General features: G+C 43.8%; 1 protein-coding gene across 2 annotated transcripts; it reads right to left on the bottom strand.

The window, feature by feature from the left end:
- Positions 1-12,844: 12,844 nt before the first annotated feature.
- Positions 12,845-31,965, bottom strand: c1ql1l2 (complement component 1, q subcomponent-like 1-like 2). 2 transcript variants are annotated; one of them, XM_076997032.1, is made up of 2 exons: positions 31,211-31,965; positions 12,845-13,292 (listed from the first exon to the last, which is right to left on the bottom strand). In XM_076997032.1, exons 1-2 carry the CDS (start codon positions 31,832-31,834, stop codon positions 13,113-13,115), a joined length of 804 nt encoding a protein of 267 aa, XP_076853147.1. In that variant the 5' UTR covers positions 31,835-31,965; the 3' UTR covers positions 12,845-13,112. The 2 variants fall into 2 exon arrangements, with proteins under 2 accessions (XP_076853147.1, XP_076853146.1); XM_076997031.1 differs by lacking the exon at positions 12,845-13,292 and adding an exon at positions 23,299-25,117.
- Positions 31,966-72,089: the final 40,124 nt, after the last annotated feature.

The following is a 72,089-nucleotide window of genomic DNA, read 5'->3' as shown; positions in this document are numbered from 1 at the left end:
CCCAAGGCCTAGGCTATATGCAATTGTGTTCAAATAGACGCAAGCTGTTCCTGGATGGTTAGACAGGATAAATAACTGGTGTTCTATCCACACACATAAACACACAAGCACACACTCATATACATAATAGAGGAAGTAGTCCAGAGGGAAACAGGAAGCAGGCTAAAAGAAATAATGTAAATGATTCAGCAGTGTCCTGTGTTGTATAAATTGAGCAAATTTGTTCTAATACTGTGCAATTAGAGTTGAAAATGAGCCTTGATATAAGCATGTGCACAGTACTAACACACACACACACACACACACACACACACACACACACACACACACACACACACACACACATGCACTGCGCTCCAGGGCTTATGAGACCTCCCTACCTGGGGAACAGGGCAGACCCTGAGTGGATCCATACTGGTCCAAACCTATTTGTCATCATGTTTTAACCTGTAACAATGTAAGATTTCTTCTTGGTTTTTGGTTTGGTGAAATGCGGTTGTATATACAAAATGGCATCAGTCTTAGCCAAATAGAACATGTTTGTAATGTGAATTGTTTAATATTTGACAGGAAACCCAATGTTAACCAAACTTCAACATATCATCCACATTTCAAGCTAATGTCCATGTTGAAATGAGTTTAACTGCCCACAGGGACGCCAATGAAATTGTAAAAGGTGGTTTGGCTGACACGGACAGACAGAAGTGCTTATGTGGTGCTGCTGGGCTGTGTGTGTGTGTGTGTGTGTGTGTGTGTGTGTGTGTGTGTGTGTGTGTGTGTGTGTGTGTGTGTGTATGTGTGTGTGTGTGTGTGAAACACTACTACTGGGACTCAGCAGGATAGATGGGGGGTCTTAGGTTTCCCCCCAACAGGAAGAAGATTAGAGCAGTGGTAAAAAGCAGAAATCTCCTGTTTCTTGGTGAACGCTTCTCTCAGCATGACACACTGGGGGTCCATCACGCCTGCCATGCAAATCTGTTCCAAACGGCTCCGCCTTGAGGGGCGGAGCTGCAGGTATCATCTTCCATTGCTCATGCACACTTGAGCTGTTTACTGTTATCTGGGGTTCGGCTTGATGTACATTAACATGCACCGGCACATGGGCCAATTCTAAGAACCTTTATTGTATTGGAGAAAAGAACAAGAGAACCAATTTTCTTTGCGCTTGTGTTTTCTTTGACTATATTTAAAGTCTTATGGCTCGCAGCATAACCTGGAAGATTATATGATATAGTCAGTGATGTTTCCCATTTCATTTTAATTACTTTTCCAGTTCAAGCCAATCTAATATTCCAGCAGGTGAAGGAACTCCAAGAACAGCATGCTGAGACTTGTTGGCGTTCGTTTTCATTTTCTCTTTATTTACATTTACTTATGATGAGGAGATGATGTCTGTGGGAGGCCTTTTCTCTCTCTACAACATCTGAATGTGAAAGCAGAAATAATAACCTTTTTTCTCAAACTATAATCTGATTACTTCTATTTTTTTGTTACAGATTAGTTTTTATTTTGGATTTTGGTTTTGTTAACACAATGAATCCCTCCTACACACTCACACACACACACACACACACACACACACACACACACACACACACACACACACACACACACACACACACACACCATGAAATAGAAGATTCTTTCAGCTGTTGTTGCTCATACTATAAGATAATGGATATTTTTGTGATAATGGAAATTTTTGTGTAAAGGATTAAAGCGCTTTCACTGAGTGTGCTGTCTGGCGGTTATGGGATGATTTGAATGAAATCTGCCCTCGTGCTCCATTTCTGCATTCCTCTGATGAAGCACTATGAAAAGAACATTAAAACAAAGTAATGATGATGATGATGACGATGATGACGATGATGATGATGACGATGATGATGATGATGATGATGACGACAATGATGACAAGGAGTAGGAGGATGACGATGAGCTGGAGTATGACAGTGGTGATGATGATGAGGATGATGGTGATGACGATGAAGATGATGAGGATGATGAGGATGATGATGAAGTTGGGCTTCTGAGTGCAGTCAGGGCCTGAGGCTACTCCACTGCCTTTAATAGCACCAGTGATCTGTGGCTAATGGTACCAGCACACACAGAAAGAGGAGAAATGAACTGTGCTCCCCACATGCTCAGAACCAGGGCCCAGAGCATGCACACACACACACACACATAGACACACACACACTCCCCCTCTTTCTTACTCTCTATGTCTCTCTCTCTCTCTACCACCTCTCGGTCTGTCTTGCCTTTTGCACTTTTACTGAAAAGTCAATTTAGTTGCCATAAGAGAACAGGGGCAGGTGAATGAATTGAATTAAATAAATGAAAGGTCTGGGATACGGAAGAGAAAGACCTAGAGAGTAAGAGAGAGAGTGTGTGAGTGAGGGAGAGAGAGATTAAAGAGAGAGGTGGAGGGAGGGAGACAGGCGGAGAGTGGGAGGATGAGACCATTAAGTCGTACCCAGGGCCTAGGGTCCACTTTAGTCTGATAGTTTTTTACCCTTGACTGTGTTAGACACACACAGACACGCACAAACTTCAGCCCCAAGTGTGGTCCTAGTCCCACTCCATTTCCCATTTCCATCTGCTGCACACACACACACACACACACACACACACACACACAGACACACACACACACACACACACACGCACATACACACACACACACACACGCACATACACAGAGCCAAAACGGGAGTAAGGCAGAGAAAAAGGAGGGTGGACAAAATGGCTGTAATCGCAATTGGAACACTAATTTAGAGAAAAATCTGCGTCTTAGGCTGAAAATCTCCTTGCGCACACGTGTGTGTGTGTGTGTGTGTGTGTGTGTGTGTGTGTGTGTGTGTTGTGGAGCTCCGAAGTATAGTGTGGTCTTTCTTGGGCTCTGTAATATCACTAGGTGTCATGAGATTTTATTGTGTTGCTGTCCAGGGTGCTGACCAGCTGACCAGCACTCTGTACTGTAGAGCATTTTTGGTTCTGGGGCCTTGGAGATTGGAGATGTGGAGATTCTGTGTCCAGGTGCTCCAGGCCTATCAGTCTTCTCAGAGCTTGTTTAAACTCTCAGAAGATGCCATTTGCATCATGTGAATGTGCAGCTTACACTGGGGTGTTGAAGACCGATTGCTCGCAACCAAGCGTCGTAGAGATGGCAGTTTAGCAGTGAGTAAGTGGAGACAGGACACATTTGTGGAGATGAGCTTAATGTATACTGAGTTTATTGAAGGCGTGTCCAAAATCATTATCCTTATGGCAATCCATATGGTTGTGTAGTCAGGGAAACCAAAGAGCATAACAAAACTAGGAGCCGAACAAAACAGAAGACACACAGAGAAACATGGGAATTATGAAATGAAGTCATGGTGATAACGATCACAGTGATCAACCAATCAGAGCATGTGGGCATGTACAAATGTTTACATGTGTGTTGTGGTAGGGGGTGGGTCACAACAGAGTCATCAAAGCCTGGCTAACCCCCCCCCCCAAGTCAGAAACAAGGTGACTGAGGTCCTGACCCACAGGTGATGAGAAGATCACCACTATACACATGCTCCCACTCCAAACTCCTCTTATGGAAACAGCATTACGCTGCAGGGTGACATGTGTGCGTAAGGACAGAGCTCATAAATGCACAAACACTCACATCACACCTCAAACTGTCAGAAATGTCTCACTCTCCCACCATGGGCATTGACACTGGCATTAACAAGCAAGCTGTGTGTGTGTGTGTGTGTGTGTGTGTGTGTGTGTGTGTGTGTGTGTGTGTGTGTGTGTGTGTGTGTGTGTGTGTGTGTGTGTGTGTGTGTGTGAGTGTGTGTGTGTGTGTGTCCACAGACAGAAACAGAAAGGAAGTCAGATTAAGAGTGTCCAAGCATATGTGTGCAAGAGAAGGTAGACAGGACAGGCAACAGGGAAGACAGACAGGGAAGACAGACAGGGAAGACAGACAGGGGAGGTAGACAGGTAAGACTGGCCTTTATTAAAGTCAACAGCTGCTTCTCCCCTACTGATGTCTGTTGACAGTGCATGTGTGATTTAGGAAGTCAGGATTATGGGATGTGAGAGAGGCTATACACCCCTACACACACACACACACACACACTCCTAATGGCTATTACACACACACACACACACACACACACACACACACATGCACACGATTGTTTGATCCACCGAAGCATGGAGACCATATTTTGTTGTTGACCTCTGTAATCACTATAAGTACTTGAGCATTTTGGCAAACGCATTATGAACTGTACACCAACGTTCTTGGCCTACATCATGGAGTGTCAGCCCACATTATGGACTCCCTGCCCACATCATGGACTATCTGCCTACATTACAAATGCTCCTCCCAAGTTACGGGCTTCATCCATTACAGATCCTCCATCCACATTTTCCACCCACATTACAATATCTCTGCTCGCATTATGGATGCTCCATCAGACTCCACCCACATTATGGATTCTCCACCTACAGACTGTTTCTCCACAGCAGCAAGACAGAAATGCATGAAACAATCATAGCTGACCACTTCTCCTGCAATGTCCAATCATGTGAGGACATACTGAAGCTTCTCCTAGCACAGCAATGCAAATAGAGAGAGAAAAAAGCAAGGAGAGAAGGAAAGAGGAGAGAAACAGAGAGAGGAAAGAAAGGAGGGGAGGCATTTCTGAATTTAATGGAAGGAGAGGTGAAGATGATGATGATGACGACGACGATGACAATGATGTTAAGGATGATGATGATATCAGCAACTAAGCTATTCCTTTGTAGGAAGGCCAGTCCTAACAGCTCCCAGTTCACCTGTCAGTGGCTGTGGTAAAGTAACAGTGAACCTGTAGGAGAGGGCGTGGCCACCAGGAGCCAGTGAACATGCAGGAGCAGGAGAGGGCGTGGCCACCAGGAGCCAGTGAACATGCAGGAGAGGGTGTGGCCACCAGGAGCCAGTGAACATGCAGGAGCAGGAGAGGGCGTGGCTACCAGGAGCCCAGTGAACATGCAGGAGCAGGAGAGGGCGTGGCCACCAGGAGCCCAGAGAACATGCAGGAGAAGGCGTGGCTACCAGGAGCCAATGAACATGCAGGAGCAGGAGAGGGCGTGGCCACCAGGAGCCCAGTGAACATGCAGGAGCAGGAGAGGGCGTGGCCACCAGGAGCCCAGTGAACCTGGAGGAGCAGGAGAGGGCGTGGCCACCAGGAGCCCAGTGAACATGCAGGAGCAGGAGAGGGCGTGGCCACCAGGAGCCCAGAGAACATGCAGGAGAAGGCGTGGCTACCAGGAGCCAATGAACATGCAGGAGCAGGAGAGGGCGTGGCCACCAGGAGCCCAGTGAACATGCAGGAGCAGGAGAGGGCGTGGCCACCAGGAGCCCAGTGACCCTGGAGGAGCAGGAGAGGGCGTGGCCACCAGGAGCCCAGTGAACATGCAGGAGCAGGAGAGGGCGTGGCCACCAGGAGCCAGTGAACCTGGAGGAGCAGGAGAGGGCGTGGCCACCAGGAGCCCAGTGAACATGCAGGAGAAGGAGAGGGCGTGGCCACCAGGAGCCCAGTGAACATGCAGGAGCAGGAGAGGGCGTGGCCACCAGGAGCCCAGTGAACATGCAGGAGCAGGAGAGGGCGTGGCCACCAGGAGCCCAGTGAACATGGAGGAGCAGGAGAGGGCGTGGTCACCAGGAGCCCAGTGAATATGGAGGAGCAGGAGAGGGCGTGGCCACCAGGAGCCCAGTGAACATGCAGGAGCAGGAGAGGGCGTGGCCACCAGGAGCCAGTGAACCTGGAGGAGCAGGAAAGGGCGTGGCCACCAGGAGGCCAGAGCACAGGGCCCCCTCAACAAAAACCAGTTTTTTTGTCTTATGTTGGACAAAAATGTTGTTTATGTTGGAAGCCATGAATAAGACCAGCCATGTTTCTCATAAACTCCTGCACGGACGCAGCATGGACTCTGTGTTCTTACTCCTTTTGTAGTCCAGAAAATCCAGAAGCTACATTTCGGAAAATAATTTTCAGTGTCATGACAATGGAAATGTTTTGTGTTTATTGTAGTTACTACTAGTTATTTCACCTGTGTCTCTCAGAGATGGTCAACAGGATACATGTACCACGAACTGCACTTGTCTCCTTCTGTCTCCCTCTTTCTCTGTCTCCCTCTTTCTCCATCCCCCTCTTTCTCCAACTCTCTCTATCTCCATCTCCCTCTTTCCCTCACATGCCCACAGGCCCGGTGCTTGTGCAAGAAGACAGTGACGCATTTCATCGTGGTCCTCAAATAAAGATGAACTTGTTTGTAATGATCCTGCTGTCATGCTGCAGTCTGCACTGTGTGTGTGTGTGTGTGTGTGTGTGTGTGAGAGAGAGAGAGAAAGAGAGAGAGAGAGAGAGAGAGAGAGAGAGAGAGAGACTGGCATGGCTTATGTATGTGTTTGTACTTACATCTTTGCATGTGTGTTGTTTTATATAAAGTGCAAATGATCTTAGATGTGTTAAAATAAGCAATGTACCTACTACATACACAGTTCACAGCTCTTGCTCTCCCTCTCTCTCTCTCTCTCTGTTTTGTTATCTCTCCCTCACTCTCTCTCTGTTCATTGCTTTTTTTCAGAAACCCTGGTATCCCAGTGTGCTCCATGTGCTCTGCTGGGCTAGCTGGAAGCCCCGCCCCTGCCATCTATAAGCCCCGCCCCTGCAATCTATAAGCCCCGCCTCTGCTGCATAGCACCTCAGCTGTTTGGAAAGACTTTGCTATGCATGAGTATGTATGTTACACACTCACGCTCAAATACACACCATAGGGCATCTGTGAACATGTATGTTACACCTTCTCGCTCAAACACATGACTGGAAGGAGCATATTCTAACTACAGGTACACGCTACAGGCATTATAAAGACAAGAGTACAGCTTTTATGAGTCAAGTACTTAAAAAGTGTGTGCAGTGTTGTTTATACTGACCATCACTCATACCTACAATTTGCGATCTGTTCTGTTACTGGTTTAGATCTGACAAAAACACTCACACAGACAGAAAACACCCACGCACGTCTCAGGAAAGGATCCCCACGTTTCTCCCTCAGCTACTCTGGCCTTTTCAGCTGACAACAACGGGCTGACAAACTTCAGTCATTGTCATGGAAACCAGTGACTCCTTGGCATTAGGGACTGTGTGTGTGTTTATGTGTGTGTTTGTGTCTGTGCGTGTGACCTTTCTGTCTGAATCTCTGTAGAACGTCACTGCTTTTGGCAGTGTGTGTGTGTGAGAGTGTGCATGCATGCGTTTGGTGAGGGGGGTTGTCGTAGCGGTGGGGTGTGCCTGCGTGTGTGTATTGTAACACACACTTTTGGGACACTCCCTTATGGTGTGTCAGTGCTGTGGTGTAGTGTTCAGGGCCAGAGAGTTAACTGTGCAGAAACACTGCTGGGAGACATGAAGCTCTCTCAGCATTAGGAGCTGCACCCTGGTAATTGTGGCAAAATGAGTATGTGTATGTGTGTGTGTGTATGTGTGTGTGTGTGTGTGTGTGTGTGTGTGTGTGTGTGTGTGTGTGTATGCATGTGTATGTGTGGGTGTTGTGTGTTTTGGGAGTGCCGTGGTAATTGAAAAGAAGAGCATGATGACGGGCGAACTGCCTAATTGGGCAGATGGCTCACAGTGCATCCCTTAGTGATACAGGCGGGCCATAAGAGAGTGATTCTCTCTCTCTCTCTCTCTCTCTATCACACACTCTCTCTCTCTCTCTCTCTCTCTCTCTCACACACACACACACACACACACACACACACACACACACAATCACACACAATCACATACAATTGTCCTCTTCACCTTGTTCCATGCTGCAGTGTAGATGGCACCTCAGTGAGCCCTCCCTCTCCACTCTCCTGCTCCACCTTGCTGCTCCGCCCTCTCTCCACCCTGCGGCTCCGCCCCCTCGCTGCCTTCCTGCTCCGCCCTTTCTTGACCCTGCTGCTCCACCCTCTCTCCACCCTGCAGCTCCGCCCCTTCTCCACATTGCTGCTCCGCCCTCTCTCCACCTCTCTGCTCCGCCCCTTCTCCACCTCTCGGCTCCGCCCTCCCCCTGAAGCTCCACTTTTCATTACATGGTAATGGTCTCTGTGTGCTGAGAGGATGCAGTGGTGTGAAACACAGAAACAAGACCCTGCCTTGAAGGTCACAAGGTCAACGGCCATCACATCTTACACACATCACATCTGTAATATCTGCCCAGTTACTGCAGATGTGATGTCTGATCCAACTAACTTAAGAGTTGGACTATACTGCCTAGCAGCAACAGTGAATTACTACTGCAGACCGGGTTATTACCTGTCTGTGTTAACCTATCATATCCTATTATCATTTATTATACAGCAGCTGGATTAATACCAACATAAAATTATTCACTGTGTCTATATAAGTATATAGTGTTCTTAAACTAGTCCGTAAGTAAGTGTGTGCATCTGGTTCTGAGCTGATTCACTTTGCTAGCTGCTGCTGGGTCATCGGGTCAGGGGTGTGGTCCAGGGCAGAGGTGGAGAGACTGGACCCGCTGCTCAGAGCCTCCGCCCAACACAGCAGGGTGACGGTGCACCTGCACATCCGCCCAGCTCAAAGACCCTTTGGATTGTGTGTGTGTGTGTCTATTTGCATGTGTGTGTGTGTGTGTGTGTGTGTGTGTGTGTGTGTGTGTGCCTTCTGAACCACAATCCACTGCGGCTTGTGCTGTGGTCAAAGATGAGTGAGCTGACAGCTTGCTGAGGATTACCCCCCCCCCCCCCCACACACACACACACGCGCGCACACACACACACACACACACACACCACACTCATGTAGAGAGGATATGAATCCACACAGAACAGGCATGTCGTGATCAGTACAGAAAAATTACATCATTGCATTGTAGAGATTAGGAGGCAATTCTCTGAGGGATAATGAAGGGGATTAGAGCTCGCAAACTGGCATATCCCATCAAACTAATCTCACAAACAATCCATAGGAATTATAATGAGTGAAGGTGATTTCCTTTGATTTTATACAAATGAAAAAAATCCATTACTACTAACCCAGCCTCTGATCCTACTAACCCAGCCCCTGATCCTACTAACCCAGCCCCTGATCCTACTAACCCAGCCCCTGATCCTACTAACCCAGCCCCTGATCCTACTAACCCAGCCTCTGATCCTACTAACCCAGCCCCTGATCCTACTAACCCAGCCCCTGATCCTACTAACCCAGCCTCTGATCCTACTAACCCAGCCCCTGATCCTACTAACCCAGCCCCTGATCCTACTAACCCAGCCCCTGATCCTACTAACCCAGCCCCTGATCCTACTAACCCAGCCCCTGATCCTACTAACCCAGCCCCTGATCCTACTAACCCAGCCCCTGATCCTAAGATCATCAGTTTAATCTGAGCCTTGGCATGATGCCAGGACTGCTTACTAATTCTAGGAGTGCAATCTGATTTATGTTACTGTACGATTACCACCTAGACATTTCAAACATTCTGACAGTCTACCCTCTCTCTCTTTCTCTGTCTCTCTCTGTCTCTCTGTCTCTCTTGCTGAGGAATAAGAGATTAGTGATGACACCTGTGTTGTCTGCCTCTTTCCCATCCCTATTTAAAGTCTGAAAATCATCAACACAGATTAAGTTCTGATCAGAGAGCACATATGAGAGATAAAAACAGAGTGGGAGAGGGAGAGGGAGATTGAGAAAGAGAGAGACAGAGAGACAGAGAGAGAGAGAGAGAGACAGAGACAGAGGGAGAGCGGGAGAGTGGGAGAGAGGGGGCGATAGAGAGTGAGACAGAGAGAGGGCGAGAAAGAGAAAGAGGGAGATTGAGACAGACAGAGAGAGGGAGAGTGAGAGAGAGTGAAACAGAGAGAGATAGAGAGAGAGAACTGTTGTTGTAGCTGCTGCTCTGTTTTCTTTGGTGAGTCAGGGCAAGCTTTAGCCGAGCATAGGTGACAGATAGGAGACAAAAATAGAGGTGTGTGTGTGTGTGTGTGTGTGTGTGTGTGTGTGTGTGTGTGTGTGTGTGTGTGGATGTGTGTGTGTGTGTGTGTGTGTGTGTGTGTGTGTGTGTGTGTGTGTGTGTGTGTGTGTGTGTGTGTGGATGTGTGGGGTGTGTGTGTGTGTGTGTGTGTGTGTGGATGTGTGTGGATGTGTGTGTGTGTGTGTGTGTGTGTGTGTCTGAATGGGTGTTGGTTAGAAAATGTATGTGTGGAGAGAAGAAAGGGGGGACTTATTAGTTTAGCCTCTGACAGTCTTGGATAGTTAACAACATTTGTAATTTGATGAATCTTTGGGTATAACTAGGATGAAAGAATATATATTGCAGATATATGTATGTATATTGCAGATATATGTATGAATATTGCAGATATATGTATGAATATTGCAGATATATGTATGTATATTGCAGATATATGTATGTATATTGCAGATATATGTATGAATATTGCAGATATATATCTCCCCATAGGTGTGTGCTGGAAATGCAGGCCCTGTCCTTTAGACAGAACTAGGATGTCATGTGGTATTCATGTGGAAGCAGAATGTGGTATTCTGCTTCCTCGCCCATAGTCTTCTTCACTCAATCTCACACTGAAGATCTGGTCTGTGCACCACACTTAAACAGCCATGTGAAAGGCTGGCAGTGTACAACACTGATCCACACTTACAACACATCATAGTAATATCAGATCCATATCATAACCATATTATAACCATATCACAGTCATATTCTAATCATATCATAACCATATCATAATCATATCACAGTCATATCATAATCATATCATAACCATATCATAACCATTTCGCAGTCATCATTCTTTGCTTGAATTTAGTTCTCTATGCGATTGATGACTAAGTGTCAAGAAATCAGTGGACCATTGACTTCAGCAGTCTTATTTATTATTTAAATTAATTTAACATTTTCAAAAGATAAATTAAGACCGACAAACATAAGCATAGATTTCATTTCCAGCTCCACTGTTTTCCTGTTATCTGTGCAGGAGCATGTAGCACGTTTGTCCAGCACACTGGCTGATTACAACATCTGGGACTTGGACAGCAGTATATATTCTAGAAACAATTGTGTGACTAGGACAAAATACAGTACATGCGTCAGAGTTTGTCTGGATACACACACACACACACACACACACACACACACACACACACACACACACACACGCCTCCTATACGTTTGCACACACACACACACACACATTTTGAACATATAAACTTAATTCGCCCTCGAACTGTCACCCTGTCATATCACATCAGTGTCCAGTCGCCACATTGCTGTAGTTGTTAGTGAGTGTGTGTAGGTGACCAATGGAGACACCACAAGAACAGCCTCTCTACTCTCTCGCTCTCTCACTCCCTCTATTTGCTTCTCTCTCCCCCCCTCTCCCTCTCCTTCTCTGTATTTTTCTCCCTCCCTCTCTCACTCCTTGTCTCTCTCTCTCTGTTGCCCTGTCTGTCCTTCTCTCTCTCCCTCTCTTTCTCCTTCACTCTCCTTCCCTCTCTCTCTCACTCCTTCTCTCTGTATCTCTTCCTCTCCCTCTCTCTTTCTCTCTCCCTCTCTCTCCCTCTTCCTCAGTCCCTGTGTGTCTCCTTCTCCCTGGCCCTGTGTTTGCCCTGTACACTGAGGTTATGAAGGGCCTTGTAACCTGCTTAAGCTGTGAGCAGATACTAATGATGTCACAACACGCCCTGCTGTGAGACCTGCCCCCACCACACAGACCCCACAGTCAGACATCCAGGCAAAATACAGCCGTTATAGGGCACAGTGCTTGTATTTCTATACACACAAAATGCCATCGCAGGCCTATCAAGCGGTAGCTGACCAGTTCAGATGGGTCTATGGTTGGTTTATCAAGCGGTCAGCCAGACGTGTTCTGTGGAGAGGTATTATGTGAAGTCTGACTGCACAGTTGATTAGTTAATGATCACCCGGAGCTGCTCCATGAGGTCTTCCTGCAGAGCCACTGCGGGTCCTACAACACGACGTCCCCGTGCCACAGCGTGCTGCTTCCTCCTTGGACTGCACACAGCGGCTTCGTTGCTCACACGACGGCCTTATACGGTCACGCTGGGCGGCTTCAGACCTGTGACACATCCAGTCGCCAATCCATATGGTGTTTGTGCAAGGGGCGGTGGATGTTTGTGGTGGCAGAGAGCAGAAAGGAAGGGGTGTGGTAGGCGTTAGCAGGCAGGAAAGGATGGAGCGAGAGAGAGAGAAAGAGAGGGGGAGAGGAGAGAGAGAGAGATAAGAGAAAGAGGTCTGAGAAAGGGGAAGAGGAAAGAGGGAGAGGAGAGAGACAGAAGAGTGAGGGAAAAGAAGGAAAGAGAGAAGAGGGAGAAAGAAGTAGAGAGGGAAGATGGCGTGACGGCATCCTCTGTTTCCAAACGCCCTTCATGGGCAGCATCCTGCCACCAGTCACAGCTGCTACCCTCACACACGCAGAGCACCACACACAGCAGCAGAGGGCATGTCCGCGGAGCAGGAGACACACGTCCTCCCCAACAGGAAGGAAAGAGCAACAAAGAGCTAAAGAGAGCACAGAATTTCATGGGCACAAGCATTTTTCAATTATCTGAAATATAATTTTTACTAGGCTAAACTCAATCTCAAACGATCCCTTAGTCAATAATGCAAGGCTTCAAAAAATATATATATATGTTTGTTTTCTCGTATTTGTAGATGGCAAAGTGAGATACGTTAGGGGCGAGCACACTAGGAGACAAAGGTCCTCTGCCAATGTCCCTCCTTCAGTCTCCAACGATGCGGTGGGGGGTTTTCACAACCCCCCCCCCCCCCCCCCCAAAATGTCCTTCCCTTTTGTCAATAATGTGCTTCGCGGAGGGCACACAGTGCTTCTGTCCAGTGAGAGTCTGTTGTCAGGTGTGCCACAGACACTGCACTGGAGCAGGAAAAAAAAAATACAGAAACGATGGTCGAAGTGATGGAGTGAAACAAAAGCCATGAGTTGGTAAAAGCTCCTTTCTTCATTTCTTCTGGCCTTTCCCTCTCACCTCTCTCCCTCTCTGCTTTGCTGTCGGTCTCGCTGTGTCCTCTGCGGTTCAGTCGGCGTAGAGAATGAAGCCGGAGAAGGTGCTGTATTTGTTGTTGTTGCCCCCGTGGGCCTTGCCCCCGTCCAGTTTGATGTAGACCTCGTCCCCGGCGTCCAGGTGCAGGATCACGCTGTTGGAGGCGTAGTCGTAGTTCTGATCGGCGTCCTGTGCTATGGCGCTCGCTCTCACCTGTGAGCCGGAGAAATGAAGAGGAGGAGAGAGACAAAGATGGAGAGAGAAACAGGCAGAGAAAGAGGGAGACAAAGGGAGAATGAGAGAGAAACACAGAAAGCGGGGGAAGGAGAGAGACAGGAAATGAAGGGAAGCAGAGAAAAGAAGGTCACGGTAAAATATTATACTAATAAGTGTACAGGTGCGGGGCCACGATGTTCTGAGGGCACAGGGACACAGGTGAGGTCCAGGTCAACGGTTTTCACACAACACTCTCACAATGCTGCCCTGTCCAATCAGGGCTTTCAGCAATTATCAAACCTCATTCATAACCAAAACGCCCTCCGCTACAGCCAGAGTTTTTCAATACCCAAGGGATAGAATTTATCTCTCAAACGGTACAAATCCAGGACACACACACACACACACTTAAGTGGAGAACTAGAAGATAAAAATCTGCGTTAAGTGGAGAGACAGGAGATTACAGTCTGTGCTAAGTGGAGCAGGGAGAGGAGCACAGGAGGTAGGCATGATCAGATTTAATAAGCCCGGATTTGTTTGAGAATTACATTTCAGCATTGGGAAATTGCTGCGGATTTCTGTAATCTGTCTGGTGAATGGAAGCTTAAGCCACAGGGTACGTCCAGGTGGAGACAGACTGCTCGTGTTCTCTGTAATTCAGAGGTGGAATTTCATGGTCTTTGGAGTTTTATGCATCTGCCTGTAACTTGCCAAGATCCTGTGATCTGCATTCAGTCTGCTATTTCGATCATGTTCTCACTTTTAGAGAAAGGATTTGACAACTTTGGGTACGTGGGAATGTGTGCGTGTGTGTGTGAGTGTGTGGTGAATCCTCGTTCTTCATGACCCCTGTTAGTAATCTAATTAAGAGCTGCATCTGAAAAGTTCTACCAGACTCCAGGGTGAGGCGTGTGGGCTGAGGTGTGAAACCGAAACTGCATACGGCGCAGGCGTGTGTGTATATGTGTGTGTGTGTGCATGTGTGTGTGTGTGTGTGTGTGTGTGTGTGTGTGTGTGTGTGTGTGTGTGTGTGTGTGTGTGTGTGTGTGTGTGTGCGCGTGCACTGTCACTCATGTTTTTATGTTATAGAAATGCCTGATATCTTGCTGCAGGTTGTGGTAAATGCTGTAGGTTTGTGAGAAAGGTAATTAGAAATGAGAAAGGAGCAGTCCAGCCCAGACAAAAGGCTGGGGCATTGAAGGAGAAGGGAGTGTTTTACATGCACAATCACACACCTACACACATATTTGTACTGCTTGGGTAAATGGCTAGATTAATTAGTGATGCTCATCTTGCCACCTGTCTCATTGGCATGGTGGCTTTTTGAGTCTGTGTGTGTGTGTGTGTGTGTGTGTGTGTGTGTGTGTGTGTGTGTGTGTGTGTGTGTGTGTGTGTGTGTGTGTCTAGGCTGGTGATTTACCCTGGCAGAGGGGGTTTCCCCAGAGGTCATGGCCATATGGAGGTGGAGCTGCGTCTGTGTGTCTGGGTGGGATGTAGAATTGGTGAGAGGGAATAGGCCACTGATGGAGGAGTGTCCTTCAGGTGTAGCGCCTTTATCAGTGTGGGAGGACTGTGCTCAAGGCCAGACTGTGACTCCTCTACAACGTCCATTTAACTTAAAGTGGTGGCAGATTTAGAACCCAGCCTCAATACAAATGTGTTTATGTAAGTTCGACACAACACACCAGCACAGTATACTGATAAAAACATCTCCATATATATATATATACATAATGAAGGCAGCTGAAGTTTTACAGAACACAAGCAAGCTAAACAATAACAAGAAGTCAAGGGGTCACTTTGAGAATAGACAGAGAAAAAATGAGAAAAACAAAAAGAATTAGAGAGCATAATGGAAGAGTGGTGAGGTTGCTGGTGGTTTAAAATCGAATAATCTCACTCCTTTCCCAATCCATTTTGTGCTGAAGCAGCGATTGCCAGAATTGCTGAGTATTGATCAGATGTGTTGTTTACCGAACACATCCGCATACGGCTGCAGCCCCATGCAAGTGACATTGCTGAACACGTCCCCTCCTACCCCGGGATCTGCGGCACACCCAGAATAATCCAGAAGAATCCAGGCCGGTCTGGACCACAGGCAAATAACTCACTGTGGCTTAGCGATGGGCACCATGGCTTGCTTTACTGGTTTTTAGAAACTAACCCGATTAACTGAATCAAATGATGTGAGTTTTCTCACCCACATTGAAGGTTTTTTTACAGATGCTGGATGGGAGGCTGGATGGTGAGACAAGCAGTTGGCAGGAGACGGAGGGAGTGAGTGGCGGATGGACAGACAGACCATCTGCCAGTACACGCCCGCCATAGTCTCTCTGCGTCAGCCTGTGGCAGGTCTGCCCAGCTCTGGCCCTGCGTGGCTGTCGTCCAATTCAACAACTTGCTGGCTTCACTACATCCACTAAACTTGGCAATTAACTGAAAAATCAAATCAGTTGAGTTTGAGCAGAAAAATCACCAAACTGTGCTGACCCCCGACCCTTCAGGACCAACGCTGGAATGTGGCATTACCTGCGGCTGACCATGGTAAAGAACTCTACCCTGCCTAAGCTTTCAGGTGTGCTCCAAGACGAGAGATTTTGGTGTAATTTAAATAAAACACGATTGCTGCTTTTCTTTCTGATCTGAGTCATTGACAGCCAGTGCATTTACAGCGTCACGGGTATAGATCAGTGCTAAGCCCAAAGTAATGCACCCAGCTCTTACGTCCACATGCCCCCTTCTCCCTGATCAGCTAGCGTGTGGGATTAGAGTCAGAACAACTAAGACGGACAGGCTGGGTATTCCTCGAACAAGAATAAACCATCCATTTATATTTACATTTTATAGTATCCGTCCTCTATGGAAACACTAATGTGTTAAAGCTGTTTTTAAAATCAAATGTAAAATATGTCCCTACTTTGACAAACATTTTTGATCATTAAATCTTTAAGTGCTTGTATGCTTTTATTTTATTTTGCAGTGCAATATAAGACATGTATTTGTAGATCATTCTTGCAAACAGGTGTCTCCTGTAACACAGTTCCTCTGAAAAATGACACAAAACAGTGAATAGTTGTGATCTATGCTGTGAATTTCACCCCTGCTATTAACGTGATGTTAACGTAATGTTCACATGAACATCGCACCTCACTGACTGAATTAAAAACAGCAAAAAAAGTTAAATAAATCAAACTGTTATGAAAATGGATCATTTGGGTTTCTACGGTTATGGTGTCATGGCAGGTGTCATGGCTGGTGTGACTCCTGGGGAGTCAGCTAGAGGAAGCCAGCCACTCAGGAATATCAGGTGTGGTATTTTTGCAAAGGTGCTCTCGTGACCCACAGTGCAGTCTGGATAAAACACGATCTGCTGAAATTTGCAGAGCTCCCGGGACATTTTCCAGCCCTGCTGTCTATCTGAACCCAACAGGAAAGCAATGAACTTCCACTGTATTCTAGAAATGTCATGGGTTTAGGACATGCATGGAAATGAAAAAGATGCAAACCCAGACCAACTGAAGGATTTAATGAGAGTAACTAAATTAAAGCGCATAAGGAAAGTACATGTAAATATTCAGAGCTAATGTATGTTTTTACACGTGTTACATATATTTTTTAGTTTTTAATTGTCATTTATTTCAACGAATCAATATTAAATACTACCACTACTACTAAACATAATCATTCTAAATTTGATCTATATCGCATTTTAAACACGGTCTATGAAGTGCTTTACAGACGAATGCAATAGCAATAAAATTCAATGCATAAATTAAGACATAAAATATAAAGCAAAGAACAACAACAATGTAAAAATGACATTAAATAATAATCAAAATTATGTAAATAAAATAATATTAATTAATTAATAGGTGAAAAAATGTAAAATAAAAAGTCCGAACTCTCCTTGGTTAAGTCAAGCATGAGCTACCGTTGAGTTGCGATGTTACTGAACATGTTAGTGCTGGACGATCTGAGAGCTCTTGCACGACGAGGTAAATAATCAATTGACTGAGGTACAGTGTAGCAAGACCATGGTATTTGAAAATCTATTTAAAATCAATAAATAAAAATCCATTCTGAAAGAGAGCGCAGCTGTTTGAGAACAAGTGAAATTAGCTCCCACTTTCCTGTGCATGTCAACGTTCTCCAGCTATGTTACATTCTGTAATCTAGAGATTATTTGATAGGCCAGAAAAGGAACAGCACAATAATGCAGGTAAGTTGACAAAAAATGTTATGTTAAGGTCGACGTTTAAAGCAACGCAGATATACTGCTGCGTATCTTCTGCTTATTATTCATTATTTTATTATGTATTTATTATTAATTCTGGCTAAGAGGGGCACATATAGATTCAATAGTGTAGGCTCAGCAGCAAACCTTGATCAATCCAGAACCTGTATGAGCATATTCATGTGCATTCACGTATGCTTGGAACTGATGTAAAATACAGGCCACCCAGGTATTTAAGAACTAAGTAGTATGATTTAGTAGTATTATATAGTAGTATGTGTTAGTAGTATGTTTTGGTCAAGTATATCAAATTGGCACTAATATTTATAAAGAGAAAGGGAACTGGTAGTAAAGAACCATATTGCTTATTCTGAATTCTGAAGTCACTTTAAAGTATTGATCATGTACTATGATAAAACTGAAAGCCAGATGAGAATATGTACTTCAAACGACTGGAATTCAGGTAATCATATCATTGAACAGAAATCAGAAAAAAATTGCCCAGGAAGGGAATATTAGAAATTGAAGATAATTGCTGAGCAAAGAGGGGTCAGGAGGGGTGAAGAACACCTTTTCAGAAGAAGCCTGATTCTAAAATTTTAAACCTGTTTTAAAACTTAAACTTTGTGGATCGGTTTCTTGTCGAAGTGGCCGGCGATGCCCAGGATGTCACCTGAGAGCAGGCCGAGTAGTTCAGAGGCTAGAAGGTTGAGAAGGAACCAACTAGTGCAAGAGAGTGAAAACACATTAGTGAGTGCTTCGTGATTAATTGACGAGAATGATGACAAGATAGCTTCTTGCCCCCATGCCTCCTGGTCCATGGTGTTTGCAATTAATGGAAAATATTTTACTAGCATTTGAAGTTTAAGATGGGGCATAGGGTGCTTGGGTAGTCCACCTAAAAAAGAAAAAGAGGTAACAAGGAATTTGAAAGGTAGGACTTTCTAGCAGTTTTACTTTGGTTGTTAAACAATTTCCATTGATTTCTATAAATGTCATAGTGGACTGTAAGTTCAGTGTGCTTCCACACTAATCATGCCAATACTGTAAATTGTCAAGAGACAGACAATGAAGTCTAGTAAATCAAACCATACAATGGAACAATGAAACAATGAAGCTAAAGAGGCTGATCTGTGCACTTCTTCCTCCATGAAGTAACTTTATTGTCTGTATTGTCAACACGGTCTGCTTTCATGCGTTTGCTTGTGAAATAAAGCGTCTACTGCTGGCAGAGAACTCACACAGCAACCTTAGCTTTGGCCGACATCCTCTCTCTCTCTCTCTCTGTCTCAATCTTTTCCACCTCTCTCCCCTGTCATTCCGTCTGTCTCTTCATTCTTTCTTTCGCCTTTTCATTGTTTATCTTCGTGATTAAATCTGGTGAGTCTAATATCGATGTGCAAACAAAGGATGCTATTCTGAATCCATGGTGAGGAGCGTCCAGTGCATATTAATGTCAAATAATCCACCCGTAACACACACAGTCTCTGCACGAGCCTTATTAGAAGGGTTAGCTCTACGCACCCTGGGGAGTGTGTGGGATTTGTTGGAGAGGATTTTGATGAAACCAGGTTTAATCTGCACCCCCCCCCCCCCACCCCCCAATACACACACACTTTTTAATATTGGTCTTCAGGGAACAGGGACTTCCGTTGACTGCCGGGTTTGGATATCATTACAAGGGTAATTAAAAAGCAATCGAGTGGCGGTGGAAACCTGAGCTCGCATTGGCTTAACAGCGCATAATCAGGCTTCACTGAGACAGTGACTTGTTTGAAACTATGGTATACATTGCAATGTGACTGATCTCATTTGTGAAATCACTCCAGGAGAATTAAAGATACCCGAGATTATAATAAGCCACTACAGTGATGCCAGTGGTACTGGGAGAATGGGACGGGAAAGGGGAACGACTCCTTGGACTTTAGTCCCTGCAGTCTAATGCTCCCTGAATTGAGTCTTCATGACACAGACAGCACAAATGCGACCTGTATTCGAGCTGGGTCATTTTTCTCAATCTCATCAAGAACAGAAGGCCAGAATGGCTAGCATGAAAATTTTAAAGCTTGTGCAAGACTGAAGTCTGCTACTTTTGAGTGCGAGTAGTGGTGTTTCTTTTGGCTGACCATGCAACACTTTGCCATATAAAATGGTTCCACCTTCTTGATGATCAGCACCCAGCGATCAGCACCCAGCGATCAGCACCCAGCGATCAGCATCCAGCGATCAGCACCCAGTGATCAGCACCCAGTGATCAGCATCCAGTGATCAGCACCCAGTGATCAGCACCCAGTGATCAGTACCCAGTGATCAGCAGCCAGTGATCAGCATCTAAGCGCTCTACCCATGCACTCACTGTAATGATTTTAGATTCAGTTGAGAGAGAGAGAGAGAGAGAGAGAGAGAGAGAGAGAGAGAGGGGGGGGGGGGTATGTGAGAGAAATAGAGAGAATTAATGAAAACCAGCAAGGGAATTAGAGGGAGAAAATGACTATGTGATGAGAAAAGGGGGATAGAGGGAGAGAGAGAGATGACTAAAGAGAGAAAGAGACAGGGTGAGAGAGAGAGAGAGGGTGAGGGAGAAAGGTTGAGTAAAGTAGAGAGAGGGTGAGAGAGAGGGTAGAGAAAGTGAGAGAGAGAGAGAGAGAGAGAGAGAGAGAGAGAGAGAGAGAGAGAGAGAGAGAGAGAGAGAGAGAGAGAGAGAGAGAGAGAGAGACAGCGAGCACTGGACAGGTTTGGGGCAGCAGTTCGCTCTGCTCTCCAGAGTTTGAAGCAACTCTTTGTCTGACTGTGACAAATGCAACACAAATGATTACCTCCTGATATGGTACCCTGACTGACCTGTGTGCATTGTGTTATATATGTTCATAGACAAAAGCTTTCAAATTTCCACTGTGGTGTTTTAGCAATATATCAAAGTCCAGGCAGAGCTACGTATAACCTCCCACTCCCCTCCTGGGAACATTTGCCAGTCTGCATAACAAGACACTGACACTCATATTGTCTCTTTTCATTTATCCCTCAAATCGAGCTCTGACACTACCATTCCAATACAGTGTCCCTGCTGTAGATTCATAATCAGAATATACATTTTCTACTTTAGTATGACATACAATATAACAATCTGTTTTCTATGTTTCCGAATGTGATGAGAGGGAACGCTCAACTGAGCTGGACATAAGTTCAAGTTCTAGTGGCCTTGGGCACCAGAGTGCTGAGACCTGCCCTTTACCATCAGAGAGAGATGGCGTAAGATCCAGGGAATTGGACTAATAGATCCAGCTCACACCAAAATTACAAACAATCTACGAGTAATCTGCGCAAGCACTGTCAAGGAAAACGTAGACATCGCAGAGGTTAATCTGACCAAATGGGCCCCTCCCATCTGAACACACCACACCACTACAATGTCTTTACCATTCTACCAACATCCTGCCACCGTGTCACTACCACTACCAGATCTCTATGATACCATTCCCATACCACACAGAGAGAGAGGAGCGGTGATGAAGACGTAGGTGGGTGGCTGAGGAAGTGAGCCTTGCAACAGATGGTCAGTCTGCACCGTCTGTGATGTTTCACCCGTAAAACGCACCAATGAGGTGGGGAGAGCTAATAAAGTGGCCACTGGATGTAGGTGCAAGGAAGTTGTTTCTAATAAAGTGTCTGGTGAGCGTGCGTCACACCCTAATTACGCCCGATGGGGAAACCGTGAGATACACGCCCAAGCAATAGTTAGACTGGCCCTCCACCCACCACTCACGCGAGAGCAATTGAACTTCAATTCCCACCTGCATCTCACTGGACAGCTGAGACCTGGCCTGGACGTCTGCATCCGCTGGAGTAAGAGGGCTGCTTTGCTTGTGTCTGGTCACGGATGGCGGTGGGCCACTGGGCTGTTTTACGCCTGCCAGCGTGACGTACTACAGACCTACGCCTGGCTGTGAGACTCACGTGTTCTGCAAAGGTGCTGCACGCCCTTTTCTCGCCATCTGTTGCTTCCTCGTGAGGAAATATGGGAAGAATCTCTCACCAGCTGCTCCGGAGGGCTGAGAGAGCACTGGTGTAATGCTTAAACAATGATTAGACGTGTTTGGCGAGAGGGATCAGGAGGTTCTGGAATGATGGACAGAAGAGGTGTGGATTAGAGAGGGACTGAAAACAAACCATAGCAGAATCTTCCCTGTTAGCACCAATTGTGCTCCTGGCTTAGAAAGGTCGTGAAAGAGTCCCGCACTGTAATGAGACTCCTTCATCCTAAAACACAGTGTGAGTTGGATATTGTGATACTTTTCTTCTCTGATGTGACCAAGGGAAAGAGAATATTCAGGAAGTGGTAGAACTTGAGGTTTATCCGTGGCATTTTGATTTGATGAAGGGAAGTGATATGATTGGATGATTTTCTTCCACTCCCACTTGACCTTAGTGGCATTTTAGAGTTGTTGCATTTCAACATGAAAGATAAATCATGCACAATATGACCAGGACTGTGACATAAACGCATTTTTTTATTAGAATTTGTCTTTAACGGATTAGATCAGTCTCAGATATGTGCTGCTTTGATAAATGGACACGACTGGTCATTGAATATGCAAATATCTCTATGCTCCTGATTCCTGCACATTGCGTGCTATGTTGGGGTCATTGAGCCATCCCTTTAATGTTTGCCTTCACTGGGCCACATGACACAAACCTAAATGAGCCTGTCACGCAGCAGGTACGTGGGGTTTGGGAGATTCAGCGATCCAGGCTGCGAGCCCTCTCGCCAGAAGTATCTGCACGCCTAGAAGACACGCCATGCCTTTAAGAGCGTAGCCCTAATGAGAACCTTGTCGGCCCCATAAATTCTCATGAAGTCTTTTGCCAGACAGCTCTGCTGTTTAGCACATTGCTTCCGGTCTCTGTGCATATGAATCTTCATGAAGGCTAACTGCGTGCGGGTCCCGCGGAACAACGCCCGGGCCCCTCGGAGGGTCGCCACAGTGAGGGGCGAGGCAGTGCATGTGTAACCACGCGCTCCCGCTTTCTTATAAGGACTCTCGGATTGATGGAGTGGTCTCCCCTCCTCTCAGCCTCTTAATGAGGGGAGAGCTGTAATTTCAGTCTTTGGGGGAAAGGAAGGGGAGAGGGAGAAAGATGAGGAGAGGGAACGAGGGATGGTGGAGAGAGAGAGAGTGTGAAGGGATTTTGCTGCAGCATACATTTTTCATGAATTGCCCTATTCATCATGTATGGCTGGGCAGAGGGCTCTTATCATATAGAAGCCCTTGTTTATTTCCAAAGGTGAATGAGGTGTTAAATAGTCACACACACACACACACACACACACACACACATACACACACACACACACACACACACACACAGAGTAATGGCCTGACCTGGCACCGCTTAAATGTGTGTGTACATGTACGGGTGTGATTTTGTGGGTTTTGTTGTGTGCGTATTTGTTTTTGAGTGAAAAAGACAAAAGCTTCAGAGCTGATTACAGGGACGTGAGCCATTGTGAAGCATCATTGAATCATCAACAACTTTAGACACCAACTTAGCCCAGATGTAGTCCTTTTTGTGTGTGTGATTGCGTGTGTGTGTGTGTATGTGTGTGGGAGAGAGTATATATATATATATATATATATATATATATATATATATATATATATATATATATATATTTATATGTGTGTGTGTGTGTGTGTGTGTGCGCACAAGCTATGGGAATGTCTGCAAAACAATTTTATTGGGTATGTGTCCATCATAAGAAAACAGGGAGCAAGGGTGTTGGTGTGTTTATTTGTGGTCATCATATAGAGATCTTTCTTATGAGTCAGAGAGCCAGACGAATCAGGCAGAGGAGAGGGCTTATTTTAGTGTGCACGCTGTGTACACACCACCACTGCCTTTACACTCACATACATACATACCGACACACACATACACACACACACAAACAACCCCTTTCTGGACATACAGATGTAGTTGGCCATAGGGCCTACGTTAGGAGAGCAGGTGCTTCTGATGTTTGACGCCTCAGCCATAAACAAGCCTTGCATCTCCTCACTGCACACCACGCTGACACACCTGCCATTTACTCACAGCAAGCAGCTGCTAATAACCCAAGAACAACCAATTAGATCACTTTCAATGTTCTAGTCTGTTGAGTGGCAAATGCAACAACCAATTAGATCAGTGGAGAAGGTCCCGCCCCGCTGTCTCAACTGATTAGGAAACAGAAAGCAAGAGAGTGAGAGAGAGAATGAGAGAGAGACTCTCTGGTTAACTATGCAACCACACTGTGGTTAAGTACATAATCGTTTGGTAAAGGTACTTTAAAACAAGTTGGTGTCTTGTGTTTTTTTGTAACTAATCATTTATTTACACACTGAATGCATTTGAAAACCAAAGTCACAAGTCCTGCGAGCTTTTATTGTCCATGTTCTTGTCTTGTCCCAGGACAGACACGATCATCGTTTTCCAGGAGCCGTCCACGCACATGGGCGACTATGCTGATGCTCCTATACTACCTGCTTATGCTGGAATAATTGGTGTGATTCTAATAAGTGAATATGATGTTGTTTAATTAAAACACGACTCTCAGACATGTGTTCAGCGTCCTCCAGATGGCTACAGTTTCTTGCCTAGTGTGTATAAATTACCAACGCATTCTGAATACACACAGTGTGTCATAATGGGAACACAACCCATGAGGAAAAGTAATTGTATGTTGCCAAGCCCTTCCGGCGTCCTGCTTTATATATAGAAACACACAACTACACAATCACACATACACTGACACACTCCCGATCACCCATACATCCACACACAGAATCAAATACCCATGAGTGCATACTGTAATTCTCAATGTCACTGTAGTTCTCATTCTCTGAGACATTAGTCGAAAAGCTCACAGACGCTTGACAGCAGCACACGGCTGTAATGGGGAGAGGTGAGCATCAGCTCGGAAATGCGGCCCAGAGGGAACAAACACGAGCAATCATGTTCGTGTTCAATGTCATTCTCGTGCCTATTTAAGGGCCATAAGTCCACCCAAAGCGAGTGAGAGAGAGAGAGAGAGAGAGAGAGAGAGAGGAAGAGGAAGTGAATTGGGGGGGCAGAGCCGTCGACCGCTCCGAGTCCTTTGTGAGCTGTCACCCCGGTAGGCGAGGAGAGCGACACTCCTGCAGGAGTCACGGTCCTGCTCACGGAGGAAGCGAGGAAGACCGGAGCGGGTGATAGACATTCTGACATTCCCTCTGGAAGAGTCCGTGTGAGCGGAGCGGAGCAGCAGACTCCGGATCAGAGCGGCGGGGTGGATGCCGACAGGGCCTCTGGATCCAGTTCAGAACTTTTAATTACCATTAAACCAGATTCCTGGCACAGGACAAATGTCTTTGCTTACATCGTTCTTTCTCCCTCCCACTTCCTCTTCCTCCCTCTCTCTCCTTCTCTCCCTCCCTCTCCTTCTGCTTGGAAATGGATTTGGAGCGTTGCTGCCATAACCTCGACTGTGCACTGGGGAGAACAAAACCTTGTGGAGGGGAGGAAGCCACCTGACAGACCAGGCTGAGGAAGAGGAGATGCTGAAGAATATCTGGCATGGAAAGGAGACACAAAACAATGGAGGGGGGGGGGTGAAAGCAGTGCAGTCAGCCTGGAAAGACAATAAAGTGGACTGGAAAAAAGATGAATAGTAATGCCCCCTGGATGTGTGCGTCCGTGAGCTGGAGTGGTTGTGTGTGTGTGTGTGTGTGTGTGTGTGTGTGTGTGTGTGTGTGTGTGTGTGTGTGTGTGTGTGTGTGTGTGTGTGTGTGAACGAAGCTAAGAAGAGAAATGGAAACAAAGTCATTATGGTTTTGGGAGGGATGTAATCCACAAGCAAGACCTTCAAAACCACAGCCTAAAGCTATTAAACACACACACACACACACACACACACACACACACACACACACACACACTCACAATAAAAGTCTCCATCCGTTTAGTATCTGGCAGCACACACACACACACACACACACACACACGTCCATAATGAAACACAAATTCCACACATTCCAACAGCCTGCTCACAAATTCCAAATACACAAGAATGCAAGATACTTCTGTGTGTGTGTGTGTGTGTGTGTGCGCGCGCGCCAGTGCACATGTGTGTGCAAGTGTCTGTATGCACATGTATGTTTGAGTGTACATGTGTGTACTTGTATGTGTATTTCTGTTTATCTGTGGCTATGTATTCAGCAGTGAGTCGATGAAAAAACATAGGTACAGGTACCACCACACCTGCACCTGTACGTTATCGCACACACACACACACACACACACACACACACACACACACATACACACACTCACTGAGAGCACTCACACTCAAACTTCTCTCTCTCTCTCCTCTGATGTGCGCAGGTTGTTTAATTAGTGAGGTGGTAACCACTTTATAAAGATTAGTCTCCTCCCCCAGGGATGGGGGAGGGGCTTATCTTTAAGCATCTCCGAGACGATTCTCACGGGAGCAGTGAATGGCTCTGGTGCCAGACGCCACTTTACTGCAACATATGTTTCCCCTCGCCTTCCACGCCTGCTGTAAACGCCGAGACGAGCCACTCCGCCAGGCCTTCCTCTGAGCCTCGTCTTCCTCACCCGGGCTCGGTGCCGCAATGAAGCACACGCTCACAGCACAGGTGTGCAAAAGAACCGAAGTCGCAACTATTCCAAACACACAGACGCTCATTTTTGTAGGCTATCAAAGACATTAAAATGTTTATGATACTGTCACAAGTCAAATTTTGTAACTAACAAACAAAATGCACTTTTAACATTGCGGGACAATTTTTTAATATTAGGTTTTGTCACAGTTCCATATGCAGGACATTTTGAAGATGTGCAATAATGCACATATTTAGGCATACATATTCATATTTATGCATAAATATTCATATGCCCACATAAGTGTGGTTTACGTCCTTTCTTACACTCTTGGCTGGTGCACACAGCCACCCAGTGACTGATCAGTATGCAAAGGTTGGATCTGTAATTATTAGGCAACCTGCATTTTAATTTGAAGTGTCATATGCTAGATTAAAGATCACTGGTCATGTGCTATTGCATAGGTGTCCAAGGGCCACTATTGCTATCACCCAGCCCCTGTGATTCTTCATGACACCTGGGCACAAACTGCTTATTCCCTGATTAACAGGCAATAAAATGTGAAGACAGAACTCAGCTGGCAGCTTTATCAGCAGAGGTTTAAAAAACGAATAATACTCTATATAAAGCAACTATAACAGAACATCTAAAAATGCTTTAAATGCATTCATAATAGCTTATAATGCTTCACACAAACTTCCTTAACAGTACATCAATGTCCATAGCGACATACAAAACATGTTAAAATACTGTAGTAGACATTTTAGAACGTTCTTTATGCATTATCATATTTTACCGGTTTTTGACATTATTACTGCCATCACCGTCATCATTTAGTGTCATTAAGGTTATTGTCATTTAACGTCTCATATTTAATATGCATTTTGTTTGTTGTTTTAATTTTGTTATTTATTTGCTTGTTTTTCCTAATATAGATATACATCGTACAGCCAATAACTACAAAATTTATCTGAAGAGTGTTTATAGTGTTTTCCAAGATGGTATTTGAGAAGTATACATAAATTAATAGCTGTCAACTCTAAAGTCTTCTTAGCCCTAAGAGCTCATATAAAAACGTATCGACAACCTGTAGAGGTGACTTAAGCCTCTTTTTTACGTGGTACAGGCACTTAACAAAGGGCCGATCCTCACAATGTAAATAAAGCTCTCCACGTTAGTCCCACTAGTGACAGAATGAACCTGCATAACACATACAACACACTACATAGACATTTGATGAAACTAATTACATTGGTTAATGACTTTATGAACAGGTCAAAGACCATTCATGGTGCATTACGGCATTTGGTAAAGACTTACACTATTATTATAACATTTACATAATTTTAATATTATTACAGATAATATTTTACAGTTAATGGGGCTTATGCCAAATTAAATATGGGAATAATTAAATTTGTTCTAATTGTTAAAAATTAAGACGTGTTGTAAATGGTCTAGTGGTCAGGATTCCTGATTCTGACCCAGACGACCCAGGTTTGACTCGTGGTATAGGATCTTTACCTTATTGCATTTTGTTGCCTGTGCATGTACTAAGCAGTGACAATAAAGTTGAATATCTATAATGCGTTATGACTACCTCATAGATTTTACTAATACACTTTAAGACAATACAGATACTGAATTTATAGAAAGTGTTACTCAAATAGGTTTATATTCTGAATGAATCCACACATCACCTGTAGTAGTATTTGGAATCTCCGTCAGTCCTCTTTCAGCTATTGTACCTGCATTTTAACATAACTTTCACACACACACACCATGTTCAGCCCCCACGCAGCAGCTGACCCCTCTGCTGTATCTTGTCATGTGTTTACTGTTTGGTTTGGGCACATACTACAAATTCCATGGTACCATATAGTACTTGCACATTTATAGACGGAGCAAATAATATAGAGCCTGAACCATGAAATCAGTGGAATATTGTTATTTTATGAGATTTACCACAGTGGGAAAATAGGTTAACCTTGTCAGAGGTTGAGAAGCCAGTAATGTCTCAAAGTTAACCAACAGGAGTTACTGAAGTGGGGACTACTCACCAGTTATGCACATTAGCCTACACATTGTCCTCTATGCTAGAAGGATCTGAGGTAAGACCTGCACATGTTGGAGTCAGAGAGACTGTTTAAGGCGTGTTTATTAAATCGAGGCTGTCAAAAATTGGTTTATATGCGTTAAAAACGAATAGACGTATCATACGTCATGAGATGTAGGTCTGGATTTGATTTTGGCCTAACTGCGTACGCACAAAAATATGTTCAGCAGTATGAATTTATTTCAGATAAATAACTTTCTCGGCCTGTTCAACTCGACCTGTGACCGACGCGTGATGTGTGTGATGCGTGATGAATGATCTCTCAGTCCAAAGAGACCCCTTTAGATCTGCGTAACACTTCTCTTCCTCCACGCGCAGCTCTGTTCTTTCACGCGCTGTAACGTCCGCGCTACGTCTCTTTGGCGTGCGCGCGAACGGGCATCCTCGTGGCGGCAGGCGGGCAGCCCTTCTGTAATTGTATTTATCTAACTGAAATATCGCCCGTCTCTTCTAAGCTTCAGTTGCCGCGGCAACGGCGCGTCCTGGCGCGGGTTTGATGGAGCGCGTTGACCTCGAGGCCGCGGCTAATCTAACGACGTCACGTTCCATCTCGGGGGTTTTACGGTTCCATGTGCTCGCGCGCTCCTTCTGCGTCACAACAAAGCAGGAGAAATAAAAATGTTTTTTTTTTTGGTTACAGGTCTCTTGCTTTGAGAAGTTTGATGGTCGATTGCGCTATCGTGGTCCTTAAACTGTCAGAAATTACCTCGCCAAAACGAAAAAATAAGGACTTGACGATATTTGAAGACATTGCGCATTACGCGTTTTACTCTGTTTCTCGGGGTATAAAACTTGATGTGGCATATCGGTCGTGGTGAAACAATCTAAATACAGGCTAGCTGCGCTGAACATAATTGAACATTTACGCTGTGATTCCTACATGTTATTTGCAATTTCAATGCATACCTGTTTGTACAATTTAAAACTGTACATTATTGGACATACTAAACTTATCTAATCCAATTTTTAGAGAATATTTTGTGAAATGAAAAAAAAACGAATCGGTCATTATTGCTGTTGTTGTTGCAGTTGTTTCTGATAATTATAAAACAACAAATCTGAAACACACACGTGCAAATAATACATTTCCAAATGCATGGTATAAATAAGCATCCCATGCAAGTTGATCCTCTGTGATTCAGCCTTCAGGCGCTTTAACGCCCGACTCCCATGAATGACAGAAACTTTTTAATTCAGCCTACTCCATTTAGCCAGTCTGAAACCACTAAACACCTCGGACAAAGTCACAGGGGTAACTACAGTTGAGATAATCGCACTTGACTAAATGAAGTGTGATGAGGGAAATTAGAGGGCTTTGCAGCGCGACATTAATTGCTCGCAGTACACTGGGTTATTTATCTGGTAAACTGGGGGACCTTTAAAGTATCGCAATTTATTATTTAATTGGTCGACTTCATCCTCTGCTGCATTATGACGGACGTAAACGCCACCATGTTTGTGTTGTTGCATGTCCCGTAACACAAACAGAGTTCACGGGAGTTTATTGCCCACCTGAGTGATCGCCTGAAGTGCGATGATTGAGCATATCTTCAGCGCCACCAGGCGTGATGCATCTACCAAGCCCGGAATAGATCATGCACATTGCACTTGTTACGATTAACCTATCATTTTACAGTGCATAAAGAAAGAAAGGCTTTGTAAATGGTCAGAGAAAGAGAGAGAGAGATTACATTATGCGGGAGCTGGGTGGACCAAAATAGTCATTAACGCAGAAACGCTGGTAGGCACTCACACTTTTGGCAATCGCTAGCGCCGCACTGACTGAATACGCTTTACACACGTGGAGTTACGATGTTAATCGAACCTCCCATTGGTGTCAGTTATTATTCCCCACGCCAATTCGGCAAAGCAGAGTAATACTGTCAGAGAGGAAAAAAGAACACAACGCGCAAGTTTTACAGAAAAAAAAATGGCACAGGTGCCACATGACGTGTTCTATTAAATTAACATAGCCAGATGTTTTCAAGTGAAAAACTAAATAAGCTATAATAAATACTGTTTGAGGTTTTACATATATATATATATATATATATATATAATGATATGAAATATCATGTAAAACCTCATCGACATTTATTATAACGTTATGCTCAACTCAAATTTGGGTTAAATTTAATTTAACAGACAAATTGTAAGATTATAATGCCTAGCTGCAAAAGTATTCTAACTTATAAGCAGTAACTTTTGACTCCCTATTGCTGAGAATGTATCATTAGGGAAAGAACATGTGGGACAGAGAGGAAAAAAAGCAACTCTGTCCTTCTGTTCCGAGAGACACGAGCGCAATGTCAGCGCGCATTAAGCGCCTCGGGGCAGGACGCGATTCCCGTTCCACATTAGCAGCGACTCCTCTCTCTGGGCTCGAGGGTGTGCCACCCCAGCTGTGTAAACTCCAACTATGCGCTCCAGGGAAGTAGCGCAACTCGCAGCAGATGCTTCCACGTCTCCCACCACTTTCGCGCGAAACAACAGACGAGGGAGAGAGAATGATAAAACGCCGCCGTGGCGCGATTATGAGCAATCAGATTAATTGCCGACCTGCCCGCGCGCAGTACTAGATCATTAGCGAAACAAAGTCACCCTCAGACAACAACAGGTGAGATACAGAATCCAGAAAAAAAGTGAGAAAAAGGCATAGATACAAAAGAGGCATGGTATGCTAATTGTGGGGCTAGAGAGAGAGAGAGAAAGAGAGAGAGAGAGAGAGAGAAAGAGAGAGAGAGAGAACCTCTGAAACTAAGTGGCAATAAACTAAATAAACTACCACACCAGGACTATTCCAAAAACACGAACCCAAACCCATGAACGGAACTGCACGTAAATGTGAGTCGAACCAAGATCCACCCCCTGAACACACCTCAGCAGGAGATCCCAGAGGCCACAGTGAAGAGGCGTCACCCTCACCTGTCCATTCTTGCAAAGGTCGGCCCACATGCTGGTCCCATCTCCACCCCTCATCAGGACGTGGTAGATGAAGAAGTAGGTGCCCGGCACGCTGCACACGAACTTGCCCAGGGTGCCGTCGTAATTGTTGCCCAGGTTGGTTACCACGTCGTCAAACTTGAGGATCTCGTAGCCCTCGTGTGGGTTCTTCAAGCCGGCGTAGAAGGCCACGCGTGGATGCGTGTTGTACGTGACCGTGCTCACAGCGCCGTTGCCACCAAGCCCGGGGCTGCCGCCACGGCCCCGGTCCCCTCGGTCTCCCGGGGGCCCCATCGGACCCGGGGGCCCCGGCTCGCCCGGCGGGCCCGGAGGTCCGGGTTTGCCCGGCCGTCCCGGCTTCCCTTGCGGCCCCTGGACGAGCGTGGAGGGTGGGGGCACGTCACCGCGGTCGGCCAGCACCTCGGCCTCGGCCTGCGCGGAGGAGCTCGTGCTGGCGGTGCCGGACGCGGGTCCCGCCGCCGTGCCCTTGCTCAGGTAGGGGTCGCACACCATACGGCACGTGCCCAGCATCTCGTAGTGGCTGCCGTCCGCGCCCACGGAGCTGACCAGCACGGGGATGAGCACCACCAGCACCAGGACCAGCATGACCCCCACGGCGGCCGCCACCAGTGTCCTCCTGCCCAGGCTGAGGCGCGGGAGCGGCTGGGCGGCCAGCGTGGGTCTTCCGGGCGCCGAAATGGTGGCTGCAGGAGTGGAGGAAGTCAACCGGCGAGAGAGAGCGAGAGGGGTGCGTGTGTGCGTGTGCAGGGGGGTGGGGGTGGGGGAGGGGTGTGTACGAAAGGACACCGCTAGGATCCTAAGACGCACGTTGAAGAGTGTGTGCGGGAGAGAGGGAGTCACACCCACACACACAGGCTGGGCTGTTCGCTGTTGCTGGGTTCGGCACACTCCTGGCTGGCCCGGTGGCTATGCTGGACTGGTGGGAAAAGTCTCACGCCTCCTACATCCCCCTCCCACACACACACACACACACACACACGTGTGCGCTCTCTGTGTTTGCACGAATAGCAGCTTCTGTGCTCTCTCTCACACGCACACACACACACACAAACACACGTGCACACACCCTTCCCCCTTCCAGAAAAAAAAAGAAAGAAAGAAAGAAAGGAAAAAGTATCCCAGTATCTGGTAGAGAGAGTTGCAGTTCTCTCTTGCAGTTCTGGAGCGAAGAGCAGAAGGGTGATGCTGAAGTGAGCCAAATGAGAGAGTGTGAGTGAGAGTGAGAGAAAGAGAGAGAGACAGATAGAGTGAGTGAGAAAGAGGTAGAAGAGAGAAAAGACTAAGTGAGAGTGTGAGTGCAAGTGAAAGAGAAAAGAGTGAGAGCAGCAGATGTAGAGAAGGGGAGGAGAGACTGGGTCTGTTTGCAGAGGCGGTTTCTCAGATCGCGGGTTTTATACTGACCCACCCCTCCTCTTCCTCCCTCCTCCTCTCCCTCCCCTCTCCTCGCAGTCACAGCGCAGCAGACAGAGAACCGAGGAGGACAGTTGGGAGGGGAAAGAGAGGAGAGGAGGAACGGGAGAGGGGAGGGAGAGGAGGAACGGGAGAGGGGAGGGAGAGGGTGGGAAGAATGAAAGCCCACTGATGAAAGAGGAAAGCTGAGGAGAAAAAAAGAGAGAAGAGAGGATTAGAAAGAGAAGAAAGAGGAGCAGGGAGGAGTGGAGAGGAATGAGAAGAAGCGTGTGTGTGTGTGTGTGGGAGGTAATACATTAAAGGTGTATAGAGAAAAGAGATCACAAAAGTAGCATTAAAAATGGAACAGTCTAGAAAAGAAAAAAAAAAAATGCAATTTATTAGCAATCTATGCTAAATATTTTTGTGTGTATATGCATAAATTTGTCTGGCTGCAGCTGCTGTACTGTTATCATGTTCAGGCTTGTGTCGCCTTCAGGTACCAGTGCAGGCCCCGCCCCCCATCCCTCTTCTGTTCTCTTATTGGCCTGCCACAGGTTTCTGAGCTGCCCGTCTATCGAACGTGTGTTTTGATTGAATTAAGGGTCCTGTGTTAAAAGATATGCCAACGGAGGACATGAGGATAGATTGAAACCTGGATTACAAGGAGGAGGCCAGAGCGGGTTGAAATTTTAATATGTGATGACAAGGCACCGACAGAGGTGTCATTTGAACATCTGCGTGTCAGGAGGTTTAATCGGATTAGAGGTGGTATCTGCTGCTGGCTGGTAATTGTATCTCAGATCTCAGTCCAGTGCCGTAAGAACTGCAGTCGTAGCAGTCTTACGTTTATGTGAAGTTCATATAGACTGGAACGGAAGATACACTTTTCCTGCTGTACCTGTGAAAAGAAGGAGAAATGACATACAAAGACCATCGTGAAATAATGGAGAAACAGAGAGTGAGAGAGAGAGAGAGAGAGACAGAGGGAGAGAGAGAGGAAGGGAGAGTGTGCGTGTGTTAAAAGAGGGTTCCAGAAAGGGTCAGGTGGGATGCATGACCTAAGCAGAGTAGTGTAAAGAGGACTGAGTTGAAGCTCAGAAGGAGAATGAGAGAGACAGAGAGGGACAGATGTAGAGGGACAGAGACAGAGAAAGAAAGAAGATAAGGGGAAGAAAGAGGAAAGAGTGAAATGGGGAGAGAATGGAAGAGGGGTGAGAGGGAAAGGAATAGCCAGAATGAAAAAAGGAGAGAGGAGTGAGAAGGATAGTGTGGTAGAGAAAGAGGAGGGTAAGGTAGAGTGTGATAGAGAGGGGGGAGGGAGAGTGTGAGATAGAGAGAGAGAGAGAGAGAGAGAGAGAGAGAGAGAGAGAGAGAGAAGGGTAAGGGAGAGTGTGATAGAGAAAGAGAGAGGAGGATTACAATCTCCCTCTGTGTCTGTGTCTTGATCTTCGCTCTGAGGGGTAGTATTTATCCATGCCACTTTTTTATTAGCTTTGATTGACTGAATGAAGAGGAAACGTGTCTCAGAGTGCAGACCTGTAGAGACTGCAAACAATCCGACTACTCAGACTCACACAGTGATGACTGCTTCTCTCTCTCTGTCTCTCTCTCCTTCTTTTTCTCTCTTCTTTCTCTCCCTGTCCCTCTCTCTCTTCCTCTCCCTCTCCCTCTGTTCTTCTGGTTGTAGTGCTGAAATGAGGTTGAGTATGTCTAATGAGTAAAGGGGCCTCTGTGTTTAGACTAATGCTCACTGCTCTCTTATAACCATGAATGCCTGAAAATTCAAAATGACAAAAAGCACCTTGAATTGAATTTAATACAGTTCATGCAGTTTTAGATACTGTATACTATGTGTATATAGTCAAAGAAGATTCCAGGTAACTGCAGTATCTGTAGTAGGAGATGTAGAGGAATTGTAGTGAAGCACAGAAGGTTTCCAGAGAGACAGGACGTATCAGATAGAGGTCCTTCATCAGCTGTGCAAGCACTTTGAAGGACCTCTGGCTGAAACGTCCTGTTTCTCTGGAAACTTTGTGTGCTTCACTACAATTTTGAATGTCTACATTGCTCTCTCTCTCTCTGTGTATATCTATCTATCTATCTATCTATCTATCTCTCTCTCTCTCTCTCTCTCTCTCTCTCTCTCTCTCTCTATATATATATATATATATATATATATATATATATATATATATATATATATAATATCCATTATGTATAGTGAACTGTGATCTGCTGAGAATCAAGTCATCCCACGTGTAAAATGGCTGTGTCACCATTAACAGCATGGATCATACACAAGCATTAGGCTGTTCCACACACTTTGCCACCTGCATGAGGGATGACACCACCGGCCAATCCGTGAGGCTCTGGAGCTCTTTAAGAGGGCCATGCCTGTAGAATAGACCGAGAGGGCCTATGAGCTTTCAGAGTTTGTCCTTTGATCTGCAGAAACCATGTTTTCTCATAAGATCCTGACTCATAACTGCTGCAGATTAGCACTCTGATTGCCAGAATGGCCTCTCTGCCTCAGGTGCAACGCAAAAGAGGAGAAAGGACCAAAATGGACGTGGAATGGAACATTTTAAAGAGAGTGTATGTGAATGTTTTAAAGACAGTGAATGTGGATGTTTTAAAGAGAGTGAATGTGAATGTTTTAAAGAGAGTGAATGTGAATGTTTTAAAGAGAGTGAATGTGAGTGTTTTAAAGAGAGTGAATGTGAGTGTTTTAAAGAGAGGGAATGTTTAGAGCACTGCTGTCGTCTTAGTATGAGATGGAAATTAAGAGATACCCTTTTCATACTACTTTTTATACAATATTGAAAAACAAACAAAAAATAAAAATAAAAAATGACAGATACATTTCAATATTGTATATGCCAGCACACATGAGTTCTACCTCTCTCTATATATTTGTCTGTTTTTAATTATATTGCCCAAACAATCTTTCTCTTTCTCTTCCTTTTCCTTTCATCTGTGATTCTGAGGATGGGTTTTACCCTGATTGGTTCCCATACTGCCATGTTGGTTTGAGGTTTATTAAAGAGCTCCACTCACATGCCAGAAGAGTCAAGGCAGATATAAAAGAGCAGAGGAATAGAACAAGAAATGCATCTGTGTTTGTGTGTGTGTGTGAGTGTGTGTGTGTGAGTGAGAGTGAGAGAGAGGGAGCACAAGAGAGAAGGTATTGGGTAATCATTGTCAAAAAACAATTGTCCATTGACTGAGATAGCATTTAATGGTAGTTTATGGTTTTAGCAGGAAATTATAATTATTTTATGTTATCAAAATGTATCCATGGTTGAGGCTTGAGTCTCCAGACTCCTTGAAAAATACAAAAACAAAACAAAGAAAAAGCAAAAGGATAAACATGCATGAGTACATGTGTTTGTGTGTGCACACATATACATACATGCACACACAAACATTCATTTTGTTTGTGTGAATGTTCAGGACATGGTATAAAACAGACTTTATATGCATATTGTAGTTTTGTAGATTTTGTAAAATGCTTATGTGTAAAAAGAATGTTTTTTTTTGTTTTTGTTCTAAATCTTAACCACCAGGCCTGGTGTTTTTGGCAAGCTTACATATAATCCCAAAAGATTCAATGAATGATGAGATCTATTACAGTAAAGCGCCAACAAAGATAATAGAAAATAAAAGAGAAGCATAAAATACATAAACATAACACAGTACACAATTACTACAAAGAAGTATTTATATATTTATCCTTCCACATTATATAAGGACTTACGAAAGTCTCTGCATGAAGCACTTGTCAGTAACGCCACCCTTTGGAAACAACATACACCAGCATGCAGGGCCATGGCACGGGGGGGGGGGGGAGAGGAAGAGGAAGACGTTTCCCATGTGGAACACATTAGTTTTGGTGGTAATCTAATGTGATTCGTAAACTGGCTGAGTGAATCATGTTGATTTCAAGTTGTGATTATAGCTGTTGAAATGAAACAAATACATAACATCATATTTCTTTCATGGAGACTGGCTTCTCTGACTGGTCTTCATTAGTCTTCTGTGCTTCTACAAATGCTGTCTGAGGTCATAGATAAATTTGTTTTTCTGAAAGTTTTATTCCTTGTTCTTTTGTATTTCTGACATAATAATATCTGAAACATAATGCATAATGAAGTCATTCTGATGGGAAAATTCACCCTGAACTGACTCGAACACACAATTCCACAAAAAATGCGCAACTGTGCTTTGGAAACCAGCGAGTTCAAGAGTTCAAAAACAATCAACATTTTTGAGATTATCTTGTTCGTTTCTACCGTAATTAAAAAGTACCACATTTTTTGTTGTCAGACCAGGATGCTTTAAGAAGCTGAAAAGGGTGTACTTTTCAGAAAAGTGCACAGTGATGTATTCAGTAGTAACCATGCTGTCATGCTTAAATCCTCCACGACAAGCTTTTTTAAAATTCAGAAGCCACCGAGTGTGAACACAGATTAACTTCTGGAAGTGCCAGAATAGTGAAGCAGCACAGGTCAAACAAGGCCTGTTAGCCTTTAAATGGAACGCCACAGGATTCCAAGAATTAAAGTCAAACATTTGGAAAATCTCTTACCAAACGCAGATGGGCAACTGAAACAGTCTAAGTGACTGCAGTGGTTAATTCAATAAACATAAGGATTTTGCTAAAACTAATGACTGATTATGGAGAGCCTATGAACATTTATTTGAGAAATTATAGAATATAAATAGTACATTATCCTAATCCCGGATTGGAGTCCATATCAGACTGCAGTAGCAGAAATAGGAATTGTTGAATGGAATGGAAATTGTGTCGGATTTACAGGTATTTAAGGAACACAAAATATTTCAGGTGAAAGTTACGTTTAGCTTGTTCAAATGGTGATCTGGTGATCTTGTATGAAAAATGGCAATGTGTTCTATTTCCATTTCCAGAATTTGTGACCTGGTGATCTGGTGATCTGGCATGAAAAACTACCATTCTTTCCATTTCCAGCATTTGTCACTTGCTCTTCTCCAGAGTGACCCAGTATAAATATCACTTCCCATCTTTGAAAAGGAATCACAGTCTTCTAATGCTGCTGTGAACAAACGATCAGAGACAACTGCTACACATAAGGACATACAAGCCCAACCAAAGATTTTCCTCAACTGTGATGAAACTCTCAGGTTGCTGTTAATGACCAGATCTGACAGTGGGGCAGTACTGTCTGGAAGAGCAGAGCATCTGACAGGAATGGCCACAACTGTAGATTCGATGTCTTGCCACAGTGAGCTATCAGCTTGTGAGATGACCTCCACCCAGAACAGCAGGGACCTGCTATTGACCACCCATTAATAAGGAAATTGGCTAAAGCCTTACATCCGTACTTTTTTGGCTACTGTAAAAAAAAAAAAAGCTCTAGCAATTTGTGAGCCTCGATAATAGATTAGATTATTTTTTTCTAACTGTGTGAATAACGATTTGTGAATGAACAAAGGAATCACTCTATGATGAATATTATATTTTTTTGTCACAAATTTTCTCTAATTGGTTAAGAGTATAGGAAACCTATGAATATAATTAGGAGAGCCAGAGCTATAACTGCACATCATCTAACTCCAAAACAAGTTCACCTCGTGCTCTGTGTAGCAACGGATTGAAAAGATGAATTATTGATAGAGGTGCACCACCCTAAACATATAGGGAAATGAAGCTTTAACGCAGGTATCACCAAATGGCGGACCGCGGTCCGGATCCGGACCCGAACGCCGTCCTGTCCGGACCCAATCACATTACTGATTAACTGGATACGGACCCAAATGCCAAAAAAAATTTAACGGGAGACTATATTTTAAAACGGAGAATTTATTTTCAGACGAGTGTTACGTTCACCACCCATTTGAGTGTTACGTTCAACCCCCCCCGCTCAACAACTTTCGTTCGCCACCGCGAACCCGGACCTAAGGTCTGAGCTATCTGCCAAAAATGGACCGCGGAAAGATTTAATTGATTACCCCTGCTTTAACGTGTACAGGTGGAATAATGTTATATCAGTCTCATTCCCTGAGGGTGAGGTTATTAGTCTGTGCAGTGATCTAATGTGTTTGGTCGAATACATATCTACCACTACAACCAATTTTAAGGAATAGCCTAAATTTACTGTACCAGTGGAGAGTGAGGCAGGAAGTGAAGATGAGTGTTTATTCCACGTAGCAATTACTATAAATGAAATTGACAATACAGTTAAAATAAAACCTTTGCTAATCAAATGGTTACCAATGAGTAAATAAAGGCTTGTGAAATGTCAGGAAAGGGGCAAAGACCCTAACGAGAAAAGATTGAACAGGACCAGCAGAGTGTGACTACTGTGGACCACAATGATGGGACTCAGGATCAGAGGTGGGCAGTAACGAAGTACATTTACTTAAGTACTGTACTTAAGTACAGTTCTTGAGTATTTGTACTTTACTTAAGTTGATTTTTTTAAATACTTATGACTTTCACTTCACTACAGTTGAATAACAAATACAGTACTTATCACTCCACTACATTTCTGTCCAGCTCTCGTTACTCGTTACTTCCACACACAACTCTCCTCCCCTCCCCCGATAGTATTTTCACAGGTGACAGCCTATCAGCAATCAAGGATGTGTCGGTGAGGTGTAAAATCAAGTTCGGTTATTTTCCTAAATAACAGCAACATGAGCGGAGACGGCTGTGATGGAGCACGCCAGGGTTGCCAACTTTTCAAGATCGCTTGGAGGGAGATTTGTACGGAGCCCGGCAGGGGACATGGGTAAAAAATAAAAATTAAACGAGGGAACGTTTTACCATTCGAGCGCACGTTTTCTGTCATTCGTGCGCACGATTTATTCATTTGTGCGCACGATTAACAATTCGTGCGCACGTTTTGTTTTAATCGTGCGCACGTTTTAATTAAACTCGTGCTCACGATTTAGTAATTCGTGCGCACGATTAACAATTCGTGCGCACGTTTTCATTCATTCATTTGCAAACCCTACTGGCCTAAGCGCATACATTGCAGATACAAGGAGAGAGGCAGTAACAGTTCCCTGAAACTGTATATACTTTGATTGTTTAGATTTATGCTACAATGAACAGAGATACGTTTATTAGGTCTTATTTGCTTATGCGTTATGAGGACATTGTAGCTTCCCTTGCACAGGGAATCACAATCAGTAAACGGCATCTGAAGCGAATTCTAAGCCTTTTAATGAACATTTATGACGAATTTTAATGTTGCTTTGTGTTTCAGGTTTAAATAGGCTACTTTAAATGCTTGAAATTGTAACTACTTGTCAAATAATGTTTCCATTCTAATGTCAGTGTAGAATTAATGTCAATAATTCTAATGTGGCTGTGATTTCTAGTTTGAAAAGAGTTTGTTAGCATGTTGGGTGGCATGGAGTTGGTGGGCTTTAGCCATACTGCAAAAGGTTGTAGCAAGGTTAGACTACCAAGATGCCACACTGCTAATTTTACTTTGTCTTTGTTTATATTGACTGTAGCATAATGTTGTATTGGATGACTGAATACCTAACTAGCAAAGAGAGAAAACCGTCATTTTATTATTGACTTTTAATATGGTAACATAATTTGCTTAAACAGGTTAGGCTAGGCTAATCAGTGAATTGTGGTTTTAGAAAATGTTTTTGTTCCTTAAACTAAAGTGTAGGTTAAACTTTTCTGCTACCACTACCTGAATGATGTACATTGGAATATGCCTTGTGGATTATTATCAAAGATTGTATGAATATTATGCCCAAAGAGGATTTGGTAGGATGTATAATACTTTTAAACTATAACTTTTTTACAAATGTGACGGAAGGTGTACTTTAATACTTAAGTATTTTTAAAAGCAAGTACTTCAGTACTTTCACTTAAGTAAGATTTTGGACATGCAACTTTCACTTGTATCGGAGTAGCATTTGACCAGTGGTATCTGTACTTTGACTCAAGTAATGAAATTGAGTACTTCGTCCGCCTCTGCTCAGGATGACACACACTACGATGGACTCAGGGCAACACACACTATGATGGACTCAGGACAACACACAATGATGGACTCAGGACAACACACACAATGATGGACTCGGGACAACACACACAATGACGGACTCGGGACAACACACACAATGACGGACTCGGGACAACACACACAATGACGGACTCGGGACAACACACACAATGACGGACTCGGGACAACACACACAATGACGGACTCGGGACAACACACACAATGACGGACTCGGGACAACACACACAATGACGGACTCGGGACAACACACACAATGACGGACTCGGGACAACACACTATGATGGACTCGGGACAACACACATGATGATGGACTCGGGACAACACACACTATGATGGACTCGGGACAACACTCATTATGATGGATTCGGGACAACACTCATTATGATGGATTCGGGACAACACTCATTATGATGGATTCGGGACAACACTCATTATGATGGATTCAGGACAACACTCATTATGATGGATTCAGGACAACACTCATTATGATGGATTCAGGACAACACTCATTATGATGGATTCAGGACAACACTCATTATGATGGATTCAGGACAACACTCATTATGATGGATTTAGGACAACACTCATTATGATGGACTCTGGACAACACTCATTATGATGGACTCAGGACAACACACATTATGATGGACTCAGGACAACACACATTATGATGGACTCGGGAAAACAGACAATGATGGACTCAGGACAATACAACAGACTCAGGATGACAACACATAATGAAAGATTAAGGAAAACACACCTAAAGATGTTATACTCAGGAAAGGAAAAGCATAGGTGATGATCATGCACTAAAGACAGTACACCACATGAAAATATATGAAGATGATGGCAATATACCTTTGATGAAAAGATGCTTTTTCGTAGCCTGTCTGCTTAGATTAGCACTGTCTGTATTTAAGCAACATGCCTTAAGGAAAACCATGAGCATACTGGGCTCAAACAAATGCCCAAATTACATTTCATGTAATACAGATATATGCAATAAATGCATACATAACCCTTCATTCCTATGCACTGTGGAGTAGGTCGTTCTTGCTACTTAGCTAGGATAGCTTGCTAGATACGCTAACTACAAATTTGGCTTAACATTAGCACTGCATTGAAATACCTGTATTTAATGTATTAGAAAATATGCATGTATCTGTCCTTAATCATCTGTTTAGCAGGATAAAATAAGCAAGAGATGAATAAAATTGTGCTAACTTGATAATTAGAGGCTTTGGCAGGGTCGGTTACCAGTTCATTTGAAGTTCTTCATGGCCAGGCTCATTTTGATGATGTCATAGACATTAAGTGCTTTTGATTGGCTGGCGTGAATGTTTTGCCCTGGAATGTCATCAACACACCCTTGACTTGGCAAAATCAGGAGCTCAGGCTAACACAGTGATGCTACTAAAATGGATAGGTATAATTTTATAGAGGCAAACGATTCACGATTGGCACCCAAGACAAAGTATATGAAGGAAGACAAAACTTACTTTGAGCAGAATGGAAAGGGAACACCCTATGCAGTCAATGGCACTGGTTGTGGGATCCACGTGACAGCAGGTTTGAATCGCAGCACTGGTTTGAGTTGCAGTGCAGATTTCAGTCACAGAGCGGGTTTGAGTAACAAGGAGGTGATTGGTCAGTTACAATCGCACATCTAATGAACAGTGATGTCAGTAACGCGTTACTCTAATCTTACCATTTTTTTCAGTAACAAGTAATATAACGAGTTACTATTTCCAGTACAGTAATCAGATTAGTTATCCAAATAACTGATCTTTAATATTAATTATTTTCTTTAGTAAATACATTTTGGCACAGTGAGTAAAGAAGAGACAATAAATAGATCCATTTCTAACGTAACAAAGCTCTCTTAATTAATGCCTCAGCAGCATAATCAAAAACAAGAGTCGTGGTCACACAAAACATACTCAAACAATATACGAAACACGAGGGAGTGGCAAGAGTGAAATTTATTTTACAGTTTACAATTTACGGCATTTAGCAGACGCTCTTATCCAGAGCGACTTACAAAGTGCTTTGCATCTGATCACAGAATTCATCCTAGGTAATAGTACGGATAGGCCAGAATTCAAGATACCATTGAGTCAGACTACTACTAAACTACAGGAGTCAACCTAGTGTTTTGCAAGTTAGACATTTGCCAAGAAGCACAAATAACCATAGACAGACATACAATTTAAGAACAATGGCAAGTGGTATTAGCTGAGTTAGTGCTCTGGTAAGAACTCAACAAACAGGTGAGTCTTCAGTCTACTCTTGAAGATAGCAATAGCAGGGTTGCCAACTTTTGACGTTCGCTTGGAGTGAGATTTTAACCTGGAGCTGGTGGCGAGTGTATTTTGTTGAGGGGGGTGGGGGGGGGGGGGGTGGCGAACATAAAATGGACACAGATTCAGTGTTATATCGCCGGTGGATGGCGCCAGAGCTAGCGAACTAGTAACGTATTGAATCATATATGTGGATCTGAGGTAAATAAACTGGATATTTTTTTTCGGCGTGAGATATCGGAAGTGTGGCGTGAGAGCGTGTGAAAACGGTCAAATACGTGTGTCTCACGCTCAATCCGTGAGAGTTGGCAACCCTGCAATAGACTCTGCAGTCCTAGCAGCTAATGGAAGATCGTTCCACCATCTTGGAGCCAGGACAGAAAATAGTCTGGAGCTTTGTCTTCCATGAGACTTTAAGCATGGAGTTTCGAGTCGAGCCAAGCTTGAGGTTCTGAGGGTTCGCTGTACGGATTGGCTTTTTACCATGGACATCATGTAGGGATAGCCCAGTCCATTTTTGGCTTTGTAAGCAAGCATCAAGATTTTATATCTGATGTGTGCCGCTACTGGAAGCCAGTGAAGAGAGAGTAGCAGAGGAGTCACATTTGAGAACTTTGGGAGATTGAAGACCAGTCGTGCTGCAGCATTCTGGATTAGTTGTAGAGGTCTGATGACCTGTAGAGGAAGACCTGCAAGTAGGGAATCCAGTAGTCCAGCTTAGAGATTACTAGAGACTGCACAAACACTTGAGTAGCTTCCTGTGAAAGGAAGGGTCATATTCTCAGTATGCTACAGAGAAGAAATCTGCAAGATCTGGTCAGTTTTGAAACATGTGTTGAGCAGGACAACTGGTTGTCCAACGTTACACCCAGGCTTTGAGCAGTTTCTGATGGTGTTAACAAGGTGTTCTCAAAGGAAACTGAGGTCGTTGTGTGGGTTTGGGGTTCCTGGAATGTACAGAAGCTCAGTTTTGCTAGGGTTGAGCTTCAAGTGGTGAGCAGTCATCCATGAAGCAATATCTGCTAAGCATGCCACGATATGCGTAGAAACCAGGGTGTCAGAATGAGGGAAGGAAAGAATTAGCTGGGTGTCATCAACATAGCAATGATAAGAGAAACCATGAGACAAAATAATGTCACAAAGGGAACGAGTATATAAAGAGAAGAGAAGAGGGCCTGGGACTGAGCCTTGGGGGACTCCAGTGGAAAGTTTACATGGATTGGATGTAGATCCTCTCCATGTTACCTGATAGGAACGGTCTTCAAAATATGACTGGAACTATTTCCAAGCAGAGCCAGAGGCTAGAAAGAACAGGGAGGAGGATGTTGTGGTTGACCATGTCAAAGGCTGCAGAAAGATCTAGAAGAATTAAATCTGATGATAGCTTGTTAGCCTTGGCAGCATGGAGCTTCTCGGTCACTGCTTTGAGGGCAGTTTCTGTTGAGTGTGCCTGTTTGAAGCCAGACTGATTAAGATCATGGAGTTGGCTCTGGGTGAGGAAGAGAGATAATTGGTCATAGACTGCTTGCTCCAGAGTTTTTGATAGAAAAGAAAGAAGTGATACCGGTCTGTAGTTGTTCATGTCAGAGGTGTCAAGTGTTGCTTTTTTCACAATTGGTACCACCCTTGCCATCTTGAACATGGTAGGTACATGACCCAAAACTAAGGAGTTGTTGATGATTGCTGAGATGAACGGAAGGAGTTCCCTTGACATATTCTGGAAAAGAGTGGAAGGAATTGGATCCAGTGGGCATGTAGTAGGATTGCTAGAAGGCAGAAGTTGATGTATCTTGTCTGAGGAGAGAGGGGAGAAAGAAGCCAAGGAGTTGAGTGTTGGGTTAGAGGTACTAGTAGGAAGGTTGGGAGCTGGGGAGGAGGACTGCATCTGGGAGGGTTAAGGAGAGAAGAAAAAATGCTGAATAGCTTGTGTGGATTGGATGCAGATGATTCAAATTTCTTTCTGTAGTAGGTGGACTTTGCTGATGTGACTTCCAGTGAGAACTTTGAAAGGAGAGATTGATATGAGTGGAGGTCTGAATCTAGGTGACTTCTCTTCCACCACCTCTCTGCAGTCCTTAGATCTCTCATGTGGCTGCGTAGCACTTGAGTTAGCCAGGGGGTGGATGGAACAGATCTCTTAAGCCTGGGGGAGGGAGGACATAGAAGATTTATGGATGAAGAGAGTGTAGAGAGGAAAGTATCGGTAATTGTGTCCAGTGAGAGAGAAGACAGACAATTCTGATGAGGAAGGGAGGACAAAACAGTGGTAGCAAGTGTAACACAGATGAGAAGGGTTATATATATATATATTCTAATGAATGGCCAATAGGTTCGGCTATCGGAGCGTAGTGGGGTGTTTAAATGACACACAAAGACAGTTAAATAAATTTACAGAACTGGCTTTAGTGACATAAATCATAAAACTAACAACAATTGTACAAGACACACAATCATGAAAATAAAAGTACACAATAAAATACAATTGATAATAATAATACTTGGCCAAGTGCTAGTTCTCAGTTTTAAATCTTTTGGGTGCACCCTGGTAATCTGAATTCCAAATGTAATAGACAACAGATTCAATTTCAACTCAGTCTCAACTCAGCACCATTCACATGAGGAGAATTTCCTACCCAGCAGTTGTTATAACGTCCCAAATAAACACTAGTCCAAAAAGTAATGTCCGAAATTATAGGGTGAGACAATAAAAATGAAAATGTCAGTCAGTGGTCATACGCATAACCAACTGTGGGTGAAGATGTGAGTGATACAGGCCTACCACACCGCAGGGTGCAGCAGGACTTCAATGGAAAAGAAGGAATCCAGTTCTTTCTAAGTCCAGGTGGGAAGGCTCGCCATCAGAGTCACAGGAGGAATCCACCTCAAGAATAATCCAGCATAAAAAAAAAACCTGACCTGTCAACAGACAGGACCAGCAGAATGGAAGAATTTTATTAAGCTGTTTTGGCTGTAATTCTTAAATCATGTTTCTATAGTCATACTTGACATCAATTTGTTACATTGCCCAATTTTGCAATAAAACAATCTCCTTTTACCTCAATGCAGTATTTCACTACATTGTCAATTTACTTTTTATGTAAATTGCAAAAGTATTTTCTAAACAATATTAAACATTGTATTTGAATAATTAAATGGATCAATTAAACACTATTACTAGCAAACATGTAATAAACAGAACAAAAACTCAATGAAAGGCACATAATATGCTCACCGATCTCAATGCCACACGTTTGGGACAACAATATGGCGGATCTCAGGCCGGACACTAGATAACGTAACAAGGCATATTTTTCATGCTTTAACCTCAATAATACGAGCTTTCATCGTGAACAAAGTAAAAATATACTATATTTTAGGCTTTACCTTCAGCTGAACGGAGAACGAGACGAACTTCCAGGAGCCAATAACCAACAAGAGCTAACGAGGCTAACTAGGTAGCTCTAACAGTGCTCGGTAGAGAAACTGAAGTTCAGTCTTTTTTCCTCACTTCACAACTTCCAGCTTAGAAGTCGGATGATAACCGGCAATTCTTTCTGAAAAAGGGTTTGTTTCAAGTTTGTATCCAGTATTATAACCGTTTTAATACACAGACTCTCGCGCTGCACTGGCTAACAGTCTCATGGCGGACCGCTCTCTCTCTCGCTCACCCACATTCCTGCAGACGCGAGGAAAAAAGGCGGAACTTACCACGGCAGTCTGCATTCGGATTGGTTTACAACACCCTGGAACCGAAACTTCCTATTGGCTAGGTTGACCACCTAGCTTCCCCAACCTCTATTTCTTAAAGGGGCATCCCCAGTTTATGTGGGTTACACCCTCCCCTCTGAAAGGTATGTCCGTCCCTGGACATCTGTAATGTGACACTGAGTCACATGGCTTAGACATGCTTGACAGAATTATAGGATACATTCTCAAAACCATTTAGGGAGCTAGTCAGTGCCTCACTAAGACCCTGGAAAAGAGAATTCACCACCATTATCAGCGGATTTCCTAGTTTTACATATTCTAATCTCTTAGGCTTTGTGTGCACTCTTTGAGAGCGACGAAGAGATGTTTCAGCATCTTGAAGTCCATCAATCTGAAACTTTAAGGGTTCAGGTTGGGCAGTAACAGGTGCATTTGCATCACAACACCCATCATCACATGCTGCATCTGAGCTCATCTCAGTATCTGGAGGAGTTTCCTCAGACTGCTGCAAATCCAAACACTGGGGGGATCTGTTCACTGAGTTCAGTTCAGGTAAAACGTCTTCTTCGGATAATCCGTCTTGTTCAGGTGAGTTGTCATGTTCAGGTAAGTTGACACTTTCAGGTAAGATGACACTTTCAGGTAAGTTGACACTTTCAGGTAAGTTGACACTTTCAGGTAAGTTGACACTTGATGTACCATGAATATCTCCAGTACTTCCATCTCCTACAAGGGGCTGAGTTGCTGGAGTATCAGGCGAGTTGGAAACTACAGACTCCTCTGTTTCTGCTGATTTCCGGACTGCACAAGGAGGCTCACTCGACCTGTGAGTTTCAGGCACTACAACATATGAACCAGGTTTTGATGTAATGCGAGGGAAAAATGTCCAATCAAGTACATCATCCAAATCCGAGATGATCTCCTCTTCACTCTCAACAACTGGACATTGTCTTGTCCTGGGTCTCTTGTTCGGATGAGGCTTGACTGTTTCAGGTTCTGCTGCTACTGACAGGAATCCACATGGCAGAAGCAAGTCTCTGTGCAGAGTCCGTGCATGTTTTAATGTTCATTAGTGGAGCGGCTTTCTCTGGATGTGTTTTTCGGCGAATACATCGCTCACAGGCTTTTACCATTTTCTCTATGGTCATATACATTTTCGGCCAGTAAAATCTGGCTCTTGCCAAATTTACTGTTCGTTCGACTCCAAGGTGGCCCATATCATGATGAAGACTCCTAAGTGCTGTAACTCTTAGCTCCTCAGGAAGCACAAGCTGATATGAGATGTTTGGACCATCCTGTCGCTTACGATAGAGCACTCCATTCTGCATCTCCAACCGAGATAACTCTCTGAGTAACAAAGGTAGTTCGGGTAACTCCAACCTGAGGCTGGGACATGGAGTTTCACCAGTCTCCAAAAGTACAATGACTGCATTGATAGTAGGATCTGATGTCTGTTGTTGCCTCAACTCTTCTTCTGAAAATGAATGGACAAGGGGGGACCCATCCACTTGCTCCTGCTGGAAGCAGTCGGGAATGGCTGTGGACTGGTGAGTCAGTGATTCAACTAATGTCAACCCAGGAGCGGTGGCTTGATCATCAGCTACAGATGAAGTGACCATATGACGTTCACAAATAGCCTTAATCACCTCCTGGGGAACAGTTTCTGGACTATGAGGATCATGTAGTGTCTGTGCCTAGGTAATACATTATGTAGTGTTTAAGTTTAAACTAACTGGATTAAAATTCATTTCTCTTCTTGCTTATGTTCAGTTGAGCAGGACAAAGAGGTTGAAGAAATGTGGTTTACATATGGGTTTGGTTTAGGTGAAAAGGGGCCCTAGTCCAGGGGTCAAAGGTCTGGTGGGCCCTTTTCCTGTCTCTGTTTAGACTAAGTATTGAGGCCCTTCTCGCCCTACTCGCCTTTCTTTATCAATATGTATAATGGATTACAGATGTGAGGGACTCTACGACTTCTTTGTTTAACTTGCATATAAATATGGGTAGACTGGCAGTGTTCGAGAGAGGAGATTCACAATTGGCCCGAGACCTCTCTCAAGCAAGACCTAGGTGCTTGATTTGATGCTGTTCTTTTTTTATAATAAACTTATTATTGACAACTAAGACAGTGTCGGCAGAGACTTCTTCATTCATCATCACAGCATTGCTAAAGAAGAAAATACACATCAAGAGTTGGCACCCCAGATGGGACCGTGTTGTGACTGACAGCGCTGCTGACGACCTCTGCGCATTTATTCCTGCACCAAGCCGGCAAACGGGTGAGCTGGTTTCTCACGTGTTTTGGGTGTTGGTTTATTCGTAAGGGCTGTTGTGTGGTTGCTGTCTAGTTGCACCGAGAAGAATCATTTATGTGCCATGCTGTGTTGCTGTTAGAGAAACTCTCCGTTTAAAATTGGGTTCTAAATTTGGGGATTATGGTGGTGCATATGTTGAAATATGGGAATAGAGATGAATGGGAAATAGTGAAGATAAAGGTTTAAAGTTGAAGTAAAGAATAGGAAATGGTTTAAGTGTAGAATAGCGTAACTAGTAATGATAACAGTGTGCTAAATAACACCATGCGAGAGTAAGTTGTTTGGGCCCTTGACTTCTTAACAGTAAGACATGTGTACATTAGTCACTGCATGAAAGTTGGCTTTGTGATATAGTCTGATTTGGTTAAAAGTAAAGAGACTAGTGGTAACCCTGGGCCCAGGGCAATTGGCTAATAATAAGCATAAATAGAGGATTAAAGAGGAAAAGGTAAAGAGATAATGAGAAATGAGTTTAAGAGTTAAAGGTTAAAAGTTAAAGGAAAAGCCGCAGATTTGGTTTAAAGCCCTCTGGGAGGCGATGTTAGATGGGCCAAAATCCTGGAAAGTCACTAGGTGAGTTTCAGGTCAGTTCAATGGAACTGGTGGTGTAGCATTGAGATTCATTGTAGGTTCCCACTCAACATTAGCTGACGAGCTGTGTTCGAAGCAGCCTGACATTTGAATTGTCTACACCTCATATGGTAGCAAAAATTTTTAATGTAAGAGAAAAGATAAATGGGAAAAGGAGCGGCTATAAAGCATGCTATAGGGAAGTGTATGAATGAGTCGACTCTGAGTGTTTGAGATGTAGTGGTTCGTAAGGTTATGCCTGGTTTAGGGTTGAGAGTTGTTTTGTGCTTAGAGGGAGAGTTGTCCCTTTGCCTGGGTGTCTGTCTGTGTGTGTGTGCGAGCTGAGTTGGTCTCTGTGTGTGTGTACGTATCTTGGTGGAATGCCAGATGTGTGTGAGAAGCTGAGTGAGTTGGTTTCCATGGATTATATTATTTTATATTAAATAAAGGCCTATATAAATGTTAGTAGTTGAGTTATATATGATATAGAAAATTTATGAGCCTTTTTGGGGGACTTGAGTTGTTAAAAAATAAATAATTAATAAATAAATAAAAATGCATGAGCCTTCGGAAAGAGGACTATGAATAAAGATGAGAACTTATGAGCCTCTTTCCAGGGACTTTGTTAAAATCTATGAGCCTCTTTTGAGTGGACGTAGGATATTTGAGTAAATTATATGAGCCCCCAAAGAAGGACATTTATTCTTTGAAAGAAAGATCAGGGAGGATCATTTGTGTGCACAAGCATAGAGAAACATTTTGTTTTTGGAGTAAAATAAAATAAAATGAAGTTTTTCATGTATGGTATAGAACTTTAATTGAGGTGGATATTTTGTAGACATATGATATATGTGTTGGAAGATAACTTGGCGCGAACTGTGTTAAGCTGCTCAGAGAGTTGAGACATTAAAACTCTGGTCTGTTCCTTTGTTCATGGTGTGTGTGTCAGAGAAGGAGGAGGAGGAGGGGCCACTGATTGAGGTCTGCTAACTCCAGCCTGACAAAGGCCAGTGTGTCTACTGACAAACTTTTTGACCAATACCTGCTTCCTGAATATATATGTGTATAACCATTTAAAGGCACTAATGTTGATATATGTAGTCTGGTTTCACATTTAAGCTGTTAAAGGAAAATTTTCAGTTTGGGGTTTAATAGATGCATCTCTTGTTGTGTGTATGTAAGATACTACATGCTGTGTAGTCTTTTTATAGAACAAACCTTGGCAACAGATTGACTAGTTGATGCTTTAGTTACTTGAGGCTACTTTGATTTAGACTCTGTAAGGAGTTGTAGGTGAGAGTTTATCTCTGTGCATTGGTTACTTCTTATTTGAGTTGTATTGGAGATCCATTTGTGTTTATTTGGTGGTTTGAGGTGTATGGGAGTTGTGCATTGGTAATGAGTAGGTGATTGTCTTGCAGTGGATGAGAATACCATTGGTGATAGTTGGTCTGTAGCTGGAGTCTATGCTTTTCCCTTGGGGTTGTTTTTCTTTCTAGGATATTTGAAGTACTTTTCTTTACAGTTTGATAGAGTGATTGGGAGTGACCAGTATTGTGAATGTACATTAATGTGGTTTGATTCCTCTTGTGGCGAGCAGAACTAACAAAAACCCAAAAAGAAGATGCACGACTACGCCACCTAGGGGAATTTCACCCCAAGGAATTATACTGGGGCAAATGAAAGCCTCAGCACAAACGAAAACCATTAACGAAAAGGACACAAGTTCAAGACCACTGGACCAGAGAGGTAGTTTCAATAATTTCTTTAATATAAAAATATACTTCGACCACTTTATGGATCGTATATAAAAATATATAATTTGCACAGACTCACAATGACAAGTAAAACAAGAGGGAACAGGGCTGCGGCCTTGGTAATTAAGATGAGAGCTATGAGATCACCTCTATACTGTACGCTCACCGTGACCACACTTCACACTCAATACTCTTCACTCACTACCACACCCGTGCACGAGATTCCACCACCTGGAACATCTGCCTCTGTCCGGCCTGCAGCTCCTGCCCTGCACAAACAATCAAATAATTAAACAAAACCCGGACAATAAGAAAACCAATAAGTCACAAACACAACCCAAAAAACCAAACGCTTTGCAGCGCAGTTTGGCACCAACACTATTTAAAGAAACCATGAAACAAATCACACCACAAAATCACTGCAAACGAAAAAGGGATAAAGAAATAAAAACCAGACACTCAACCAAATCAAACATGTAAAACTAAGAAGAAGGTCGCCGCCAAACTGAGCCTAAACACGTAACAGGGGAAAACAAAAAAAAAACACGAAACACACGATCACTCGAACGACGTGAATCACGAACGGCCCAAACAAAACAGCAGCACTGCCGGCTACTGGAACCACGCGCAAACTTTATTTTTGGGTGAAAGTTGTTGTTGTATTCTCTCCCCTTTATGACTGGAATCCGCTGGTTGCTCCAACAGCCACGGCGAATTCTTCACCACAGCGCGATGACTAAACAAAGGAAAATGAATTAAAAACAAATCCCTTTATTAAAAGTGCCAATAATCAGCAATCCCACCTTACCTAACCAGGTTGTTCTCAAATAGCAACTGCCCACCCGTGGTAGATATCAGCACAGTAATTCTCTTGACGCGCCCACCGAACTGCGACGAAACAGCAGAGCATGTCAATTCTCCGCGCACAGCACTTACTGATAATCAGACGCCCAAAAGAAGCGCCATACCTCGACGGTATTAAGCTGGTCCAACAATGATGACTCGCCACCATTAGAGGTGCTGGAAAAACCTGATGACAGCAGGGGATCTGCCCACATAACCACACCCCTGCTATTTATAACCCCAGGATACACCTACCCCGCGACTCACACGGCTCCACCACAATTTGTAATTAGGGAGGGAATTAGTGAGATTACCCCCAAAAATCTCACTCTGCCACATTCTACCCCCACATTTAATATCGTCGCCCCGACGATGAACCCATGTAGAAACCACTAGTGCCATGGTCCAAACACGGCCAACTGTACATTTGACACAGAGCTGTGTGGCTCGTCTGCCTCACAAACCCCACCGACCGCACGCATCCTTGCAGGTCTTGCTATTAAGCAACCGATAGTCTATACACATGTGCAAACTCCCATACTTCCCTGTCACCAACACGACAGGAGAGGCACATACACTACTACTCCCTCTCACTACCCGAAACTCGAGAAGCTGATCGATATGAGCCTTTACGACGTCATACTCGGATGGAGGAATGTGTCTATACCTCTGCCACCCTGGTGCACTATCCAACAAAGGAATTTCAGGTGCTATAAGGTTGGTGCAACCCAGATCACCCATGGGCTAACAACTGAATTGTAATCCTGTAGAAGAAACTTCACTTCACTCGGTTCCTGGTCTGTCAGTGCCGATCAGTCCACAGCCTCTATTCCAGGCTGCACAGCAGTAGCTGCTACGAAGGTTCGCATTGCAGCAGTAGTGGACCTAACATCCATAACCCCAGTAGGACGGCTAACAACCTGAACACTGCTTAAAAACCCAAGGTGTGTTTGTTCCTTCATTGACGACAGGAACATACACTGTACCCTTATCCACCGGAACTAGGCAGGAAGAGGCCGATAGCCCGGCTGGCAACCCAGCCTCAGGAGGTTCAAATAGAGCAGAGCGACCAAAAGGTAACTCCGCACAAGTGCTACATCCAACTCCAGATAACCGATATATGGGATATCAAACCCATTAGCAACCCGTAGTTGTAGCCAATGACAGGACTGGAGACGGTCCTGACCCCAAGGTTCAAACTGCTGCAAAAAGAAGCTCTCGGTGACGGTAGACACCATAGAACCCGTGTCCAACAGACGAGACTGAAACGCCCCCAATTACAATATCGGGGCAAGATGACATTAGCCTAGAAACAGTACCTGGCTTGGAGCCCAAAGATACCCCTTCTGAACTGTGGCTCTGCAGCTCAGTGGGCATTAGTTTTCCGACTGCTGATGGTGAGCGGACTCTGCTGCCCTTAAGGGTGGGCCCCGATTGGAGTGCAACACCCGTTCCCCATCACACTCTCTTGCAAAATGACCAGGCCGCTGGCATCGGCGACAAATGACACGCCCTTGTTGAAAGGGACGATTACGTTCTGAGGACGTCTGCAAAGAAGCAACAGTTTGAGTTAACTTATCAAGTTGAGCTTGCTGACGCTTCATCAACTCTTTCAACTCTTGCAACTCAGATGACCTTGACGCACTGGGTGAAACTGAACAGGGACTCCCCTGCACACCATACTGTAAGCCATATGCAGATGGTAGGGAGAGACAACGTCCCCTGGCACCCCCTGGCAATCCTTCCCTCTCCCATCGAATGGCCTCTCCACGCACCTCTAACAATGTGGCAGTGGGCTGCTGCCGAACAAACTGCTTCAGCTCTCTACGGAGAGCACCGTCTAAAACATGTTCTACAAACTGATCCCGAAGTAAAACCTGCGCGTTTAACATTCCCTCTGGGGCCTGTTGCTTTACCGGTTCCATCAACGCCATCAATGCTAATGAGAACTCCTGTAATGTTTCCCCTTCCTGCTGTTTTCTTGAGAAAAAGGCCTGCTGTAATGTTACATAAGATTGTGAGCACTCGTAAAGATCTTTTAAAATGGTAAAAATGCTAGCTGGATCCCCCCTCTCTATATTAGAGCGGTACTTTATTTCTTCCCTTGCCTCCCCTTCCAAATGGTCAAAAATAAAGAAAGCCTGATCGGATACCGAGAGATGGCGGGCTCGCATACAAGCTTTAACTTCTTCTATCCATTCCACTATACCGATCCCAGTCTTACCATTAAAAAACGAACATTTACGATCGCGAGGGACAACCACCAAACGCTCCGTAACACTAGCACCCGTTGAAGGGGCATTACTTACACCAACAGGAACAGCTGGGATAACTACACTAGCACCAGTTGGTACAGTAGCCCTTTCCTGGAGTAATCGCTCATTATCAGCCTTAAGCTGCATGACTAGGTCTCGAAGCTGCTGTATCTCTTCCTCCATTTTAATAGCAGGTGTGCTATAACACAAAAACAACCCAGTCAAACTACCAGTCCCTCAAACAAATGCTGCTGTTTTGTATCAAAAAAAAAGAGAAAAAAAAAATAATCAATCCCCAAAACATACAAACTAATACACTCTACGTCTCTGGTACTCAGTGGATCCTGCCGACTACTGCCAAAATGTGGCGAGCAGAACTAACAAAAACCCAAAAAGAAGATGCACGACTACGCCACCTAGGGGAATTTCACCCCAAGGAATTATACTGGGGCAAATGAAAGCCTCAGCACAAACGAAAACCATTAACGAAAAGGACACAAGTTCAAGACCACTGGACCAGAGAGGTAGTTTCAATAATTTCTTTAATATAAAAATATACTTCGACCACTTTATGGATCGTATATAAAAATATATAATTTGCACAGACTCACAATGACAAGTAAAACAAGAGGGAACAGGGCTGCGGCCTTGGTAATTAAGATGAGAGCTATGAGATCACCTCTATACTGTACGCTCACCGTGACCACACTTCACACTCAATACTCTTCACTCACTACCACACCCGTGCACGAGATTCCACCACCTGGAACATCTGCCTCTGTCCGGCCTGCAGCTCCTGCCCTGCACAAACAATCAAATAATTAAACAAAACCCGGACAATAAGAAAACCAATAAGTCACAAACACAACCCAAAAAACCAAACGCTTTGCAGCGCAGTTTGGCACCAACACTATTTAAAGAAACCATGAAACAAATCACACCACAAAATCACTGCAAACGAAAAAGGGATAAAGAAATAAAAACCAGACACTCAACCAAATCAAACATGTAAAACTAAGAAGAAGGTCGCCGCCAAACTGAGCCTAAACACGTAACAGGGGAAAACAAAAAAAAAACACGAAACACACGATCACTCGAACGACGTGAATCACGAACGGCCCAAACAAAACAGCAGCACTGCCGGCTACTGGAACCACGCGCAAACTTTATTTTTGGGTGAAAGTTGTTGTTGTATTCTCTCCCCTTTATGACTGGAATCCGCTGGTTGCTCCAACAGCCACGGCGAATTCTTCACCACAGCGCGATGACTAAACAAAGGAAAATGAATTAAAAACAAATCCCTTTATTAAAAGTGCCAATAATCAGCAATCCCACCTTACCTAACCAGGTTGTTCTCAAATAGCAACTGCCCACCCGTGGTAGATATCAGCACAGTAATTCTCTTGACGCGCCCACCGAACTGCGACGAAACAGCAGAGCATGTCAATTCTCCGCGCACAGCACTTACTGATAATCAGACGCCCAAAAGAAGCGCCATACCTCGACGGTATTAAGCTGGTCCAACAATGATGACTCGCCACCATTAGAGGTGCTGGAAAAACCTGATGACAGCAGGGGATCTGCCCACATAACCACACCCCTGCTATTTATAACCCCAGGATACACCTACCCCGCGACTCACACGGCTCCACCACAATTTGTAATTAGGGAGGGAATTAGTGAGATTACCCCCAAAAATCTCACTCTGCCACACTCTGGAGTTGGCAAATTGTGTTCTTTTTCTCTTTGATTGCAGCAAAATAGTGGCAAATAAATTTAATAAATTGATTGGTTAATTGATTAGTTATAAATACTTATTGAAAAAGAAAGATTAATAAATAAGTACGTAAATAAATTTAAATAATTAAATTAAATTAATTTGACAAAAGAGAGAAGGAGGAAGTCAGTAAATTTTTAATAGTTTTAAAGGAGTCTCAGTATTTTTAGTCAGTTTAACCTATAATAAGGGAATCAAGGGAGCTGTTGCAATGTCGGATAAGGACAGTAAAGCGGTAAAAGTACTTACACCTGTTGATGTAGTGCAGAAGAATAATCCTTTAGTTAAAGGTATTGCAAAGATGTCAGAGAAATGGAATAAGCGTTGGCCTGATATAGATCAACCATGGCCACTGGAGGGGACTCTTAACCCGGATGTGATCAAAACAATGCAAGTGCTTGTGTCCACATACAAGGCAGGACAAAAGAAGGGTAGGAAAGGTAAACACCGCAAAGAGAAGAGACATGCAGAGCTTGAGTTTCTTCAGTTGTTTGAAAAGGAAGGACAGAAGATGATAAAAGTTGCAAAGGAAAAGAGAGAAAGAAGTGCAGAAGATATAGCAAAAAGTGAAAGAGAAACTGAACGGCTGACGTCAGAAATTGAGACACCTTTCTCTCACACGGATCTGGTAAAGAAGCCCCCTCCCTATGAGAAGGAAGTGAAGTTTAAGGAAATCTATCCTCAGCTCCCAGTGATCAGTCAAGAAGGCGTCTATAATATCAGAGATGAAGATGATAAAATAATAGAAACTGGACAAGCGGAGACAATTATCAAGATGTATCCGAGTTCTAAAAGCAAGAAGAAAATGGTAAGTCTGGAAACTAAGGGTAAAATGAAGGTTAAGAAGATGGTTTCTGAAGATGATGAAAGTGACCTGGAGGAAGTCAGGGGTGGATATGACCCTGAGGTCAGAAGAATGCTGGAAAGAGCGGAAAGGAAGGGAAACAGAATGTGGAGGAAAGAAGATTCAGAAGATGAAAGTTCAAATGAAAGTGAGAATGGAGACAGTGATGGAGATATTGAGTGTAGGAGTTCTTCATATTCAAGAGGGTCTTGTCTGGCAGCATCTAGTACTGGGACAAAAGAAGACAAGAGGAGAGCCTCAAGGGAGGTTGAGCGACAAGGCTCCCTAAGATCAGAAGCAAAATATGTATTGCGCTCAAGAAAAGGGAAGCGACCTGAGAAGATGTGTCCAGTCATCATTCGAGGGCAGAGTATGGAGTACAAGCCCTGGCAGAATACTGATATGTCAGACATACTTGAGAAGTTGCCTACTCTTCAAGATGGAGCACATCCGTGGATTTCAAAGTTGGAAGAGATCATGGTGGGGACGCAGCCTGCCATAGGAGACATTAAGAGACTTTTGGCCAATCTCCTAGGGGTTCCAGCTATGGAAGAGATCATATTGAAAGCTGGACTGAATAGATATGTGGGAACTGCTGTGAATGATCCTGAGTTGTTTTCTGCGAATAGAGGACGAGTGTGGGGAGCACTGAGAGATACATTTCCAACAAACGTACATCCTGATAATATTCTCATTGAGCCACTGGGACAGGAAGAGAACCCAAGAGCCTATGTGTCAAGAGCACATCAAGTGTGGAGGAATGTCACAGGACGTGATCCAGATATGAATCAAATGGAGCAGTCAATCCTGAGAGCAAAAATACAAAAGGGGCTGCCCTTACCAGTAAGAAGCAAACTGGCAGAAGTAGTTGGTCTTGGAAGTATGACCAAGGGTGTTTATACAGATCATATAGCCCATCAAGTGGAGCTATACAGGAAGAAAGACCATGACCAGAAAGAACAAGATCAAGAGATTCTAAGAAAACTTAATCAAATACAGCTGCTGGATAACAAAAAGAAGGAGAAGAAGCAGGCTCTGGTTATACAAAGTCAGCCTCCAATTAATCAACCACAGTCACAGCAGCAGCCAAACCAGGTTCAAACTCAAGTGCTCCAGCCATCACCAGGGGTTCCTGTTGTTCCTTACCCACAGCCAGGGTATAGTCCAGTGCAGGCCTGGAGAGGAAGAGGTCGAGGAAACCTTGGAAGAGGAAGAGGAGGAAGATTCGATCCAAATTCTCAACAGTTAGATGTATGCTATAATTGTGGACAGTTTGGCCACTTTGCCCGTGAGTGCAACAGACCAGGAGGAAACTTCAGAGGAAATTTTAGAGGAGGATTCAGAGGCCAGCCAAGGCCATTTAGGGGACCGGTAAACCCTTATAGGGGTCCGGAGTTAGGATTCTAGAGGTGCCCAGAGAATCCGAAAGGGGGGTGTCAGCTGGTAGCATCAGGGCCGGAGAGAGATCCAACAATAGAAGTGAAAGTAAATAATCAACCATTGGAAATGATGGCGGATAGCGGAGCTGCTTTCACCTGTATTCGACCTGAAGATGCTATACATCTCCCCATGTCTGGTCAATGGATTCGGACAATCGGGTTTGAGGGAGTGAAACAGCTGATTCCTCTCACGGAACCAATTGAGCTCTGCTATAAAAATTTGAAGACAAAGATACCTATACTGGTTTCAGAGCATACGCCTATTGCACTCCTGGGAAGAGATGCTTTGTGCAGATTGAACTGTACAATAAAATGCACACCAGACGGCTGTCTAGTGGAAGTGCCAAATGAAGTAGTTCACCAACTGTTGATGAAAACGGAAACTGAAGCTTCTTCAGTATTTTGGATTGGAGACCTTAGTGCAGATTTTTTAGAGCCCGCTAATCTGTGGGAAAAGTTTATTGTAGCCAACATGCCTGATGCAAAGCTTCCGGAATATCCATTTCACTGTACGCTCAAGTATTTCAAGAATGCTGCTCAATCAAACTCAGAAGAATGGTTAAGTCGTCAACCAAAGCAAGTTCAACTTCGTTCGTGCTGCATTATTTTGGGACCACAAGGAGCAGCTATGAAAATAGATAAAGATGAATATTTGCAGGACGAATTTAAAGTAGAGAAGAGTGTGCCACATGTAACACTATTGGTGTCTGAAGAATATGAGCAGAAGCATGTAGGAGAAATGATGGCAGAAGCAGAGAAAGCTGTCTTTGTACCTCTGAAAGAAAATCCTGTAATCTGGAGGAGTGAGGATCAGCGATTTATTAAGATTATGATCACTGCTCAAGGACACGGACAGCCACAAGCTGTACAGATGACACATGAGTCAATTTGTAGTGCTCAATTGGACTCAAACTCCAAAAGAGAGGAGATGCTGCAACAGGTGCCAGAATGTCTGTGGTCTCGGCATAGTACTGATATTGGCTTTGTGAAGTCAGCCCAACCAGTGAAAGTTGAGCTCCGACCAGGAGCTAGACCTCCTTGGAAGAATCAGTATCCACTGAAACAAGAGGCAATTCTAGGAATTGGACCACAAATTGAAGGACTTTTGAAAGCAGGAGTTTTGAAGATAACACAGAACCCTCAAAGTAATACGCCTTTGCTGCCTGTGAAGAAGCCGGATGGTTCTTATCGTCTGGTACATGATTTGAGAGCAGTAAATGAAGTGGTAGCTGATTATCCAGCAGAAGTGCCAGATCCACATACTTTGTTAGCCCAAATCCCTCCAGATGCTAAGTGTTTTACAGTTTTAGATCTATGTGGTGCATTTTTTAGTGTTCCACTTAGTGGAGAGAGTCAAGGATTGTTTGGGTTCACATATAATGGGCAGTTCTATGAGTATAAGAGATTACCACAGGGGTTTAAACATAGTCCTCATATTTTTAATAAAGTGTTAAAGGATGATTTGGCTGGGATAGATCAGCTCTTACAGAGCACTGTTATTCAGTATATGGATGACATTGTTATTTGTTCACCAGATGAGGAGACATGTCATAAGGACTCAATTAGGTTGTTACAGATATTGGCAGAAAAAGGCCATAAGGCTTCTCAGAAGAAGCTGCAGTATTGTCAGGAGCAAGTAGTCTATTTGGGTCAGACAATAACACAGGGACATAGAAGTATTTCAGATAATCATTTAAAAGCTATTCGTGAGGCTCCTAAGCCCAGAACAGTCAGAGAGATGATGACTTTCCTTGGTATTGCTGGCTTTTCCTCAGCATGGGTGGAGGATTATGCTAGTCTAACAGGGCCATTGAGAGCTATGATCAAAGATACTGGGAATGCTCAACTGCATTGTAATCTTACCTGGACACAGGATGGCCTTTTGGCGTTTGAGACAATCAAACAGAGGCTACAAGAGGCTCCAGCACTAGCACTTCCAGATTACTCTAAGAACTTTTTGTTGTATGTGTCTACTTCTACTGGGGGCAAATACGCCTGTGTAGTTCTTTGTCAGCCAACAGGTACAGGAACAAGCCCGCAGCCTATTGCTTACTATTCTACTGGTTTTTCAGAAGTAGAGTTGGGGCTACCTCTATGCTACAGAGCACTGGTGGGAGTGTCTTTGATGTATGATAAGGCATCATCTGTCACAATGGGATATCCGGTGACAATTCTTACCCACCATAGCATTAGAAATCTTTTGAATTATGGCAAATATACATTGACTATGTCTAGACTTAGAGACTATCATAGGCTTTTAGAGCAGGAGGATGTCACACTAGCAAGATGTGTCACGGTGAATCCAGCAGAAAACTTGCCGACTCCTGAAGATGGTGAGCCGCATGATTGTGTTCATGAAGCAGAGAAATACTCAAGACTTAGATCGGATCTGCAAGCCCTCCCATTGCATGAGGCAGATCTAGAGTATTGGACTGATGGGTCTTGTTATCGTGTAGGAGATAAATTGAGTGCTGGTTATGCAATAGTGAAAGCCCAAGGAGCTGGGTTTGTTGTGGAGAAGGCTGGAATAGTTCCACAGCCTGCATCTGCACAGCTTGCTGAACTTGTGGGGTTAACAGAAGCATGTTTGTTGGCAGAAGGTAAGCGAGTGACAATATATACTGACTCTGCCTATGCACACAATGTGTGTCATTTGTTTGGATCTGTGTGGAAAAACAGAGGGTTTAAGAAAACGGATGGTTCTCCAATACAACATCATACTCAGATAATGAAGTTGTTGCATGCTATGATGAAGCCTAAAGAAATAGCAATAGCTAAATGTGCAGCACATAGAATAGATGCATCTAAGATCACACAAGGGAATAAGGCAGCTGATGAAGCTGCAAAGGCAATTACAGGAGCAGATAAATTGGTTAAAGTTTTTCTAGTCACTCATGAGGTAGACTTGGAGGAGAACGTTACACTTAAGGATGTGATTTTAATGCAGGAAGCTGCTCCTACAATAGACAAGCAGTTGTGGCAAGATAGAGGAGCTACACAAGACTCTACTGGTCTTTGGAGAAACCATGAAGGGCTGATAATAGCACCTCCAGATTTGTTGGGTTTGATGATTCAAGAGGCTCATGGGTTGGCCCATGTTGCAAGGGGGGAAGTTAGAAGAAAGATTACAAAGGAGTATGGTTTTTGGGCTCCATGTCTGCTTGAACAGATTGATTATGTTATAGGTAGGTGTACTATCTGCCTGAAGAATAATGTTCGGAGGGGTGTGATAGTTCCTCCTGGTTACATTCCAACTCCAAGAGGTCCTATGCGTGAGTTAGTTTTGGATTTTGTCGACATGATAAAGCCAGTTGAAGGGAAGAGATATATGCTGGTTGTTGTGGACAGATTCTCAAGATGGCCTGAGGCTTGTCCAACTAAGCGAAAGGATGCGCAGTCGGTTGCAAAATTTTTGTGTAGAGAGGTTATAAGCAGATGGGGACTTCCAGATCGGATATCCTCAGATAACGGAAAGGAGTTTGTGGATAAGACGGTGAAATTGATTTTGCAAAAATTGGGAATTAAACAGCGTCTTGGTGCAGTTTATCATCCGCAAAGTCAAGGCATTTGTGAGAAGATGAATGGTGTGTTGAAAAATCGTATTCTTAAGATCTGTCAGCACACTGGTTTAAATTGGATAGCGGCGCTTCCGTTGGCACTGATGGTGTGTCGCTCGAGTGAGCTGCGTGATTTGCATATGACACCGCATGAGTTGGTTACAGGAAGGCGAATGCCGACGCCTTGTTTGTGTACAAGTGGGAAAGGTCCAAGTTTGTCTCTCCTGGAAGATGAAATGAGAGCATATGTTACATATATGGCTGATTTGCATAAAAGAATATCTGCGTACGTTTCTGACAGGCAAAGGAAAGAGGAGGTGCAAGAGAGGCTTGATGAGCAAAAGAGGAGTACAGTGCAACCTGGAGACAAGGTATTTGTGAAGGTGTTCAGAAGAAAGTGGTATAACGAACGGCGTGAAGGTCCATTTGAAGTTGTTCGCAGTACTGGAACTGCAGTCCAAGTGAAGGGGTCTCCAACTTGGTATCATTTGTCACATTGTGTTAAGGCGCCAAGTGACGAGGTGCCACACTTACAGAATGGAGACGTTGAAGGCTCAGGAGAGCCAGCAGAAAATGTGGAAGAAATTCCAGACGAAGAAATTGTCCGGAGCATGGACAATGTTGGTGATTCTGAGCATTTTTCTGATGATGCCAGAGGTGACTCTGCAGCTGATGGACAAGAAAGAAGATTTAGTCATGTCGATGTCCAATATGTCCCAGAAGCAGCAGAGCCAATCTCAGCAGAATGTGAAGTCAGAGATTCAGTTAGATTACGAAGTCCAAGACCAATTCGGAAAAAGGTCAAACCAAAACGCTATGAAGACTAGAGTAGATGTAACTCTAAGTAATGCTACTCTTCCGCTACTAGAGGCTACTGTGAGTAAAAATGGGTTAAATTTAACTACAGCAACTACTGAAGTATTGAATACTACACTGAAGCATACTACTTTAGCTCCAGAGGCACCGAGGAGTTTTAATACATCAATTCAGACTCCTACTTTAGCTATGATTATAAAAGGGATGAGTGCTATTATAAAGGCAGCAATAACATTCATGTTGCCTACTAAGTTTGTAAATGTGACACAGACTCCAAATGTGATATTGGATGTAAATGAGACTCGGATGTCTATGTTAGAGAATAATGTTACAGATGTTTCTGACATTGGAGACCGTAATGTAGAAGAAGTTGGTGTTGATTTGTCTATTTCAACTCAGGAAGCTTATTTAGACATAGAAGATGAGTCACTCGATTTAGATTGGGTTGAGCAGTATCGTACAGTACAGAGGAGAGAGGCTAAATGGAAGGCTTTTGGATTTGATTCTTCAGTGTTACGAATTGCAGACAAATGGGCAGGTAGGAACTTATGGTTTCAGCAATTAACTCATTCTGTAAAATCAGTAAGGAGATTGAAATGTCCATGTGTGGTGAAAGTGCCAACGCCAAGCACATGGCCTTCAATTTTGGAGACAGTACCAGAACCGCTACTTGCTGAGTGTCAGTTTTTTGCGCTATCATGGTTGTTAGTTCAACAACGTTCATCTACAGTTACTATGCTGGCATTGTCTAAGTATTTGTTTAAGCCTAGGTATGATTGCTCTTGGCTGGAAGAGTTGCCATATATGAATTGGTTTGATGAGGATGATAGTGTGATGACAGCGGTTCCTGATGCTATGGATGTGCAACAGGTAGCGGCTGAAGACTGTTTTTGTTCTAATGCTACGCATAACATACCGGGAAGATTTATGGGCATATCAGACTGTGATAATTATATGATGGATTTGAGTAATTATAAACGAAAGACAAAAGATGAGTTGCATAAAGTAACTTTTCAGGTTCCACATCATAGACGGGGTATGACATTAATGGTAAAGAATCAAGTTTTGCCTGTAAATGTGACCATAGGAAATTTCAGAGATATTTGGTGGATTTGTGGTGATAAGGCATATATATTTTTGCCGCATGGATGGACAGGATGCTGTTACATGGCAACGTTAAAGCTTCCGTATGAGGTTTTCTCTGTTCAGAGAGGGAATAGATCTGATGAGGATCACTCTGATGCTGTTTCTGGAGATAGACCAAGAAGAGAACTAGCACAATTTCACGAGGTGGAGTCCTTCCATTGGAGGATAAGTCTAGGAGAGAAGTGGGGTATAGGTTTGTTTCCATGGTATGGTGTAACATTTCTGGCAGATCATATTGATAATATTACATATACCCTACAGGGTTTTGCAGATGAAACTATAAAGGGTTTTGATCATTTGACAAATACTCAGAGGAGTCACCGTCTGACGTTGCTGAAGCATGACATGGCTCTTGATTATCTTTTGGCCAAACGGAGGTTTGTGTGTAGCTTTGAACTTAACTGGAGATGCCTGTTATACTTTGATTCCTGATAATTCTGATAATATGACTAGTGTTATTGATGCGTTGAAGAACATTAGGGATGCGTTTGGTCCATCTGAAGGAGCTGGATGGTCTGCGAATGCCTGGTTGCGAGAGAGATTAGGATCTATGGGAGCAGCGATGGTTCAGATTTTGATAGCGGTTCTCCTATCATTGTTTGTGATGTTTTGTGGTTGTACGCTGGTGTTGACCTTTGCGAAGGCTATGATATTGAGATGGGTTGGAGTTGTGATGCCTGGAGATTCAGTTCAGATGCCGTTGTTGCAGAGGTCTGATATAGGTGATGACGAGGAGGTGGTGATAGAAGGTGAATTAGTGGAAAAGTATCCATTTTGATATTTATTCACATTTATTGTATTGACATTTGCTTTTGTTTTTTAGTATTCTAGTAGTTTTTAGTACAATAGTGTGTGTGAGTGTGTGTAGGGGGGAAATGGAACAAGTGACTTATAATTTGGAGTGTGAAAGTATGATATGGTGAATTTTGCATTCCATATAGGATTAAGTCTGTGTTTGATGTTTAATTCACATACATCTGTTGTTTTTGCAAAGATACTGGTTTGTGTTTTTTCTTCCCCTCCAGAACAAATAGTGGGGAAGGCTGCTATGAGGGGTTCAGGAGCTAAAAAAAAAAGGACAATACAGAAGGACTCTGAACAAGGATGCTGAGAGATGGTGTCCAGAGTCCACAGACTGTCGACACTACACTGAGAGTCAAGCTGCTGAGGAGCTGCAGAGTGACACATCAATATGGTTTCCTTCGTATATACATCTGCATACTAGTAGATTGTGTGATAATATTAATCTGAATAAAGTATAATCATGTGTTTTGAATGTATTCTATGAGCAAATATGATGGTTGATGGTGATATAGAATGATGTTTCTGTTAGTTGGATGAGTACATGTGGGACCTCAGATGTTTTGTTTTTTCCTCGATGCTAGGGAAAGGGGTAACTAGGTAAGGAAAGGTTCGAATTTCAGGTCCGATGGGTCGACCAGCCTGGATTTGAACATTTTGACTTTATTTTCTGAGGTTTCTATATGTATTTGTTAAGCTATATAACTACTTCATTTGCTTGAAATATCTTCCTTTTTCAAATTGGTTGGAGTACTTTATGTGGTCGCCTAGGCAGAGGGGCCGTAAGAGAATTTTCCTGTCTAGATTGTTTGATGGACATTTCAAGAAAGATTTCTGCCTGACAGGTTTTTTGCTCTTACACTCCACAAAGATGTTGTATTGTTAAGTGTGCTGTAGGAAGCACTGTAGGAGAGTTGTTATAATGTGATGGGTACAAAACTGTATATGACATGTAACAAATATGAAATTTTCTTGTTTTCGAGACTCTGCGTAGTCTCGAAGGGGGGAAATATGTAGTGTCTGTGCCTAGGTAATACATTATGTAGTGTTTAAGTTTAAACTAACTGGATTAAAATTCATTTCTCTTCTTGCTTATGTTCAGTTGAGCAGGACAAAGAGGTTGAAGAAATGTGGTTTACATATGGGTTTGGTTTAGGTGAAAAGGGGCCCTAGTCCAGGGGTCAAAGGTCTGGTGGGCCCTTTTCCTGTCTCTGTTTAGACTAAGTATTGAGGCCCTTCTCGCCCTACTCGCCTTTCTTTATCAATATGTATAATGGATTACAGATGTGAGGGACTCTACGACTTCTTTGTTTAACTTGCATATAAATATGGGTAGACTGGCAGTGTTCGAGAGAGGAGATTCACAATTGGCCCGAGACCTCTCTCAAGCAAGACCTAGGTGCTTGATTTGATGCTGTTCTTTTTTTATAATAAACTTATTATTGACAACTAAGACAGTGTCGGCAGAGACTTCTTCATTCATCATCACAGCATTGCTAAAGAAGAAAATACACATCAATCACTCAGATGGTACAGTGTGAACTGTCGGATTCTCTCGCTTTCTTTCTTGGATGCATAGTCATCCTTTGGTGGATCATGAGGTCGGCGAGAGAGTGCGTCGGCATCTAAATTTTGCTTTCCCGCCCTGTACCGAAGACTGAATGAGTAAGTAGAAAGACTAGACAACCACCTGTACCCTGTCGCATCAAGCTTTGCGGATGTTAAAATATAGGTAAGTGGGTTGCTGTCTGTCACTACTGTGAAGTCTGTACCATAAAGGTAATCAGAAAATTTCTCTGTGACTGCCCATTTAAGGGCCAAGAATTCAAGCTTGTGAGCTGGGTACTTTCTCTCGCTCTTTGAAAGACCTCGACTTGCAAAGGCTATGACGCGAGATTGACCATCTTGAACCTGATATAATGCAGCCCCAAGGCCAACAGTGCTGGCATCAGTATGTAGGACATACGGAAGCTGGGGGTCTGCATATCCCAAGACTGGAGCTGATGTTATCTCTCTTATGATGTCATCAAAAGCTTCCTGACATTGGGATGTCCACCGCTGACCAAAGGACTCCTTTGGGTTGCGATACTCTGAGCTTGTATTTATCTTCTGTCTCTTGTTCAATTTTCTGATTGGTGGATAACCGGAAGTTAGTGCATTAAGTGGCTTTACAATAGTGGAGTACCCCTGAATGAATCGTCTGTAGTATCCAGCAAATCCCAAAAAGGATTGAAGCTCCTTGAGGTTTGTGGGGATCGGCCAGGTCTTTAAGGCCTGAACTTTCTCGGGGTCGGTTTCAACACCTCTCTCAGAGACAATGTGGCCAAGGTATTTTACTGACGTTTGAAAGAATTTGCACTTTTCTGGTGCCAGTTTCAAACCATATGTCATGAGTCGTTCAAGGACACGCTGCAGGCGCTGTTCATGTTCTTCCAGTGATGAGGAGAAAATAATCAGGTCGTCAATGAACACTAAAACATCTTTTAGGTTCATATCACCAACACACTTTTCCATCAGTCTTTGGAAGGTTGAAGGCGCATTTGTTATTCCTTGGGGCATCCTGTTAAATTCCCAAAATCCAACTGGACACACAAATGCGGTCTTATGCTTGTCCGCTTCTTCCATTTTGACCTGATAGTAACCTGATTTGAGGTCTAGGACGGAGAACCACTTAGAACCAGCGAGTGCAGTGAAAGCATCTTCCAGTTTTGGAAGAGCGTAGGCGTCCTTAATGGTCTGTAGGTTCAGCTTTCTGTAATCCACACACAGACGAACAGAACCATTCTTTTTGCGAACCACAACGATTGGGGAAGCGAATGGGGACTCAGATTCCCGTATGACTCCGGAATCTAGGAGTTCCTGTAAATGTTGTCTCACAGCATCCACATCGTTGGGGTGTATTGGACGGGCTCTTTGCTTAAAAGGCGTCTCATCACTGAGCTTGATTCTGTGTTTCACCTTATCAGTATGGCCAAAATCCAGGTCATTCTGAGAGAAAACGCTTGGCATGGTGTTTAACATCTTTGTTATTCGCTCTTTCCATTCAGTGGATAAAGGTGAGTCTCCAAAATCAAAGCTCAGCTCTTGGGAAGACTTTGCTGGAGACTGGGAACAGTCTGGTTCACTGGCAGCATGTGTTCTGTGTAGCACTTGTACTATAGCATTAACATCTGCCACAATAGTTTTGGGGGGAACGACAATGTCATGAGTGGTGTCATTTCTTAGTACGACAGGAAGATGACATGAGCGCTTGCTCGGTACAGTTACTGCAATTGCTGAAACCAGTAAACCATTAGGTAAAGAAGAAGCTGATGGTTGCTCAAGAATGACATCTCTTTGCATGTTGAAACGATCAACATGGACAAAGGCTTCAACAACAGCGGTCTGTCTTGCAGGAATAACTTGAGGCAGCTTGCCAGTTAGTTTTGCACAACCAAGGCTGCTGTGGTTAAGCTCCTTTTGTCGTATCTCAAGTATTTTCAGAACGGCCTGATATCCATTCAGCAAGGGCCGAAAAGATGAAAGTTTCTGATAGTCAGCATAAAGAACGTCAAGTGTGTTTGTGCCTATAAGCACCTGTTCGTGGGCTGCAGAGCGGAGGTGAGGAATGACCAAGGCCAGAGTGTTAATTTCAATATCAGAGCCAACAAACTCTTTGGGAAAGGTGATGGTAAGCTCAATATATCCTAAATAGGGAACAAACTGGCCATTAGCACTCTCCACTTCAAGCAAATCATTCAAGGAATGAATGGTCAGATCAGAAAGGTGTTCTTCATAAAAGGACTGAGGTACAGTTGTGACTTGTGAACCTGTGTCCAGAAGACAGTTTGTGTCTTTCCCTGCAATGGATACTTGAGCTGTGGTTTTAGTTCCCACAAGGCCATGTGGCAATTTTGACCCTTCTACCTCAACACTCTTTACAACAGATTTCATGGTTTTGGGACTGGAGTTTTGTAACTTTGCTCCCATATGTCCCTCTATGGGGGCAGACACTAGTTTAAATGTGTCTCACTCTGAGAAGCACCAGAGACCTCCCAAGCAGCCTGCTTTTCTTTCAGCTGTTTTTTCTTAGCTGCTACAAGGGAAGGATTTGGCGCTTTATCACAAACCGAAACAACATGGCCATCCTCTCCACATTGAAAACAGTACCAGGGACGTGGTCTGCCCTTTGCTCTAAATGTGGAAGGATGCTGATGGGCTGTTTTTGGTTTCACCACATGGGCTTCATGTGTGACTCTTGGAGGAACTGACCTTGCTTTTTGTTGCTTAGGTTGTTTTGGCTTCTGGCCTTCTGACACAATGCTCTTAACCTGAATGCTGAGGTCAGTAATTTGTTGCTTGAGCATCTCAAGATCAGTTTTATTTATCAAATCATTTGTGTCATGTGCGATATGCACTTGTGACATGGTACGCTGCTTGCTGGGGTTATGGCCAGACTTAGCATGGCTAAAATGCTGTCGCATGCGAGTCATTTTTGCAGCCTGTTTATCTTCTTCTGTCCTAAGAAGGAGCAGCAATTCTGCAAAGGTAGGTGGTCTTTCTTTCTTCTGTTCTAACTGAAGGTCGACTATTAAAGCATTTTCCCAACAGCCTCTACAGAACTGCTTTAAAAGCTGTTGGTCAAACTCAATAGCGGACACACCCCCACGTCTCATTGCTTTGCTTAAAGCAGTGTGCAGTCTCTGCAGGAAAACAGAAGGTATCTCTCCATCATTCTGGAATGTGCTCATGAACCTAGCGTAAAGCTCGTCACCATCTTCAACTGTTCCGTACGCAGAGTCAAGCAACTCGAGATAAGTGGAGGGACTGGACTGTGGGCTCAAATGTTTGATCATTTCAGAAGCAGGAGGAAGAAGACTGTCCAATATACGATGTGTGCAATGCAAGTCCGACACAGATGGATCTCTGATAAGAATTTCAACACTTGCACGCCATGTATCGTAATCAGCTTCATGGCTTGGACGTGGACTCTTACCTGAAAAAGCTCTGAGTCTACTGGGTGAAGCAACCTGGGGTAAGTTATCATTGCTGCGCACCACATGCTCAACCACCACTCGTTGAACTACAGGTGGGTTGACATCGATTAGGGGCATAGCAGTGGATTCAGATGAGGCAGAGAAAGCCTGTGGAGGGTTGAGATCAATCAGGTTTTTACTGAAAATGGAAGGGGTAGGGGGCTTACTTAGATCATTTGCTGGTGACATAGTTGTGGATTCGGTAAGTATCACTGGTTGAGGGTTTTCACAAGATAGGACATCTCTTTGGCTGATTGAGTCTTTTTGTGGGGTTGGACTCTGTGGAGCTGAGGATTCTAGGTCAGTCTGAGGTGATTGGGCAAAAACACTTTCTGCAGATGAAACCAGATTTTTGAGTTCCTCCTTCAACATTTCCCCTAATGAATTGCCACTCAGCCTGGCTATTTCAGAGAGCTGTTCCATGTACATCTTAGTAGCTTTGCTTCTGGCATCTACACTGTAGACACTTCCTAAAGCCTTTAACTCATACACAATGCCTGCTTGGGTCATACTCGGAAGCTGAAGAGGCAACAATGGTTCCAATGTCTGCATGGCAGTTTCATGTGCAAACTCAATAATCATGTTTTTATGGTAATCTGACTTAGGATCATCTAAGCGAATATGACGATTAATGGAACCATACTTCTGGAGAAAGGTGGACACTTCCTCATCTACCTCTGACCCTGTTAAACCACTAACAACCACAGAATGGGGAATTTGGACAGACTCCTGGAGTACTACTTCCATTTTTCTTTCTTAGAAAAAGTACCTGGCACGTCCTAACAGGTGTAAGATGTCTGACACTTAAACACACACACGCACGCTCCTGGCTGGCTCGCCAAAGTTTCCTCTGTAACACAGATGAGAAGGGTTTTATATATATATATTCTAATGAATGGCCAATAGGTTCGGCTATCGGAGCGTAGTGGGGTGTTTAAATGACACACAAAGACAGTTAAATAAATTTACAGAACTGGCTTTAGTGACATAAATCATAAAACTAACAACAATTGTACAAGACACACAATCATGAAAATAAAAGTACACAATAAAATACAATTGATAATAATAATACTTGGCCAAGTGCTAGTTCTCAGTTTTAAATCTTTTGGGTGCACCCTGGTCATCTGAATTCCAAATGTAATAGACAACAGATTCAATTTCAACTCAGTCTCAACTCAGCACCATTCACATGAGGAGAATTTCCTACCCAGCAGTTGTTATAACGTCCCAAATAAACACTAGTCCAAAAAGTAATGTCCGAAATTATAGGGTGAGACAATAAAAATGAAAATGTCAGTCAGTGGTCATACGCATAACCAACTGTGGGTGAAGATGTGAGTGATACAGGCCTACCACACCGCAGGGTGCAGCAGGACTTCAATGGAAAAGAAGGAATCCAGTTCTTTCTAAGTCCAGGTGGGAAGGCTCGCCATCAGAGTCACAGGAGGAATCCACCTCAAGAATAATCCAGCATAAAAAAAAAACCTGACCTGTCAACAGACAGGACCAGCAGAATGGAAGAATTTTATTAAGCTGTTTTGGCTGTAATTCTTAAATCATGTTTCTATAGTCATACTTGACATCAATTTGTTACATTGCCCAATTTTGCAATAAAACAATCTCCTTTTACCTCAATGCAGTATTTCACTACATTGTCAATTTACTTTTTATGTAAATTGCAAAAGTATTTTCTAAACAATATTAAACATTGTATTTGAATAATTAAATGGATCAATTAAACACTATTACTAGCAAACATGTAATAAACAGAACAAAAACTCAATGAAAGGCACATAATATGCTCACCGATCTCAATGCCACACGTTTGGGACAACAATATGGCGGATCTCAGGCCGGACACTAGATAACGTAACAAGGCATATTTTTCATGCTTTAACCTCAATAATACGAGCTTTCATCGTGAACAAAGTAAAAATATACTATATTTTAGGCTTTACCTTCAGCTGAACGGAGAACGAGACGAACTTCCAGGAGCCAATAACCAACAAGAGCTAACGAGGCTAACTAGGTAGCTCTAACAGTGCTCGGTAGAGAAACTGAAGTTCAGTCTTTTTTCCTCACTTCACAACTTCCAGCTTAGAAGTCGGATGATAACCGGCAATTCTTTCTGAAAAAGGGTTTGTTTCAAGTTTGTATCCAGTATTATAACCGTTTTAATACACAGACTCTCGCGCTGCACTGGCTAACAGTCTCATGGCGGACCGCTCTCTCTCTCGCTCACCCACATTCCTGCAGACGCGAGGAAAAA

This window comes from Brachyhypopomus gauderio, chromosome 2, assembly GCF_052324685.1.
Source record: "Brachyhypopomus gauderio isolate BG-103 chromosome 2, BGAUD_0.2, whole genome shotgun sequence".
In the NCBI taxonomy this organism is placed as follows: Eukaryota; Metazoa; Chordata; class Actinopteri; order Gymnotiformes; family Hypopomidae; genus Brachyhypopomus; species Brachyhypopomus gauderio.
This window is presented reverse-complemented; position numbering and strand designations above follow the sequence as displayed.

What these genes read in the sequence shown, in the direction of transcription:
- c1ql1l2 (XM_076997031.1), bottom strand. Translation starts at nt 31,834, where the DNA reads ATGCTGGTCCTGGTGCTGGTGGTGCTCATCCCCGTGCTGGTCAGCTCC. An exon ending in ACCTTTGCAAGAATGGACAG is followed by an intron (nt 25,118 to 31,210) that starts GTGAGGGTGACG and finishes TTTCCATGCCAG; the next exon opens with ATATTCTTCAGCATCTCCTC.